Genomic DNA, 72,089 nt, shown 5'->3' with positions numbered 1-72,089 from the left:
TAACACACATTTACCACTCTAGTCTCCTTTAAGTAAAGAATATAGGATTCATTCTGTGTTTCATGTGAATTTAACTGGAATTACGGATTTCCCTTATCTTAGCTACCTTTTCTACACTAAGAACTGACTTGGAGAATCTCTTTCAGCTGTTCTCAACAAGTTCTCATCTGTTTACAGTCATTTTCACTGAATTATTCATGTTTTCATGTAGTTTCCTATATTCTTCCTTGTGGTCCAAGAATAAGCTTTGCCCACTTTATCAAACAACTTCCTCCACACTGTTATGAACTGAGGCAGCTAGGGAACATTGTCTCTCAACTGTGTTATAGAGTGTAGTACTACATTTCAGTGAAGTGTAAGGCTTTCCAAAGCTGCCGAACGTGTTTCTTTCTCTATTTCAATGGTATTCTGCCTTATATAACACACATTTACCACTCTAATCTCCTTTAAGTAAACAATATAGGATTCATACAGTGTTTGATGTTATCTTAACTCGAATTAAGGATTTCCCTTATCTTAGCTACCTTTTCTACACTAAGAACTGACTTGGAGATTCTCTTTCAGCTGTTCCAAACAAGTTCTCATCTGTTTACAGTCATTTTCACTGAATTATTCATGTTTTCATGTAGTTTCCTATATTCTGCCTTCTGGTCCAAGTATAAGCTTTGCCCACTTTATCAAACAACTTCCTACACACTGTTATGAACTGAGGCAGCTCTGGAACATTGTCTCTCAACTGTGTTATAGAGTGTAGTACTACATTTCAGTGAAGTGTAAGGCTTTCCAAAGCTGCCGAACGTGTTTCTTTCTCTATTTCAAGAGTATTCTGCCTTGTATAAAACACATTTACGACTCTAGTCTCCTTTTAAGTAATGAATATAGCATTCATACAGTGTTTGATGTTATCTAAACTCGAATTACGGATTTCCCTTATCTTAGCTACTTTTTTCTACACTAAGAACTGACTTGGGGATTCTCTTTCAGCTGTTCTAAACCAGTTCTCATCTGTTTACAGTCATTTTCAATGAATTATTCATGTTTTCATGTAGTTTCCTATATTCTGCCTTCTGGCCCAAGTATAAGCTTTGCCCACTTTATCAAACAACTTCCTACACACTGTTATGAACTGAGGCAGCTCGGGAACATTGTCTCTCAACTGTGTGATAGAGTGTAGTACTACATTTCAGTGAAGTGTAAGGCTTTCCAAAGCTGCCGAACGTGTTTCTTTCTCTATTTCAATGGTATTCTGCCTTGTATAACACACATTTACCACTCTAGTCTCCTTTAAGTAAAGAATATAGGATTCATACAGTGTTTCATGTGAATTTAACTGGAATTACAGATTTCCCTTAGCTACCTTTTCTACACTAAGAACTGACTTGGAGAATCTCTTTCAGCTGTTCTCAACAAGTTCTCATCTGTTTACAGTCATTTTCACTGAATTATTCATGTTTTCATGTAGTTTCCTATATTCTTCCTTCTGGTCCAAGAATAAGCTTTGCCCACTTTATCAAACAACTTCCTCCACACTGTTATGAACTGTGGCAGCTAGGGAACATTGTCTCTCAACTGTGTTATAGAGTGTAGTACTACATTTCAGTGAAGTGTAAGGCTTTCCAAAGCTGCCGAACGTGTTTCTTTCTCTATTTCAATGGTATTCTGCCTTGTTTAACACACATTTACCACTCTAGTCTCCTTTAAGTAATGAATATAGGATTCATACAGTGTTTGATGTTATCTTAACTCGAATTAAGGATTTCCCTTATCTTAGCTACCTTTTCTACACTAAGAACTGACTTGGAGATTCTCTTTCAGCTGCTCTAAACAAGTTCTCATCCGTTTACAGTCATTTTCAATGAATTATTCATGTTTTCATGTAGTTTCCAATATTCTGCCTTCTGGTCCAAGTATAAGCTTTCCCCACTTTATCAAACAACTTCCTACACACTGTTATGAACTGAGGCAGCTAGGGAACATTGTCTCTCAACTGTGTTATAGAGTGTAGTACTACATTTCAGTGAAGTGTAAAGCTTTCCAAAGCTGCCGAACGTGTTTCTTTCTCTATTTCAATGGCATTCTGCCTTGTATAACACACATTTACCACTCTAGTCTCCTTTAAGTAATGAATATAGGATTCATACAGTGTTTGATGTTATCTTAACTGGAATTAAGGATTCCCCTTATCTTAGCTACCTTTTCTACACTAAGAACTGACTTGGAGAATCTCTTTCAGCTGTTCTAAACAAGGTCTCATCTGTTTACAGTCATTTTCACTGAATTATTCATGTTTTCATGTAGTTTCCTATATTCTGCCTTCTGGTCCAAGTATAAGCTTTGGCCACTTTACCAAACAACTTCCTACACATTGTTATGAACTAAGGCAGCTAGGGAACATTGTCTCTCAACAGTGTTATAGAGTGTAGTACTACATTTCAGTGAAGTGTAAGGCTTTCCAAAGCTGCCAAACGTGTTTCTTTCTCTATTTCAATGGTATTCTGCCTTGTATAACACACATTTACCACTCTAGTCTCCTTTAAGTAATGAATATAGGATTCATACAGTGTTTGATGTTATCTTAACTCGAATTAAGGATTTCCCTTATCTTAGCTACCTTTTCTACACTAAGAACTGACTTGGAGAATCTCTTTCAGCTGTTCTAAACAAGGTCTCATCTGTTTACAGTCATTTTCACTGAATTATTCATGTTTTCATGTAGTTTCCTATATTCTGCCTTCTGGTCCAAGTATAAGCTTTGGCCACTTTATCAAACAACTTCCTACACATTGTTATGAACTAAGGCAGCTAGGGAACATTGTCTCTCAACTGTGTTATAGAGTGTAGTACTACATTTCAGTGAAGTGTAAGGCTTTCCAAAGCTGCCAAACGTGTTTCTTTCTCTATTTCAATGGTATTCTGCCTTGTATAACACACATTTACCACTCTAGTCTCCTTTAAGTAAAGAATATAGGATTCATACAGTGTTTCATGTGATCTTAACTCGAATTAAGGATTTCCCGGATCTTAGCTATCTTTTCTACATTAAGAACAGACTTGGAGAATGTCTTTCAGCTGTTCTAAACAAGTTCTCATCTGTTTACAGTCATTTTCACTGAATTATTCATGTTTTCATGTAGTTTCCTATATTCTGCCTTCTGGTCCAAGTATAAGCTTTGCCCACTTTATCAAACAACTTCCTACACACTGTTATGAACTGAGGCAGCTCTGGAACATTGTCTCTCAACTGTGTTATAGAGTGTAGTACTACATTTCAGTGAAGTGTAAGGCTTTCCAAAGCTGCCGAACGTGTTTCTTTCTCTATTTCAAGAGTATTCTGCCTTGTATAAAACACATTTACGACTCTAGTCTCCTTTTAAGTAATGAATATAGCATTCATACAGTGTTTGATGTTATCTAAACTCGAATTACGGATTTCCCTTATCTTAGCTACTTTTTTCTACACTAAGAACTGACTTGGGGATTCTCTTTCAGCTGTTCTAAACCAGTTCTCATCTGTTTACAGTCATTTTCAATGAATTATTCATGTTTTCATGTAGTTTCCTATATTCTGCCTTCTGGCCCAAGTATAAGCTTTGCCCACTTTATCAAACAACTTCCTACACACTGTTATGAACTGAGGCAGCTCGGGAACATTGTCTCTCAACTGTGTGATAGAGTGTAGTACTACATTTCAGTGAAGTGTAAGGCTTTCCAAAGCTGCCGAACGTGTTTCTTTCTCTATTTCAATGGTATTCTGCCTTGTATAACACACATTTACCACTCTAGTCTCCTTTAAGTAAAGAATATAGGATTCATACAGTGTTTCATGTGAATTTAACTGGAATTACAGATTTCCCTTAGCTACCTTTTCTACACTAAGAACTGACTTGGAGAATCTCTTTCAGCTGTTCTCAACAAGTTCTCATCTGTTTACAGTCATTTTCACTGAATTATTCATGTTTTCATGTAGTTTCCTATATTCTTCCTTCTGGTCCAAGAATAAGCTTTGCCCACTTTATCAAACAACTTCCTCCACACTGTTATGAACTGTGGCAGCTAGGGAACATTGTCTCTCAACTGTGTTATAGAGTGTAGTACTACATTTCAGTGAAGTGTAAGGCTTTCCAAAGCTGCCGAACGTGTTTCTTTCTCTATTTCAATGGTATTCTGCCTTGTTTAACACACATTTACCACTCTAGTCTCCTTTAAGTAATGAATATAGGATTCATACAGTGTTTGATGTTATCTTAACTCGAATTAAGGATTTCCCTTATCTTAGCTACCTTTTCTACACTAAGAACTGACTTGGAGATTCTCTTTCAGCTGCTCTAAACAAGTTCTCATCCGTTTACAGTCATTTTCAATGAATTATTCATGTTTTCATGTAGTTTCCAATATTCTGCCTTCTGGTCCAAGTATAAGCTTTCCCCACTTTATCAAACAACTTCCTACACACTGTTATGAACTGAGGCAGCTAGGGAACATTGTCTCTCAACTGTGTTATAGAGTGTAGTACTACATTTCAGTGAAGTGTAAAGCTTTCCAAAGCTGCCGAACGTGTTTCTTTCTCTATTTCAATGGCATTCTGCCTTGTATAACACACATTTACCACTCTAGTCTCCTTTAAGTAATGAATATAGGATTCATACAGTGTTTGATGTTATCTTAACTGGAATTAAGGATTCCCCTTATCTTAGCTACCTTTTCTACACTAAGAACTGACTTGGAGAATCTCTTTCAGCTGTTCTAAACAAGGTCTCATCTGTTTACAGTCATTTTCACTGAATTATTCATGTTTTCATGTAGTTTCCTATATTCTGCCTTCTGGTCCAAGTATAAGCTTTGGCCACTTTACCAAACAACTTCCTACACATTGTTATGAACTAAGGCAGCTAGGGAACATTGTCTCTCAACAGTGTTATAGAGTGTAGTACTACATTTCAGTGAAGTGTAAGGCTTTCCAAAGCTGCCAAACGTGTTTCTTTCTCTATTTCAATGGTATTCTGCCTTGTATAACACACATTTACCACTCTAGTCTCCTTTAAGTAATGAATATAGGATTCATACAGTGTTTGATGTTATCTTAACTCGAATTAAGGATTTCCCTTATCTTAGCTACCTTTTCTACACTAAGAACTGACTTGGAGAATCTCTTTCAGCTGTTCTAAACAAGGTCTCATCTGTTTACAGTCATTTTCACTGAATTATTCATGTTTTCATGTAGTTTCCTATATTCTTCCTTCTGGTCCAAGTATAAGCTTTGTCCACTTTATCAAACAACTTCCTTCACACTGTTATGAACTGAGGCAGCGCGGGAACATTGTCTCTCAACTGTGTTATAGAGTGTAGTACTACATTTCAGTGAAGTGTAAGGCTTTCCAAAGCTGCCGAACGTGTTTCTTTCTCTATTTCAATAGTATTCTGCCTTGTATAAAACACATTTACGACTCTAGTCTCCTTTTAAGTAATGAATATAGCATTCATACAGTGTTTGATGTTATCTAAACTCGAATTAAGGATTTCCCTTATCTTAGCTACTTTTTCTACACTAAGAACTGACTTGGGGATTCTCTTTCAGCTGTTCTAAACCAGTTCTCATCTGTTTACAGTCATTTTCAATGAATTATTCATGTTTTCATGTAGTTTCCTATATTCTGCCTTCTGGCCCAAGTATAAGCTTTGCCCACTTTATCAAACAACTTCCTACACACTGTTATGAACTGAGGCAGCTCGGGAACATTGTCTCTCAACTGTGTGATAGAGTGTAGTACTACATTTCAGTGAAGTGTAAGGCTTTCCAAAGCTGCCGAACGTGTTTCTTTCTCTATTTCAATGGTATTCTGCCTTGTATAACACACATTTACCACTCTAGTCTCCTTTAAGTAAAGAATATAGGATTCATTCTGTGTTTCATGTGAATTTAACTGGAATTACGGATTTCCCTTATCTTAGCTACCTTTTCTACACTAAGAACTGACTTGGAGAATCTCTTTCAGCTGTTCTCAACAAGTTCTCATCTGTTTACAGTCATTTTCACTGAATTATTCATGTTTTCATGTAGTTTCCTATATTCTTCCTTGTGGTCCAAGAATAAGCTTTGCCCACTTTATCAAACAACTTCCTCCACACTGTTATGAACTGAGGCAGCTAGGGAACATTGTCTCTCAACTGTGTTATAGAGTGTAGTACTACATTTCAGTGAAGTGTAAGGCTTTCCAAAGCTGCCGAACGTGTTTCTTTCTCTATTTCAATGGTATTCTGCCTTATATAACACACATTTACCACTCTAATCTCCTTTAAGTAAACAATATAGGATTCATACAGTGTTTGATGTTATCTTAACTCGAATTAAGGATTTCCCTTATCTTAGCTACCTTTTCTACACTAAGAACTGACTTGGAGATTCTCTTTCAGCTGTTCCAAACAAGTTCTCATCTGTTTACAGTCATTTTCACTGAATTATTCATGTTTTCATGTAGTTTCCTATATTCTGCCTTCTGGTCCAAGTATAAGCTTTGCCCACTTTATCAAACAACTTCCTACACACTGTTATGAACTGAGGCAGCTCTGGAACATTGTCTCTCAACTGTGTTATAGAGTGTAGTACTACATTTCAGTGAAGTGTAAGGCTTTCCAAAGCTGCCGAACGTGTTTCTTTCTCTATTTCAAGAGTATTCTGCCTTGTATAAAACACATTTACGACTCTAGTCTCCTTTTAAGTAATGAATATAGCATTCATACAGTGTTTGATGTTATCTAAACTCGAATTACGGATTTCCCTTATCTTAGCTACTTTTTTCTACACTAAGAACTGACTTGGGGATTCTCTTTCAGCTGTTCTAAACCAGTTCTCATCTGTTTACAGTCATTTTCAATGAATTATTCATGTTTTCATGTAGTTTCCTATATTCTGCCTTCTGGCCCAAGTATAAGCTTTGCCCACTTTATCAAACAACTTCCTACACACTGTTATGAACTGAGGCAGCTCGGGAACATTGTCTCTCAACTGTGTGATAGAGTGTAGTACTACATTTCAGTGAAGTGTAAGGCTTTCCAAAGCTGCCGAACGTGTTTCTTTCTCTATTTCAATGGTATTCTGCCTTGTATAACACACATTTACCACTCTAGTCTCCTTTAAGTAAAGAATATAGGATTCATACAGTGTTTCATGTGAATTTAACTGGAATTACAGATTTCCCTTAGCTACCTTTTCTACACTAAGAACTGACTTGGAGAATCTCTTTCAGCTGTTCTCAACAAGTTCTCATCTGTTTACAGTCATTTTCACTGAATTATTCATGTTTTCATGTAGTTTCCTATATTCTTCCTTCTGGTCCAAGAATAAGCTTTGCCCACTTTATCAAACAACTTCCTCCACACTGTTATGAACTGTGGCAGCTAGGGAACATTGTCTCTCAACTGTGTTATAGAGTGTAGTACTACATTTCAGTGAAGTGTAAGGCTTTCCAAAGCTGCCGAACGTGTTTCTTTCTCTATTTCAATGGTATTCTGCCTTGTTTAACACACATTTACCACTCTAGTCTCCTTTAAGTAATGAATATAGGATTCATACAGTGTTTGATGTTATCTTAACTCGAATTAAGGATTTCCCTTATCTTAGCTACCTTTTCTACACTAAGAACTGACTTGGAGATTCTCTTTCAGCTGCTCTAAACAAGTTCTCATCCGTTTACAGTCATTTTCAATGAATTATTCATGTTTTCATGTAGTTTCCAATATTCTGCCTTCTGGTCCAAGTATAAGCTTTCCCCACTTTATCAAACAACTTCCTACACACTGTTATGAACTGAGGCAGCTAGGGAACATTGTCTCTCAACTGTGTTATAGAGTGTAGTACTACATTTCAGTGAAGTGTAAAGCTTTCCAAAGCTGCCGAACGTGTTTCTTTCTCTATTTCAATGGCATTCTGCCTTGTATAACACACATTTACCACTCTAGTCTCCTTTAAGTAATGAATATAGGATTCATACAGTGTTTGATGTTATCTTAACTCGAATTAAGGATTCCCCTTATCTTAGCTACCTTTTCTACACTAAGAACTGACTTGGAGAATCTCTTTCAGCTGTTCTAAACAAGGTCTCATCTGTTTACAGTCATTTTCACTGAATTATTCATGTTTTCATGTAGTTTCCTATATTCTGCCTTCTGGTCCAAGTATAAGCTTTGGCCACTTTACCAAACAACTTCCTACACATTGTTATGAACTAAGGCAGCTAGGGAACATTGTCTCTCAACAGTGTTATAGAGTGTAGTACTACATTTCAGTGAAGTGTAAGGCTTTCCAAAGCTGCCAAACGTGTTTCTTTCTCTATTTCAATGGTATTCTGCCTTGTATAACACACATTTACCACTCTAGTCTCCTTTAAGTAATGAATATAGGATTCATACAGTGTTTGATGTTATCTTAACTCGAATTAAGGATTTCCCTTATCTTAGCTACCTTTTCTACACTAAGAACTGACTTGGAGAATCTCTTTCAGCTGTTCTAAACAAGGTCTCATCTGTTTACAGTCATTTTCACTGAATTATTCATGTTTTCATGTAGTTTCCTATATTCTGCCTTCTGGTCCAAGTATAAGCTTTGGCCACTTTATCAAACAACTTCCTACACATTGTTATGAACTAAGGCAGCTAGGGAACATTGTCTCTCAACTGTGTTATAGAGTGTAGTACTACATTTCAGTGAAGTGTAAGGCTTTCCAAAGCTGCCAAACGTGTTTCTTTCTCTATTTCAATGGTATTCTGCCTTGTATAACACACATTTACCACTCTAGTCTCCTTTAAGTAAAGAATATAGGATTCATACAGTGTTTCATGTGATCTTAACTCGAATTAAGGATTTCCCGGATCTTAGCTATCTTTTCTACATTAAGAACAGACTTGGAGAATGTCTTTCAGCTGTTCTAAACAAGTTCTCATCTGTTTACAGTCATTTTCACTGAATTATTCATGTTTTCATGTAGTTTCCTATATTCTGCCTTCTGGTCCAAGTATAAGCTTTGCCCACTTTATCAAACAACTTCCTACACACTGTTATGAACTGAGGCAGCTCTGGAACATTGTCTCTCAACTGTGTTATAGAGTGTAGTACTACATTTCAGTGAAGTGTAAGGCTTTCCAAAGCTGCCGAACGTGTTTCTTTCTCTATTTCAAGAGTATTCTGCCTTGTATAAAACACATTTACGACTCTAGTCTCCTTTTAAGTAATGAATATAGCATTCATACAGTGTTTGATGTTATCTAAACTCGAATTACGGATTTCCCTTATCTTAGCTACTTTTTTCTACACTAAGAACTGACTTGGGGATTCTCTTTCAGCTGTTCTAAACCAGTTCTCATCTGTTTACAGTCATTTTCAATGAATTATTCATGTTTTCATGTAGTTTCCTATATTCTGCCTTCTGGCCCAAGTATAAGCTTTGCCCACTTTATCAAACAACTTCCTACACACTGTTATGAACTGAGGCAGCTCGGGAACATTGTCTCTCAACTGTGTGATAGAGTGTAGTACTACATTTCAGTGAAGTGTAAGGCTTTCCAAAGCTGCCGAACGTGTTTCTTTCTCTATTTCAATGGTATTCTGCCTTGTATAACACACATTTACCACTCTAGTCTCCTTTAAGTAAAGAATATAGGATTCATACAGTGTTTCATGTGAATTTAACTGGAATTACAGATTTCCCTTAGCTACCTTTTCTACACTAAGAACTGACTTGGAGAATCTCTTTCAGCTGTTCTCAACAAGTTCTCATCTGTTTACAGTCATTTTCACTGAATTATTCATGTTTTCATGTAGTTTCCTATATTCTTCCTTCTGGTCCAAGAATAAGCTTTGCCCACTTTATCAAACAACTTCCTCCACACTGTTATGAACTGTGGCAGCTAGGGAACATTGTCTCTCAACTGTGTTATAGAGTGTAGTACTACATTTCAGTGAAGTGTAAGGCTTTCCAAAGCTGCCGAACGTGTTTCTTTCTCTATTTCAATGGTATTCTGCCTTGTTTAACACACATTTACCACTCTAGTCTCCTTTAAGTAATGAATATAGGATTCATACAGTGTTTGATGTTATCTTAACTCGAATTAAGGATTTCCCTTATCTTAGCTACCTTTTCTACACTAAGAACTGACTTGGAGATTCTCTTTCAGCTGCTCTAAACAAGTTCTCATCCGTTTACAGTCATTTTCAATGAATTATTCATGTTTTCATGTAGTTTCCAATATTCTGCCTTCTGGTCCAAGTATAAGCTTTCCCCACTTTATCAAACAACTTCCTACACACTGTTATGAACTGAGGCAGCTAGGGAACATTGTCTCTCAACTGTGTTATAGAGTGTAGTACTACATTTCAGTGAAGTGTAAAGCTTTCCAAAGCTGCCGAACGTGTTTCTTTCTCTATTTCAATGGCATTCTGCCTTGTATAACACACATTTACCACTCTAGTCTCCTTTAAGTAATGAATATAGGATTCATACAGTGTTTGATGTTATCTTAACTGGAATTAAGGATTCCCCTTATCTTAGCTACCTTTTCTACACTAAGAACTGACTTGGAGAATCTCTTTCAGCTGTTCTAAACAAGGTCTCATCTGTTTACAGTCATTTTCACTGAATTATTCATGTTTTCATGTAGTTTCCTATATTCTGCCTTCTGGTCCAAGTATAAGCTTTGGCCACTTTACCAAACAACTTCCTACACATTGTTATGAACTAAGGCAGCTAGGGAACATTGTCTCTCAACAGTGTTATAGAGTGTAGTACTACATTTCAGTGAAGTGTAAGGCTTTCCAAAGCTGCCAAACGTGTTTCTTTCTCTATTTCAATGGTATTCTGCCTTGTATAACACACATTTACCACTCTAGTCTCCTTTAAGTAATGAATATAGGATTCATACAGTGTTTGATGTTATCTTAACTCGAATTAAGGATTTCCCTTATCTTAGCTACCTTTTCTACACTAAGAACTGACTTGGAGAATCTCTTTCAGCTGTTCTAAACAAGGTCTCATCTGTTTACAGTCATTTTCACTGAATTATTCATGTTTTCATGTAGTTTCCTATATTCTTCCTTCTGGTCCAAGTATAAGCTTTGTCCACTTTATCAAACAACTTCCTTCACACTGTTATGAACTGAGGCAGCGCGGGAACATTGTCTCTCAACTGTGTTATAGAGTGTAGTACTACATTTCAGTGAAGTGTAAGGCTTTCCAAAGCTGCCGAACGTGTTTCTTTCTCTATTTCAATAGTATTCTGCCTTGTATAAAACACATTTACGACTCTAGTCTCCTTTTAAGTAATGAATATAGCATTCATACAGTGTTTGATGTTATCTAAACTCGAATTAAGGATTTCCCTTATCTTAGCTACTTTTTCTACACTAAGAACTGACTTGGGGATTCTCTTTCAGCTGTTCTAAACCAGTTCTCATCTGTTTACAGTCATTTTCAATGAATTATTCATGTTTTCATGTAGTTTCCTATATTCTGCCTTCTGGCCCAAGTATAAGCTTTGCCCACTTTATCAAACAACTTCCTACACACTGTTATGAACTGAGGCAGCTCGGGAACATTGTCTCTCAACTGTGTGATAGAGTGTAGTACTACATTTCAGTGAAGTGTAAGGCTTTCCAAAGCTGCCGAACGTGTTTCTTTCTCTATTTCAATGGTATTCTGCCTTGTATAACACACATTTACCACTCTAGTCTCCTTTAAGTAAAGAATATAGGATTCATTCTGTGTTTCATGTGAATTTAACTGGAATTACGGATTTCCCTTATCTTAGCTACCTTTTCTACACTAAGAACTGACTTGGAGAATCTCTTTCAGCTGTTCTCAACAAGTTCTCATCTGTTTACAGTCATTTTCACTGAATTATTCATGTTTTCATGTAGTTTCCTATATTCTTCCTTGTGGTCCAAGAATAAGCTTTGCCCACTTTATCAAACAACTTCCTCCACACTGTTATGAACTGAGGCAGCTAGGGAACATTGTCTCTCAACTGTGTTATAGAGTGTAGTACTACATTTCAGTGAAGTGTAAGGCTTTCCAAAGCTGCCGAACGTGTTTCTTTCTCTATTTCAATGGTATTCTGCCTTATATAACACACATTTACCACTCTAATCTCCTTTAAGTAAACAATATAGGATTCATACAGTGTTTGATGTTATCTTAACTCGAATTAAGGATTTCCCTTATCTTAGCTACCTTTTCTACACTAAGAACTGACTTGGAGATTCTCTTTCAGCTGTTCCAAACAAGTTCTCATCTGTTTACAGTCATTTTCACTGAATTATTCATGTTTTCATGTAGTTTCCTATATTCTGCCTTCTGGTCCAAGTATAAGCTTTGCCCACTTTATCAAACAACTTCCTACACACTGTTATGAACTGAGGCAGCTCTGGAACATTGTCTCTCAACTGTGTTATAGAGTGTAGTACTACATTTCAGTGAAGTGTAAGGCTTTCCAAAGCTGCCGAACGTGTTTCTTTCTCTATTTCAAGAGTATTCTGCCTTGTATAAAACACATTTACGACTCTAGTCTCCTTTTAAGTAATGAATATAGCATTCATACAGTGTTTGATGTTATCTAAACTCGAATTACGGATTTCCCTTATCTTAGCTACTTTTTTCTACACTAAGAACTGACTTGGGGATTCTCTTTCAGCTGTTCTAAACCAGTTCTCATCTGTTTACAGTCATTTTCAATGAATTATTCATGTTTTCATGTAGTTTCCTATATTCTGCCTTCTGGCCCAAGTATAAGCTTTGCCCACTTTATCAAACAACTTCCTACACACTGTTATGAACTGAGGCAGCTCGGGAACATTGTCTCTCAACTGTGTGATAGAGTGTAGTACTACATTTCAGTGAAGTGTAAGGCTTTCCAAAGCTGCCGAACGTGTTTCTTTCTCTATTTCAATGGTATTCTGCCTTGTATAACACACATTTACCACTCTAGTCTCCTTTAAGTAAAGAATATAGGATTCATACAGTGTTTCATGTGAATTTAACTGGAATTACAGATTTCCCTTAGCTACCTTTTCTACACTAAGAACTGACTTGGAGAATCTCTTTCAGCTGTTCTCAACAAGTTCTCATCTGTTTACAGTCATTTTCACTGAATTATTCATGTTTTCATGTAGTTTCCTATATTCTTCCTTCTGGTCCAAGAATAAGCTTTGCCCACTTTATCAAACAACTTCCTCCACACTGTTATGAACTGTGGCAGCTAGGGAACATTGTCTCTCAACTGTGTTATAGAGTGTAGTACTACATTTCAGTGAAGTGTAAGGCTTTCCAAAGCTGCCGAACGTGTTTCTTTCTCTATTTCAATGGTATTCTGCCTTGTTTAACACACATTTACCACTCTAGTCTCCTTTAAGTAATGAATATAGGATTCATACAGTGTTTGATGTTATCTTAACTCGAATTAAGGATTTCCCTTATCTTAGCTACCTTTTCTACACTAAGAACTGACTTGGAGATTCTCTTTCAGCTGCTCTAAACAAGTTCTCATCCGTTTACAGTCATTTTCAATGAATTATTCATGTTTTCATGTAGTTTCCAATATTCTGCCTTCTGGTCCAAGTATAAGCTTTCCCCACTTTATCAAACAACTTCCTACACACTGTTATGAACTGAGGCAGCTAGGGAACATTGTCTCTCAACTGTGTTATAGAGTGTAGTACTACATTTCAGTGAAGTGTAAAGCTTTCCAAAGCTGCCGAACGTGTTTCTTTCTCTATTTCAATGGCATTCTGCCTTGTATAACACACATTTACCACTCTAGTCTCCTTTAAGTAATGAATATAGGATTCATACAGTGTTTGATGTTATCTTAACTCGAATTAAGGATTCCCCTTATCTTAGCTACCTTTTCTACACTAAGAACTGACTTGGAGAATCTCTTTCAGCTGTTCTAAACAAGGTCTCATCTGTTTACAGTCATTTTCACTGAATTATTCATGTTTTCATGTAGTTTCCTATATTCTGCCTTCTGGTCCAAGTATAAGCTTTGGCCACTTTACCAAACAACTTCCTACACATTGTTATGAACTAAGGCAGCTAGGGAACATTGTCTCTCAACAGTGTTATAGAGTGTAGTACTACATTTCAGTGAAGTGTAAGGCTTTCCAAAGCTGCCAAACGTGTTTCTTTCTCTATTTCAATGGTATTCTGCCTTGTATAACACACATTTACCACTCTAGTCTCCTTTAAGTAATGAATATAGGATTCATACAGTGTTTGATGTTATCTTAACTCGAATTAAGGATTTCCCTTATCTTAGCTACCTTTTCTACACTAAGAACTGACTTGGAGAATCTCTTTCAGCTGTTCTAAACAAGGTCTCATCTGTTTACAGTCATTTTCACTGAATTATTCATGTTTTCATGTAGTTTCCTATATTCTGCCTTCTGGTCCAAGTATAAGCTTTGGCCACTTTATCAAACAACTTCCTACACATTGTTATGAACTAAGGCAGCTAGGGAACATTGTCTCTCAACTGTGTTATAGAGTGTAGTACTACATTTCAGTGAAGTGTAAGGCTTTCCAAAGCTGCCAAACGTGTTTCTTTCTCTATTTCAATGGTATTCTGCCTTGTATAACACACATTTACCACTCTAGTCTCCTTTAAGTAAAGAATATAGGATTCATACAGTGTTTCATGTGATCTTAACTCGAATTAAGGATTTCCCGGATCTTAGCTATCTTTTCTACATTAAGAACAGACTTGGAGAATGTCTTTCAGCTGTTCTAAACAAGTTCTCATCTGTTTACAGTCATTTTCACTGAATTATTCATGTTTTCATGTAGTTTCCTATATTCTGCCTTCTGGTCCAAGTATAAGCTTTGCCCACTTTATCAAACAACTTCCTACACACTGTTATGAACTGAGGCAGCTCTGGAACATTGTCTCTCAACTGTGTTATAGAGTGTAGTACTACATTTCAGTGAAGTGTAAGGCTTTCCAAAGCTGCCGAACGTGTTTCTTTCTCTATTTCAAGAGTATTCTGCCTTGTATAAAACACATTTACGACTCTAGTCTCCTTTTAAGTAATGAATATAGCATTCATACAGTGTTTGATGTTATCTAAACTCGAATTACGGATTTCCCTTATCTTAGCTACTTTTTTCTACACTAAGAACTGACTTGGGGATTCTCTTTCAGCTGTTCTAAACCAGTTCTCATCTGTTTACAGTCATTTTCAATGAATTATTCATGTTTTCATGTAGTTTCCTATATTCTGCCTTCTGGCCCAAGTATAAGCTTTGCCCACTTTATCAAACAACTTCCTACACACTGTTATGAACTGAGGCAGCTCGGGAACATTGTCTCTCAACTGTGTGATAGAGTGTAGTACTACATTTCAGTGAAGTGTAAGGCTTTCCAAAGCTGCCGAACGTGTTTCTTTCTCTATTTCAATGGTATTCTGCCTTGTATAACACACATTTACCACTCTAGTCTCCTTTAAGTAAAGAATATAGGATTCATACAGTGTTTCATGTGAATTTAACTGGAATTACAGATTTCCCTTAGCTACCTTTTCTACACTAAGAACTGACTTGGAGAATCTCTTTCAGCTGTTCTCAACAAGTTCTCATCTGTTTACAGTCATTTTCACTGAATTATTCATGTTTTCATGTAGTTTCCTATATTCTTTCTTCTGGTCCAAGAATAAGCTTTGCCCACTTTATCAAACAACTTCCTCCACACTGTTATGAACTGTGGCAGCTAGGGAACATTGTCTCTCAACTGTGTTATAGAGTGTAGTACTACATTTCAGTGAAGTGTAAGGCTTTCCAAAGCTGCCGAACGTGTTTCTTTCTCTATTTCAATGGTATTCTGCCTTGTTTAACACACATTTACCACTCTAGTCTCCTTTAAGTAATGAATATAGGATTCATACAGTGTTTGATGTTATCTTAACTCGAATTAAGGATTTCCCTTATCTTAGCTACCTTTTCTACACTAAGAACTGACTTGGAGATTCTCTTTCAGCTGCTCTAAACAAGTTCTCATCCGTTTACAGTCATTTTCAATGAATTATTCATGTTTTCATGTAGTTTCCAATATTCTGCCTTCTGGTCCAAGTATAAGCTTTCCCCACTTTATCAAACAACTTCCTACACACTGTTATGAACTGAGGCAGCTAGGGAACATTGTCTCTCAACTGTGTTATAGAGTGTAGTACTACATTTCAGTGAAGTGTAAAGCTTTCCAAAGCTGCCGAACGTGTTTCTTTCTCTATTTCAATGGCATTCTGCCTTGTATAACACACATTTACCACTCTAGTCTCCTTTAAGTAATGAATATAGGATTCATACAGTGTTTGATGTTATCTTAACTGGAATTAAGGATTCCCCTTATCTTAGCTACCTTTTCTACACTAAGAACTGACTTGGAGAATCTCTTTCAGCTGTTCTAAACAAGGTCTCATCTGTTTACAGTCATTTTCACTGAATTATTCATGTTTTCATGTAGTTTCCTATATTCTGCCTTCTGGTCCAAGTATAAGCTTTGGCCACTTTACCAAACAACTTCCTACACATTGTTATGAACTAAGGCAGCTAGGGAACATTGTCTCTCAACAGTGTTATAGAGTGTAGTACTACATTTCAGTGAAGTGTAAGGCTTTCCAAAGCTGCCAAACGTGTTTCTTTCTCTATTTCAATGGTATTCTGCCTTGTATAACACACATTTACCACTCTAGTCTCCTTTAAGTAATGAATATAGGATTCATACAGTGTTTGATGTTATCTTAACTCGAATTAAGGATTTCCCTTATCTTAGCTACCTTTTCTACACTAAGAACTGACTTGGAGAATCTCTTTCAGCTGTTCTAAACAAGGTCTCATCTGTTTACAGTCATTTTCACTGAATTATTCATGTTTTCATGTAGTTTCCTATATTCTGCCTTCTGGTCCAAGTATAAGCTTTGGCCACTTTATCAAACAACTTCCTACACATTGTTATGAACTAAGGCAGCTAGGGAACATTGTCTCTCAACTGTGTTATAGAGTGTAGTACTACATTTCAGTGAAGTGTAAGGCTTTCCAAAGCTGCCAAACGTGTTTCTTTCTCTATTTCAATGGTATTCTGCCTTGTATAACACACATTTACCACTCTAGTCTCCTTTAAGTAAAGAATATAGGATTCATACAGTGTTTCATGTGATCTTAACTCGAATTAAGGATTTCCCGGATCTTAGCTATCTTTTCTACATTAAGAACAGACTTGGAGAATGTCTTTCAGCTGTTCTAAACAAGTTCTCATCTGTTTACAGTCATTTTCATTGAATTATTCATGTTTTCATGTAGTTTCCTATATTCTTCCTTCTGGTCCAAGTATAAGCTTTGTCCACTTTATCAAACAACTTCCTTCACACTGTTATGAACTGAGGCAGCGCGGGAACATTGTCTCTCAACTGTGTTATAGAGTGTAGTACTACATTTCAGTGAAGTGTAAGGCTTTCCAAAGCTGCCGAACGTGTTTCTTTCTCTATTTCAATAGTATTCTGCCTTGTATAAAACACATTTACGACTCTAGTCTCCTTTTAAGTAATGAATATAGCATTCATACAGTGTTTGATGTTATCTAAACTCGAATTAAGGATTTCCCTTATCTTAGCTACTTTTTTCTACACTAAGAACTGACTTGGGGATTCTCTTTCAGCTGTTCTAAACCAGTTCTCATCTGTTTACAGTCATTTTCAATGAATTATTCATGTTTTCATGTAGTTTCCTATATTCTGCCTTCTGGCCCAAGTATAAGCTTTGCCCACTTTATCAAACAACTTCCTACACACTGTTATGAACTGAGGCAGCTCGGGAACATTGTCTCTCAACTGTGTGATAGAGTGTAGTACTACATTTCAGTGAAGTGTAAGGCTTTCCAAAGCTGCCGAACGTGTTTCTTTCTCTATTTCAATGGTATTCTGCCTTGTATAACACACATTTACCACTCTAGTCTCCTTTAAGTAAAGAATATAGGATTCATACAGTGTTTCATGTGAATTTAACTGGAATTACAGATTTCCCTTAGCTACCTTTTCTACACTAAGAACTGACTTGGAGAATCTCTTTCAGCTGTTCTCAACAAGTTCTCATCTGTTTACAGTCATTTTCACTGAATTATTCATGTTTTCATGTAGTTTCCTATATTCTTTCTTCTGGTCCAAGAATAAGCTTTGCCCACTTTATCAAACAACTTCCTCCACACTGTTATGAACTGTGGCAGCTAGGGAACATTGTCTCTCAACTGTGTTATAGAGTGTAGTACTACATTTCAGTGAAGTGTAAGGCTTTCCAAAGCTGCCGAACGTGTTTCTTTCTCTATTTCAATGGTATTCTGCCTTGTTTAACACACATTTACCACTCTAGTCTCCTTTAAGTAATGAATATAGGATTCATACAGTGTTTGATGTTATCTTAACTCGAATTAAGGATTTCCCTTATCTTAGCTACCTTTTCTACACTAAGAACTGACTTGGAGATTCTCTTTCAGCTGCTCTAAACAAGTTCTCATCCGTTTACAGTCATTTTCAATGAATTATTCATGTTTTCATGTAGTTTCCAATATTCTGCCTTCTGGTCCAAGTATAAGCTTTCCCCACTTTATCAAACAACTTCCTACACACTGTTATGAACTGAGGCAGCTAGGGAACATTGTCTCTCAACTGTGTTATAGAGTGTAGTACTACATTTCAGTGAAGTGTAAAGCTTTCCAAAGCTGCCGAACGTGTTTCTTTCTCTATTTCAATGGCATTCTGCCTTGTATAACACACATTTACCACTCTAGTCTCCTTTAAGTAATGAATATAGGATTCATACAGTGTTTGATGTTATCTTAACTGGAATTAAGGATTCCCCTTATCTTAGCTACCTTTTCTACACTAAGAACTGACTTGGAGAATCTCTTTCAGCTGTTCTAAACAAGGTCTCATCTGTTTACAGTCATTTTCACTGAATTATTCATGTTTTCATGTAGTTTCCTATATTCTGCCTTCTGGTCCAAGTATAAGCTTTGGCCACTTTACCAAACAACTTCCTACACATTGTTATGAACTAAGGCAGCTAGGGAACATTGTCTCTCAACAGTGTTATAGAGTGTAGTACTACATTTCAGTGAAGTGTAAGGCTTTCCAAAGCTGCCAAACGTGTTTCTTTCTCTATTTCAATGGTATTCTGCCTTGTATAACACACATTTACCACTCTAGTCTCCTTTAAGTAATGAATATAGGATTCATACAGTGTTTGATGTTATCTTAACTCGAATTAAGGATTTCCCTTATCTTAGCTACCTTTTCTACACTAAGAACTGACTTGGAGAATCTCTTTCAGCTGTTCTAAACAAGGTCTCATCTGTTTACAGTCATTTTCACTGAATTATTCATGTTTTCATGTAGTTTCCTATATTCTGCCTTCTGGTCCAAGTATAAGCTTTGGCCACTTTATCAAACAACTTCCTACACATTGTTATGAACTAAGGCAGCTAGGGAACATTGTCTCTCAACTGTGTTATAGAGTGTAGTACTACATTTCAGTGAAGTGTAAGGCTTTCCAAAGCTGCCAAACGTGTTTCTTTCTCTATTTCAATGGTATTCTGCCTTGTATAACACACATTTACCACTCTAGTCTCCTTTAAGTAAAGAATATAGGATTCATACAGTGTTTCATGTGATCTTAACTCGAATTAAGGATTTCCCGGATCTTAGCTATCTTTTCTACATTAAGAACAGACTTGGAGAATGTCTTTCAGCTGTTCTAAACAAGTTCTCATCTGTTTACAGTCATTTTCATTGAATTATTCATGTTTTCATGTAGTTTCCTATATTCTTCCTTCTGGTCCAAGTATAAGCTTTGTCCACTTTATCAAACAACTTCCTTCACACTGTTATGAACTGAGGCAGCGCGGGAACATTGTCTCTCAACTGTGTTATAGAGTGTAGTACTACATTTCAGTGAAGTGTAAGGCTTTCCAAAGCTGCCGAACGTGTTTCTTTCTCTATTTCAATAGTATTCTGCCTTGTATAAAACACATTTACGACTCTAGTCTCCTTTTAAGTAATGAATATAGCATTCATACAGTGTTTGATGTTATCTAAACTCGAATTAAGGATTTCCCTTATCTTAGCTACTTTTTCTACACTAAGAACTGACTTGGGGATTCTCTTTCAGCTGTTCTAAACCAGTTCTCATCTGTTTACAGTCATTTTCAATGAATTATTCATGTTTTCATGTAGTTTCCTATATTCTGCCTTCTGGCCCAAGTATAAGCTTTGCCCACTTTATCAAACAACTTCCTACACACTGTTATGAACTGAGGCAGCTCGGGAACATTGTCTCTCAACTGTGTGATAGAGTGTAGTACTACATTTCAGTGAAGTGTAAGGCTTTCCAAAGCTGCCGAACGTGTTTCTTTCTCTATTTCAATGGTATTCTGCCTTGTATAACACACATTTACCACTCTAGTCTCCTTTAAGTAAAGAATATAGGATTCATTCTGTGTTTCATGTGAATTTAACTGGAATTACGGATTTCCCTTATCTTAGCTACCTTTTCTACACTAAGAACTGACTTGGAGAATCTCTTTCAGGTGTTCTCAAGAAGTTCTCATCTGTTTACAGTCATTTTCACTGAATTATTCATGTTTTCATGTAGTTTCCTATATTCTTCCTTCTGGTCCAAGAATAAGCTTTGCCCACTTTATCAAACAACTTCCTCCACACTGTTATGAACTGAGGCAGCTAGGGAACATTGTCTCTCAACTGTGTTATAGAGTGTAGTACTACATTTCAGTGAAGTGTAAGGCTTTCCAAAGCTGCCGAACGTGTTTCTTTCTCTATTTCAATGGTATTCTGCCTTGTTTAACACACATTTACCACTCTAGTCTCCTTTAAGTAATGAATATAGGATTCATACAGTGTTTGATGTTATCTTAACTCGAATTAAGGATTTCCCTTATCTTAGCTACCTTTTCTACACTAAGAACTGACTTGGAGATTCTCTTTCAGCTGCTCTAAACAAGTTCTCATCCGTTTACAGTCATTTTCAATGAATTATTCATGTTTTCATGTAGTTTCCAATATTCTGCCTTCTGGTCCAAGTATAAGCTTTCCCCACTTTATCAAACAACTTCCTACACACTGTTATGAACTGAGGCAGCTAGGGAACATTGTCTCTCAACTGTGTTATAGAGTGTAGTACTACATTTCAGTGAAGTGTAAAGCTTTCCAAAGCTGCCGAACGTGTTTCTTTCTCTATTTCAATGGCATTCTGCCTTGTATAACACACATTTACCACTCTAGTCTCCTTTAAGTAATGAATATAGGATTCATACAGTGTTTGATGTTATCTTAACTCGAATTAAGGATTCCCCTTATCTTAGCTACCTTTTCTACACTAAGAACTGACTTGGAGAATCTCTTTCAGCTGTTCTAAACAAGGTCTCATCTGTTTACAGTCATTTTCACTGAATTATTCATGTTTTCATGTAGTTTCCTATATTCTGCCTTCTGGTCCAAGTATAAGCTTTGGCCACTTTACCAAACAACTTCCTACACATTGTTATGAACTAAGGCAGCTAGGGAACATTGTCTCTCAACAGTGTTATAGAGTGTAGTACTACATTTCAGTGAAGTGTAAGGCTTTCCAAAGCTGCCAAACGTGTTTCTTTCTCTATTTCAATGGTATTCTGCCTTGTATAACACACATTTACCACTCTAGTCTCCTTTAAGTAATGAATATAGGATTCATACAGTGTTTGATGTTATCTTAACTCGAATTAAGGATTTCCCTTATCTTAGCTACCTTTTCTACACTAAGAACTGACTTGGAGAATCTCTTTCAGCTGTTCTAAACAAGGTCTCATCTGTTTACAGTCATTTTCACTGAATTATTCATGTTTTCATGTAGTTTCCTATATTCTGCCTTCTGGTCCAAGTATAAGCTTTGGCCACTTTATCAAACAACTTCCTACACATTGTTATGAACTAAGGCAGCTAGGGAACATTGTCTCTCAACTGTGTTATAGAGTGTAGTACTACATTTCAGTGAAGTGTAAGGCTTTCCAAAGCTGCCAAACGTGTTTCTTTCTCTATTTCAATGGTATTCTGCCTTGTATAACACACATTTACCACTCTAGTCTCCTTTAAGTAAAGAATATAGGATTCATACAGTGTTTCATGTGATCTTAACTCGAATTAAGGATTTCCCGGATCTTAGCTATCTTTTCTACATTAAGAACAGACTTGGAGAATGTCTTTCAGCTGTTCTAAACAAGTTCTCATCTGTTTACAGTCATTTTCATTGAATTATTCATGTTTTCATGTAGTTTCCTATATTCTTCCTTCTGGTCCAAGTATAAGCTTTGTCCACTTTATCAAACAACTTCCTTCACACTGTTATGAACTGAGGCAGCGCGGGAACATTGTCTCTCAACTGTGTTATAGAGTGTAGTACTACATTTCAGTGAAGTGTAAGGCTTTCCAAAGCTGCCGAACGTGTTTCTTTCTCTATTTCAATAGTATTCTGCCTTGTATAAAACACATTTACGACTCTAGTCTCCTTTTAAGTAATGAATATAGCATTCATACAGTGTTTGATGTTATCTAAACTCGAATTAAGGATTTCCCTTATCTTAGCTACTTTTTCTACACTAAGAACTGACTTGGGGATTCTCTTTCAGCTGTTCTAAACCAGTTCTCATCTGTTTACAGTCATTTTCAATGAATTATTCATGTTTTCATGTAGTTTCCTATATTCTGCCTTCTGGCCCAAGTATAAGCTTTGCCCACTTTATCAAACAACTTCCTACACACTGTTATGAACTGAGGCAGCTCGGGAACATTGTCTCTCAACTGTGTGATAGAGTGTAGTACTACATTTCAGTGAAGTGTAAGGCTTTCCAAAGCTGCCGAACGTGTTTCTTTCTCTATTTCAATGGTATTCTGCCTTGTATAACACACATTTACCACTCTAGTCTCCTTTAAGTAAAGAATATAGGATTCATTCTGTGTTTCATGTGAATTTAACTGGAATTACGGATTTCCCTTATCTTAGCTACCTTTTCTACACTAAGAACTGACTTGGAGAATCTCTTTCAGGTGTTCTCAAGAAGTTCTCATCTGTTTACAGTCATTTTCACTGAATTATTCATGTTTTCATGTAGTTTCCTATATTCTTCCTTCTGGTCCAAGAATAAGCTTTGCCCACTTTATCAAACAACTTCCTCCACACTGTTATGAACTGAGGCAGCTAGGGAACATTGTCTCTCAACTGTGTTATAGAGTGTAGTACTACATTTCAGTGAAGTGTAAGGCTTTCCAAAGCTGCCGAACGTGTTTCTTTCTCTATTTCAATGGTATTCTGCCTTATATAACACACATTTACCACTCTAATCTCCTTTAAGTAAACAATATAGGATTCATACCGTGTTTGATGTTATCTTAACTCGAATTAAGGATTTCCCTTATCTTAGCTACCTTTTCTACACTAAGAACTGACTTGGAGATTCTCTTTCAGCTGTTCCAAACAAGTTCTCATCTGTTTACAGTCATTTTCACTGAATTATTCATGTTTTCATGTAGTTTCCTATATTCTGCCTTCTGGTCCAAGTATAAGCTTTGCCCACTTTATCAAACAACTTCCTACACACTGTTATGAACTGAGGCAGCTCGGGAACATTGTCTCTCAACTGTGTGATAGAGTGAAGTACTACATTTCAGTGAAGTGTAAGGCTTTCCAAAGCTGCCGAACGTGTTTCTTTCTCTATTTCAATGGTATTCTGCCTTGTATAACACACATTTACCACTCTAGTCTCCTTTAAGTAAAGAATATAGGATTCATACAGTGTTTCATGGGATCTTAACTCGAATTAAGGATTTCCCTTATCTTAGCTACCTTTTCTACATTAAGAACAGACTTGGAGAATCTCTTTCAGCTGTTCTAAACAAGTTCTCATCTGTTTACAGTCATTTTCACTGAATTATTCATGTTTTCATGTAGTTTCCTATATTCTTCCTTCTGTTCCAAGTATAAGCTTTGTCCACTTTATCAAACAACTTCCTTCACACTGTTATGAACTGAGGCAGCTCTGGAACATTGTCTCTCAACTGTGTTATAGAGTGTAGTACTACATTTCAGTGAAGTGTAAGGCTTTCCAAAGCTGCCGAACGTGTTTCTTTCTCTATTTCAATAGTATTCTGCCTTGTATAAAACACATTTACGACTCTAGTCTCCTTTTAAGTAATGAATATAGCATTCATACAGTGTTTGATGTTATCTAAACTCGAATTACGGATTTCCCTTATCTTAGCTACTTTTTTCTACACTAAGAACTGACTTGGGGATTCTCTTTCAGCTGTTCTAAACCAGTTCTCATCTGTTTACAGTCATTTTCAATGAATTATTCATGTTTTCATGTAGTTTCCTATATTCTGCCTTCTGGCCCAAGTATAAGCTTTGCCCACTTTATCAAACAACTTCCTACACACTGTTATGAACTGAGGCAGCTCGGGAACATTGTCTCTCAACTGTGTGATAGAGTGTAGTACTACATTTCAGTGAAGTGTAAGGCTTTCCAAAGCTGCCGAACGTGTTTCTTTCTCTATTTCAATGGTATTCTGCCTTGTTTAACACACATTTACCACTCTAGTCTCTTTTAAGCAAAGAATATAGGATTCATACAGTGTTTCATGTGATCTTAACTGGAATTACGGATTTCCCTTTTCTTAGCTACCTTTTCTACACTAAGAACTGACTTGGAGATTCTTTTTCATCTGTTCTAAACAAGTTCTCATCTGTTTGCAGTCATTTTCTCTGAATTATTCATGTTTTCATGTAGTTTCCTATATTCTGCCTTCTGGCCCAAGTATAAGCTTTGCCCACTTTATCAAACAACTTCCTAAACACTGTTATGAACTGAGGCAGCTCGGGAACATTGTCTCTCAACTGTGTTATAGAGTGTAGTACTACATTTCAGTGAAGTGTAAGGCTTTCCAAAGCTGCCGAACGTGTTTCTTTCTCTATTTCAATGGTATTTTGCCTTGTATAACACACATTTACCACTCTAGTCTCCTTTAAGTAATGAATATAGGATTCATACAGTGTTTGATGTTATCTTAACTCGAATTAAGGATTTCCCTTATCTTAGCTACCTTTTCTACACTAAGAACTGACTTGGAGATTCTCTTTCAGTTGTTCTAAACAAGTTCTCATCTGTTTACAGTCATTTTCACTGAATTATTCATGTTTTCATGTAGTTTCCTATATTCTGCCTTCTGGTCCAAGTATAAGCTTTGCCCACTTTATCAAACAACTTCCTACACACTGTTATGAACTGAGGCAGCTCAGGAACATTGTCTCTCAACTGTGTGATAGAGTGTAGTACTACATTTCAGTGAAGTGTAAGGCTTTCCAAAGCTGCCGAACGTGTTTCTTTCTCTATTTCAATGGTATTCTGCCTTGTATAACACACATTTACCACTCTAGTCTCCTTTAAGTAAAGAATATAAGATTCATACAGTGTTTCATGTGAATTTAACTGGAATTACGGATTTCCCTTATCTTAGCTACCTTTTCTACACTAAGAACTGACTTGGAGAATCTCTTTCAGCTGTTCTAAACAAGTTCTCATCTGTTTACAGTCATTTTCACTGAATTATTCATGTTTTCATGTAGTTTCCTATATTCTTCCTTCAGGTCCAAGAATAAGGTTTGCCCACTTTATCAAACAACTTCCTACACACTGTTATGAACTGAGGGAGCTGGGGAACATTGTCTCTCAACTGTGTTATAGAGTGTAGTACTACATTTTAGTGAAGTGTAAGGCTTTCCAAAGCTTCCGAACGTGTTTCTTTCTCTATTTCAATGGTATTCTGCCTTGTTTAACACACATTTACCACTCTAGTCTCCTTTAAGTAATGAATATAGGATTCATACAGTGTTTGATGTTATCTTAACTCGAATTAAGGATTTCCCTTATCTTAGCTACCTTTTCTACACTAAGAACTGACTTGGAGATTCTCTTTCAGCTGCTCTAAACAAGTTCTCATCCGTTTACAGTCATTTTCAATGAATTATTCATGTTTTCATGTAGTTTCCAATATTCTGCCTTCTGGTCCAAGTATAAGCTTTCCCCACTTTATCAAACAACTTCCTACACACTGTTATGAACTGAGGCAGCTAGGGAACATTGTCTCTCAACTGTGTTATAGAGTGTAGTACTACATTTCAGTGAAGTGTAAAGCTTTCCAAAGCTGCCGAACGTGTTTCTTTCTCTATTTCAATGGCATTCTGCCTTGTATAACACACATTTACCACTCTAGTCTCCTTTAAGTAATGAATATAGGATTCATACAGTGTTTGATGTTATCTTAACTCGAATTAAGGATTCCCCTTATCTTAGCTACCTTTTCTACACTAAGAACTGACTTGGAGAATCTCTTTCAGCTGTTCTAAACAAGGTCTCATCTGTTTACAGTCATTTTCACTGAATTATTCATGTTTTCATGTAGTTTCCTATATTCTGCCTTCTGGTCCAAGTATAAGCTTTGGCCACTTTACCAAACAACTTCCTACACATTGTTATGAACTAAGGCAGCTAGGGAACATTGTCTCTCAACAGTGTTATAGAGTGTAGTACTACATTTCAGTGAAGTGTAAGGCTTTCCAAAGCTGCCAAACGTGTTTCTTTCTCTATTTCAATGGTATTCTGCCTTGTATAACACACATTTACCACTCTAGTCTCCTTTAAGTAATGAATATAGGATTCATACAGTGTTTGATGTTATCTTAACTCGAATTAAGGATTTCCCTTATCTTAGCTACCTTTTCTACACTAAGAACTGACTTGGAGAATCTCTTTCAGCTGTTCTAAACAAGGTCTCATCTGTTTACAGTCATTTTCACTGAATTATTCATGTTTTCATGTAGTTTCCTATATTCTGCCTTCTGGTCCAAGTATAAGCTTTGGCCACTTTATCAAACAACTTCCTACACATTGTTATGAACTAAGGCAGCTAGGGAACATTGTCTCTCAACTGTGTTATAGAGTGTAGTACTACATTTCAGTGAAGTGTAAGGCTTTCCAAAGCTGCCAAACGTGTTTCTTTCTCTATTTCAATGGTATTCTGCCTTGTATAACACACATTTACCACTCTAGTCTCCTTTAAGTAAAGAATATAGGATTCATACAGTGTTTCATGTGATCTTAACTCGAATTAAGGATTTCCCGGATCTTAGCTATCTTTTCTACATTAAGAACAGACTTGGAGAATGTCTTTCAGCTGTTCTAAACAAGTTCTCATCTGTTTACAGTCATTTTCATTGAATTATTCATGTTTTCATGTAGTTTCCTATATTCTTCCTTCTGGTCCAAGTATAAGCTTTGTCCACTTTATCAAACAACTTCCTTCACACTGTTATGAACTGAGGCAGCGCGGGAACATTGTCTCTCAACTGTGTTATAGAGTGTAGTACTACATTTCAGTGAAGTGTAAGGCTTTCCAAAGCTGCCGAACGTGTTTCTTTCTCTATTTCAATAGTATTCTGCCTTGTATAAAACACATTTACGACTCTAGTCTCCTTTTAAGTAATGAATATAGCATTCATACAGTGTTTGATGTTATCTAAACTCGAATTAAGGAGTTCCCTTATCTTAGCTACTTTTTCTACACTAAGAACTGACTTGGGGATTCTCTTTCAGCTGTTCTAAACCAGTTCTCATCTGTTTACAGTCATTTTCAATGAATTATTCATGTTTTCATGTAGTTTCCTATATTCTGCCTTCTGGCCCAAGTATAAGCTTTGCCCACTTTATCAAACAACTTCCTACACACTGTTATGAACTGAGGCAGCTCGGGAACATTGTCTCTCAACTGTGTGATAGAGTGTAGTACTACATTTCAGTGAAGTGTAAGGCTTTCCAAAGCTGCCGAACGTGTTTCTTTCTCTATTTCAATGGTATTCTGCCTTGTATAACACACATTTACCACTCTAGTCTCCTTTAAGTAAAGAATATAGGATTCATTCTGTGTTTCATGTGAATTTAACTGGAATTACGGATTTCCCTTATCTTAGCTACCTTTTCTACACTAAGAACTGACTTGGAGAATCTCTTTCAGGTGTTCTCAAGAAGTTCTCATCTGTTTACAGTCATTTTCACTGAATTATTCATGTTTTCATGTAGTTTCCTATATTCTTCCTTCTGGTCCAAGAATAAGCTTTGCCCACTTTATCAAACAACTTCCTCCACACTGTTATGAACTGAGGCAGCTAGGGAACATTGTCTCTCAACTGTGTTATAGAGTGTAGTACTACATTTCAGTGAAGTGTAAGGCTTTCCAAAGCTGCCGAACGTGTTTCTTTCTCTATTTCAATGGTATTCTGCCTTATATAACACACATTTACCACTCTAATCTCCTTTAAGTAAACAATATAGGATTCATACCGTGTTTGATGTTATCTTAACTCGAATTAAGGATTTCCCTTATCTTAGCTACCTTTTCTACACTAAGAACTGACTTGGAGATTCTCTTTCAGCTGTTCCAAACAAGTTCTCATCTGTTTACAGTCATTTTCACTGAATTATTCATGTTTTCATGTAGTTTCCTATATTCTGCCTTCTGGTCCAAGTATAAGCTTTGCCCACTTTATCAAACAACTTCCTACACACTGTTATGAACTGAGGCAGCTCGGGAACATTGTCTCTCAACTGTGTGATAGAGTGAAGTACTACATTTCAGTGAAGTGTAAGGCTTTCCAAAGCTGCCGAACGTGTTTCTTTCTCTATTTCAATGGTATTCTGCCTTGTATAACACACATTTACCACTCTAGTCTCCTTTAAGTAAAGAATATAGGATTCATACAATGTTTCATGGGATCTTAACTCGAATTAAGGATTTCCCTTATCTTAGCTACCTTTTCTACATTAAGAACAGACTTGGAGAATCTCTTTCAGCTGTTCTAAACAAGTTCTCATCTGTTTACAGTCATTTTCACTGAATTATTCATGTTTTCATGTAGTTTCCTATATTCTTCCTTCTGTTCCAAGTATAAGCTTTGTCCACTTTATCAAACAACTTCCTTCACACTGTTATGAACTGAGGCAGCTCTGGAACATTGTCTCTCAACTGTGTTATAGAGTGTAGTACTACATTTCAGTGAAGTGTAAGGCTTTCCAAAGCTGCCGAACGTGTTTCTTTCTCTATTTCAATAGTATTCTGCCTTGTATAAAACACATTTACGACTCTAGTCTCCTTTTAAGTAATGAATATAGCATTCATACAGTGTTTGATGTTATCTAAACTCGAATTACGGATTTCCCTTATCTTAGCTACTTTTTTCTACACTAAGAACTGACTTGGGGATTCTCTTTCAGCTGTTCTAAACCAGTTCTCATCTGTTTACAGTCATTTTCAATGAATTATTCATGTTTTCATGTAGTTTCCTATATTCTGCCTTCTGGCCCAAGTATAAGCTTTGCCCACTTTATCAAACAACTTCCTACACACTGTTATGAACTGAGGCAGCTCGGGAACATTGTCTCTCAACTGTGTGATAGAGTGTAGTACTACATTTCAGTGAAGTGTAAGGCTTTCCAAAGCTGCCGAACGTGTTTCTTTCTCTATTTCAATGGTATTCTGCCTTGTTTAACACACATTTACCACTCTAGTCTCTTTTAAGCAAAGAATATAGGATTCATACAGTGTTTCATGTGATCTTAACTGGAATTACGGATTTCCCTTTTCTTAGCTACCTTTTCTACACTAAGAACTGACTTGGAGATTCTTTTTCATCTGTTCTAAACAAGTTCTCATCTGTTTGCAGTCATTTTCTCTGAATTATTCATGTTTTCATGTAGTTTCCTATATTCTGCCTTCTGGCCCAAGTATAAGCTTTGCCCACTTTATCAAACAACTTCCTAAACACTGTTATGAACTGAGGCAGCTCGGGAACATTGTCTCTCAACTGTGTTATAGAGTGTAGTACTACATTTCAGTGAAGTGTAAGGCTTTCCAAAGCTGCCGAACGTGTTTCTTTCTCTATTTCAATGGTATTTTGCCTTGTATAACACACATTTACCACTCTAGTCTCCTTTAAGTAATGAATATAGGATTCATACAGTGTTTGATGTTATCTTAACTCGAATTAAGGATTTCCCTTATCTTAGCTACCTTTTCTACACTAAGAACTGACTTGGAGATTCTCTTTCAGTTGTTCTAAACAAGTTCTCATCTGTTTACAGTCATTTTCACTGAATTATTCATGTTTTCATGTAGTTTCCTATATTCTGCCTTCTGGTCCAAGTATAAGCTTTGCCCACTTTATCAAACAACTTCCTACACACTGTTATGAACTGAGGCAGCTCAGGAACATTGTCTCTCAACTGTGTGATAGAGTGTAGTACTACATTTCAGTGAAGTGTAAGGCTTTCCAAAGCTGCCGAACGTGTTTCTTTCTCTATTTCAATGGTATTCTGCCTTGTATAACACACATTTACCACTCTAGTCTCCTTTAAGTAAAGAATATAAGATTCATACAGTGTTTCATGTGAATTTAACTGGAATTACGGATTTCCCTTATCTTAGCTACCTTTTCTACACTAAGAACTGACTTGGAGAATCTCTTTCAGCTGTTCTAAACAAGTTCTCATCTGTTTACAGTCATTTTCACTGAATTATTCATGTTTTCATGTAGTTTCCTATATTCTTCCTTCAGGTCCAAGAATAAGGTTTGCCCACTTTATCAAACAACTTCCTACACACTGTTATGAACTGAGGGAGCTGGGGAACATTGTCTCTCAACTGTGTTATAGAGTGTAGTACTACATTTTAGTGAAGTGTAAGGCTTTCCAAAGCTTCCGAACGTGTTTCTTTCTCTATTTCAATGGTATTCTGCCTTGTATAACACACATTTACCACTCTAGTCTCCTTTAAGTAATGAATATAGGATTCATACAGTGTTTGATGTAATCTTAACTCGAATTAAAGATTTCCCTTATCTTAGCTACCTTTTCTACACTAAGAACTGACTTGGAGAATCTCTTTCAGCTGTTCTAAAACAAGTTCTCATCTGTTTACAGTCATTTTCACTGAATTATTCATGTTTTCATGTAGTTTCCTATATTCTGCCTTCTGGCCCAAGTATGAGCTTTGCCCACTTTATCAAACAACTTCCTACACACTGTTATGAACTGAGGCAGCTAGGGAACATTGTCTCTCAACTGTGTGATAGAGTGTAGTACTACATTTCAGTGAAGTGTAAGGCTTTCCAAAGCTGCCGAACGTGTTTCTTTCTCTATTTCAATGGTATTCTGCCTTGTTTAACACACATTTACCACTCTAGTCTCTTTTAAGCAAAGAATATAGGATTCATACAGTGTTTCATGTGATCTTAACTGGAATTACGGATTTCCCTTTTCTTAGCTACCTTTTCTACACTAAGAACTGACTTGGAGATTCTTTTTCATCTGTTCTAAACAAGTTCTCATCTGTTTGCAGTCATTTTCTCTGAATTATTCATGTTTTCATGTAGTTTCCTATATTCTGCCTTCTGGCCCAAGTATAAGCTTTGCCCACTTTATCAAACAACTTCCTAAACACTGTTATGAACTGAGGCAGCTCGGGAACATTGTCTCTCAACTGTGTTATAGAGTGTAGTACTACATTTCAGTGAAGTGTAAGGCTTTCCAAAGCTGCCGAACGTGTTTCTTTCTCTATTTCAATGGTATTTTGCCTTGTATAACACACATTTACCACTCTAGTCTCCTTTAAGTAATGAATATAGGATTCATACAGTGTTTGATGTTATCTTAACTCGAATTAAGGATTTCCCTTATCTTAGCTACCTTTTCTACACTAAGAACTGACTTGGAGATTCTCTTTCAGTTGTTCTAAACAAGTTCTCATCTGTTTACAGTCATTTTCACTGAATTATTCATGTTTTCATGTAGTTTCCTATATTCTGCCTTCTGGTCCAAGTATAAGCTTTGCCCACTTTATCAAACAACTTCCTACACACTGTTATGAACTGAGGCAGCTCAGGAACATTGTCTCTCAACTGTGTGATAGAGTGTAGTACTACATTTCAGTGAAGTGTAAGGCTTTCCAAAGCTGCCGAACGTGTTTCTTTCTCTATTTCAATGGTATTCTGCCTTGTATAACACACATTTACCACTCTAGTCTCCTTTAAGTAAAGAATATAAGATTCATACAGTGTTTCATGTGAATTTAACTGGAATTACGGATTTCCCTTATCTTAGCTACCTTTTCTACACTAAGAACTGACTTGGAGAATCTCTTTCAGCTGTTCTAAACAAGTTCTCATCTGTTTACAGTCATTTTCACTGAATTATTCATGTTTTCATGTAGTTTCCTATATTCTTCCTTCAGGTCCAAGAATAAGGTTTGCCCACTTTATCAAACAACTTCCTACACACTGTTATGAACTGAGGGAGCTGGGGAACATTGTCTCTCAACTGTGTTATAGAGTGTAGTACTACATTTTAGTGAAGTGTAAGGCTTTCCAAAGCTTCCGAACGTGTTTCTTTCTCTATTTCAATGGTATTCTGCCTTGTTTAACACACATTTACCACTCTAGTCTCCTTTAAGTAATGAATATAGGATTCATACAGTGTTTGATGTTATCTTAACTCGAATTAAGGATTTCCCTTATCTTAGCTACCTTTTCTACACTAAGAACTGACTTGGAGATTCTCTTTCAGCTGCTCTAAACAAGTTCTCATCCGTTTACAGTCATTTTCAATGAATTATTCATGTTTTCATGTAGTTTCCAATATTCTGCCTTCTGGTCCAAGTATAAGCTTTCCCCACTTTATCAAACAACTTCCTACACACTGTTATGAACTGAGGCAGCTAGGGAACATTGTCTCTCAACTGTGTTATAGAGTGTAGTACTACATTTCAGTGAAGTGTAAAGCTTTCCAAAGCTGCCGAACGTGTTTCTTTCTCTATTTCAATGGCATTCTGCCTTGTATAACACACATTTACCTCTCTAGTCTCCTTTAAGTAATGAATATAGGATTCATACAGTGTTTGATGTTATCTTAACTCGAATTAAGGATTCCCCTTATCTTAGCTACCTTTTCTACACTAAGAACTGACTTGGAGAATCTCTTTCAGCTGTTCTAAACAAGGTCTCATCTGTTTACAGTCATTTTCACTGAATTATTCATGTTTTCATGTAGTTTCCTATATTCTGCCTTCTGGTCCAAGTATAAGCTTTGGCCACTTTACCAAACAACTTCCTACACATTGTTATGAACTAAGGCAGCTAGGGAACATTGTCTCTCAACAGTGTTATAGAGTGTAGTACTACATTTCAGTGAAGTGTAAGGCTTTCCAAAGCTGCCAAACGTGTTTCTTTCTCTATTTCAATGGTATTCTGCCTTGTATAACACACATTTACCACTCTAGTCTCCTTTAAGTAATGAATATAGGATTCATACAGTGTTTGATGTTATCTTAACTCGAATTAAGGATTTCCCTTATCTTAGCTACCTTTTCTACACTAAGAACTGACTTGGAGAATCTCTTTCAGCTGTTCTAAACAAGGTCTCATCTGTTTACAGTCATTTTCACTGAATTATTCATGTTTTCATGTAGTTTCCTATATTCTGCCTTCTGGTCCAAGTATAAGCTTTGGCCACTTTATCAAACAACTTCCTACACATTGTTATGAACTAAGGCAGCTAGGGAACATTGTCTCTCAACTGTGTTATAGAGTGTAGTACTACATTTCAGTGAAGTGTAAGGCTTTCCAAAGCTGCCAAACGTGTTTCTTTCTCTATTTCAATGGTATTCTGCCTTGTATAACACACATTTACCACTCTAGTCTCCTTTAAGTAAAGAATATAGGATTCATACAGTGTTTCATGTGATCTTAACTCGAATTAAGGATTTCCCGGATCTTAGCTATCTTTTCTACATTAAGAACAGACTTGGAGAATGTCTTTCAGCTGTTCTAAACAAGTTCTCATCTGTTTACAGTCATTTTCATTGAATTATTCATGTTTTCATGTAGTTTCCTATATTCTTCCTTCTGGTCCAAGTATAAGCTTTGTCCACTTTATCAAACAACTTCCTTCACACTGTTATGAACTGAGGCAGCGCGGGAACATTGTCTCTCAACTGTGTTATAGAGTGTAGTACTACATTTCAGTGAAGTGTAAGGCTTTCCAAAGCTGCCGAACGTGTTTCTTTCTCTATTTCAATAGTATTCTGCCTTGTATAAAACACATTTACGACTCTAGTCTCCTTTTAAGTAATGAATATAGCATTCATACAGTGTTTGATGTTATCTAAACTCGAATTAAGGATTTCCCTTATCTTAGCTACTTTTTCTACACTAAGAACTGACTTGGGGATTCTCTTTCAGCTGTTCTAAACCAGTTCTCATCTGTTTACAGTCATTTTCAATGAATTATTCATGTTTTCATGTAGTTTCCTATATTCTGCCTTCTGGCCCAAGTATAAGCTTTGCCCACTTTATCAAACAACTTCCTACACACTGTTATGAACTGAGGCAGCTCGGGAACATTGTCTCTCAACTGTGTGATAGAGTGTAGTACTACATTTCAGTGAAGTGTAAGGCTTTCCAAAGCTGCCGAACGTGTTTCTTTCTCTATTTCAATGGTATTCTGCCTTGTATAACACACATTTACCACTCTAGTCTCCTTTAAGTAAAGAATATAGGATTCATTCTGTGTTTCATGTGAATTTAACTGGAATTACGGATTTCCCTTATCTTAGCTACCTTTTCTACACTAAGAACTGACTTGGAGAATCTCTTTCAGGTGTTCTCAAGAAGTTCTCATCTGTTTACAGTCATTTTCACTGAATTATTCATGTTTTCATGTAGTTTCCTATATTCTTCCTTCTGGTCCAAGAATAAGCTTTGCCCACTTTATCAAACAACTTCCTCCACACTGTTATGAACTGAGGCAGCTAGGGAACATTGTCTCTCAACTGTGTTATAGAGTGTAGTACTACATTTCAGTGAAGTGTAAGGCTTTCCAAAGCTGCCGAACGTGTTTCTTTCTCTATTTCAATGGTATTCTGCCTTATATAACACACATTTACCACTCTAATCTCCTTTAAGTAAACAATATAGGATTCATACCGTGTTTGATGTTATCTTAACTCGAATTAAGGATTTCCCTTATCTTAGCTACCTTTTCTACACTAAGAACTGACTTGGAGATTCTCTTTCAGCTGTTCCAAACAAGTTCTCATCTGTTTACAGTCATTTTCACTGAATTATTCATGTTTTCATGTAGTTTCCTATATTCTGCCTTCTGGTCCAAGTATAAGCTTTGCCCACTTTATCAAACAACTTCCTACACACTGTTATGAACTGAGGCAGCTCGGGAACATTGTCTCTCAACTGTGTGATAGAGTGAAGTACTACATTTCAGTGAAGTGTAAGGCTTTCCAAAGCTGCCGAACGTGTTTCTTTCTCTATTTCAATGGTATTCTGCCTTGTATAACACACATTTACCACTCTAGTCTCCTTTAAGTAAAGAATATAGGATTCATACAGTGTTTCATGGGATCTTAACTCGAATTAAGGATTTCCCTTATCTTAGCTACCTTTTCTACATTAAGAACAGACTTGGAGAATCTCTTTCAGCTGTTCTAAACAAGTTCTCATCTGTTTACAGTCATTTTCACTGAATTATTCATGTTTTCATGTAGTTTCCTATATTCTTCCTTCTGTTCCAAGTATAAGCTTTGTCCACTTTATCAAACAACTTCCTTCACACTGTTATGAACTGAGGCAGCTCTGGAACATTGTCTCTCAACTGTGTTATAGAGTGTAGTACTACATTTCAGTGAAGTGTAAGGCTTTCCAAAGCTGCCGAACGTGTTTCTTTCTCTATTTCAATAGTATTCTGCCTTGTATAAAACACATTTACGACTCTAGTCTCCTTTTAAGTAATGAATATAGCATTCATACAGTGTTTGATGTTATCTAAACTCGAATTACGGATTTCCCTTATCTTAGCTACTTTTTTCTACACTAAGAACTGACTTGGGGATTCTCTTTCAGCTGTTCTAAACCAGTTCTCATCTGTTTACAGTCATTTTCAATGAATTATTCATGTTTTCATGTAGTTTCCTATATTCTGCCTTCTGGCCCAAGTATAAGCTTTGCCCACTTTATCAAACAACTTCCTACACACTGTTATGAACTGAGGCAGCTCGGGAACATTGTCTCTCAACTGTGTGATAGAGTGTAGTACTACATTTCAGTGAAGTGTAAGGCTTTCCAAAGCTGCCGAACGTGTTTCTTTCTCTATTTCAATGGTATTCTGCCTTGTTTAACACACATTTACCACTCTAGTCTCTTTTAAGCAAAGAATATAGGATTCATACAGTGTTTCATGTGATCTTAACTGGAATTACGGATTTCCCTTTTCTTAGCTACCTTTTCTACACTAAGAACTGACTTGGAGATTCTTTTTCATCTGTTCTAAACAAGTTCTCATCTGTTTGCAGTCATTTTCTCTGAATTATTCATGTTTTCATGTAGTTTCCTATATTCTGCCTTCTGGCCCAAGTATAAGCTTTGCCCACTTTATCAAACAACTTCCTAAACACTGTTATGAACTGAGGCAGCTCGGGAACATTGTCTCTCAACTGTGTTATAGAGTGTAGTACTACATTTCAGTGAAGTGTAAGGCTTTCCAAAGCTGCCGAACGTGTTTCTTTCTCTATTTCAATGGTATTTTGCCTTGTATAACACACATTTACCACTCTAGTCTCCTTTAAGTAATGAATATAGGATTCATACAGTGTTTGATGTTATCTTAACTCGAATTAAGGATTTCCCTTATCTTAGCTACCTTTTCTACACTAAGAACTGACTTGGAGATTCTCTTTCAGTTGTTCTAAACAAGTTCTCATCTGTTTACAGTCATTTTCACTGAATTATTCATGTTTTCATGTAGTTTCCTATATTCTGCCTTCTGGTCCAAGTATAAGCTTTGCCCACTTTATCAAACAACTTCCTACACACTGTTATGAACTGAGGCAGCTCAGGAACATTGTCTCTCAACTGTGTGATAGAGTGTAGTACTACATTTCAGTGAAGTGTAAGGCTTTCCAAAGCTGCCGAACGTGTTTCTTTCTCTATTTCAATGGTATTCTGCCTTGTATAACACACATTTACCACTCTAGTCTCCTTTAAGTAAAGAATATAAGATTCATACAGTGTTTCATGTGAATTTAACTGGAATTACGGATTTCCCTTATCTTAGCTACCTTTTCTACACTAAGAACTGACTTGGAGAATCTCTTTCAGCTGTTCTAAACAAGTTCTCATCTGTTTACAGTCATTTTCACTGAATTATTCATGTTTTCATGTAGTTTCCTATATTCTTCCTTCAGGTCCAAGAATAAGGTTTGCCCACTTTATCAAACAACTTCCTACACACTGTTATGAACTGAGGGAGCTGGGGAACATTGTCTCTCAACTGTGTTATAGAGTGTAGTACTACATTTTAGTGAAGTGTAAGGCTTTCCAAAGCTTCCGAACGTGTTTCTTTCTCTATTTCAATGGTATTCTGCCTTGTATAACACACATTTACCACTCTAGTCTCCTTTAAGTAATGAATATAGGATTCATACAGTGTTTGATGTAATCTTAACTCGAATTAAAGATTTCCCTTATCTTAGCTACCTTTTCTACACTAAGAACTGACTTGGAGAATCTCTTTCAGCTGTTCTAAAACAAGTTCTCATCTGTTTACAGTCATTTTCACTGAATTATTCATGTTTTCATGTAGTTTCCTATATTCTGCCTTCTGGCCCAAGTATGAGCTTTGCCCACTTTATCAAACAACTTCCTACACACTGTTATGAACTGAGGCAGCTAGGGAACATTGTCTCTCAACTGTGTTATAGAGTGTAGTACTACATTTCAGTGAAGTGTAAGGCTTTCCAAAGCTGCCGAACGTGTTTCTTTCTCTTTTTCAATGGTATTCTGCCTTGTATAACACACATTTACCACTCTAGTCTCTTTTAAGTAAAGAATATAGGATTCATACAGTGTTTCATGTGATCTTAACTGGAATTACGGATTTCCCTTATCTTAGCTACCTTTTCTACACTAAGAACTGACTTGGAGATTCTTTTTCATCTGTTCTAAACAAGTTCTCATCTGTTTGCAGTCATTTTCTCTGAATTATTCATGTTTTCATGTAGTTTCCTATATTCTGCCTTCTGGCCCAAGTATAAGCTTTGCCCACTTTATCTAACAACTTCCTACACACTGTTATGAACTGAGGCAGCTCGGGAACATTGTCTCTCAACTGTGTTAAAGAGTGTAGTACTACATTTCAGTGAAGTGTAAGGCTTTCCAAAGCTGCCAAACGTGTTTCTTTCTCTATTTCAATGGTAATCTGCCTTATATAACACACATTTACCACTCTAGTCTCCTTTAAGTAAACAATATAGGATTCATACAGTGTTTGATGTTATCTTAACTCGAATTAAGGATTTCCCTTATCTTAGCTACCTTTTCTACACTAAGAACTGACTTGGAGATTCTCTTTCAGCTGTTCTAAACAAGTTCTCATCGGTTTACAGTCATTTTCACTGAATTACTCATGTTTTCATGTAGTTTCCTATATTCTGCCTTCTGGTCCAAGTATAAGCTTTGCCCACTTTATCTAACAACTTCCTACACACTGTTATGAACTGAGGCAGCTCGGGAACATTGTCTCTCAACTGTGTTAAAGAGTGTAGTACTACATTTCAGTGAAGTGTAAGGCTTTCCAAAGCTGCCAAACGTGTTTCTTTCTCTATTTCAATGGTAATCTGCCTTATATAACACACATTTACCACTCTAGTCTCCTTTAAGTAAACAATATAGGATTCATACAGTGTTTGATGTTATCTTAACTCGAATTAAGGATTTCCCTTATCTTAGCTACCTTTTCTACACTAAGAACTGACTTGGAGATTCTCTTTCAGCTGTTCTAAACAAGTTCTCATCGGTTTACAGTCATTTTCACTGAATTACTCATGTTTTCATGTAGTTTCCTATATTCTGCCTTCTGGTCCAAGTATAAGCTTTGCCCACTTTATCAAACAACTTCCTACACACTGTTATGAACTGAGGCAGCTCGGGAACCTTGTCTCTCAACTGTGTGATAGAGTGTAGTACTACATTTCAGTGAAGTGTAAGGCTTTCCAAAGCTGCCGAACGTGTTTCTTTCTCTATTTCAATGGTATTCTGCCTTGTATAACACACATTTACCACTCTAGTCTCCTTTAAGTAATGAATATAGGATTCATACAGTGTTTGATGTAATCTTAACTCGAATTAAGGATTTCCCTTATCTTAGCTACCTTTTTTACACTAAGAACTGACTTGGAGAATCTCTTTCAGCTGTTCTAAAACAAGTTCTCTTCTGTTTACAGTCATTTTCACTGAATTATTCATGTTTTCATGTAGTTTCCTATATTCTGCCTTCTGGTCCAAGTATAAGCTTTGCCCACTTTATCAAACAACTTCCTACACACTGTTATGAACTGAGGCAGCTAGGGAACATTGTCTCTCAACTGTGTTATAGAGTGTAGTACTACATTTCAGTGAAGTGTAAGGCTTTCCAAAGCTGCCGAACGTGTTTCTTTCTCTATTTCAATGGTATTCTGCCTTGTTTAACACACATTTACCACTCCAGTCTCTTTTAAGCAAAGAATATAGGATTCATACAGTGTTTCATGTGATCTTAACTGGAATTATTGATTTCCCCTATCTTAGCTACCTTTCCTACACTAAGAACTGACTTGGAGATTCTTTTTCATCTGTTCTAAACAACTTCTCATCTGTTTGCAGTCATTTTCTCTGAATTATTCATGTTTTCATGTAGTTTCCTATATTCTGCCTTCTGGCCCAAGTATAAGCTTTGCCCACTTTATCAAACAACTTCCTAAACACTGTTATGAACTGAGGCAGCTCGGGAACATTGTCTCTCAACTGTGTTATAGAGTGTAGTACTACATTTCAGTGAAGTGTAAGGCTTTCCAAAGCTGCCGAACGTGTTTCTTTCTCTATTTCAATGGTATTTTGCCTTATATAACAAACATTTACCACTCTATTCTCCTTTAAGTAAACAATATAGTATTCATACAGTGTTTGATGTTATCTTTACTCGAATTAAGGATTTCCCTTATCTTAGCTACCTTTTCTACACTAAGAACTGACTTGGAGATTCTCTTTCAGCTGTTCTAAACAGGTTCTCATCTGTTTACAGTCATTTTCACTGAATTATTCATGTTTTCATGTAGTTTCCTATATTCTGCCTTCTGGTCCAAGTATAAGCTTTGCCCACTTTATCAAACAACTTCCTACACACTGTTATGAACTGAGGCAGCTCGGGAACATTGTCTCTCAACTGTGTTATAGAGTGTAGTACTACATTTCAGTGAAGTGTAAAGCTTTCCAAAGCTGCCGAACGTGTTTCTTTCTCTATTTCAATGGTATTCTGTCTTGTTTAACACACATTTACCACTCTAGTCTCTTTTAAGCAAAGAATATAGGATTCATACAGTGTTTCATGTGATCTTAACTGGAATTACGGATTTCCCTTTTCTTAGCTACCTTTTCTACACTAAGAACTGACTTGGAGATTCTTTTTCATCTGTTCTAAACAAGTTCTCATCTGTTTGCAGTCATTTTCTCTGAATTATTCATGTTTTCATGTAGTTTCCTATATTCTGCCTTCTGGCCCAAGTATAAGCTTTGCCCACTTTATCAAACAACTTCCTAAACACTGTTATGAACTGAGGCAGCTCGGGAACATTGTCTCTCAACTGTGTTATAGAGTGTAGTACTACATTTCAGTGAAGTGTAAGGCTTTCCAAAGCTGCCGAACGTGTTTCTTTCTCTATTTCAATGGTATTTTGCCTTGTATAACACACATTTACCACTCTAGTCTCCTTTAAGTAATGAATATAGGATTCATACAGTGTTTGATGTTATCTTAACTCGATTTAAGGATTTCCCTTATCTTAGCTACCTTTTCTACACTAAGAACTGACTTGGAGATTCTCTTTCAGTTGTTCTAAACAAGTTCTCATCTGTTTACAGTCATTTTCACTGAATTATTCATGTTTTCATGTAGTTTCCTATATTCTGCCTTCTGGTCCAAGTATAAGCTTTGCCCACTTTATCAAACAACTTCCTACACACTGTTATGAACTGAGGCAGCTCAGGAACATTGTCTCTCAACTGTGTGATAGAGTGTAGTACTACATTTCAGTGAAGTGTAAGGCTTTCCAAAGCTGCCGAACGTGTTTCTTTCTCTATTTCAATGGTATTCTGCCTTGTATAACACACATTTACCACTCTAGTCTCCTTTAAGTAAAGAATATAAGATTCATACAGTGTTTCATGTGAATTTAACTGGAATTACGGATTTCCCTTATCTTAGCTACCTTTTCTACACTAAGAACTGACTTGGAGAATCTCTTTCAGCTGTTCTAAACAAGTTCTCATCTGTTTACAGTCATTTTCACTGAATTATTCATGTTTTCATGTAGTTTCCTATATTCTTCCTTCAGGTCCAAGAATAAGGTTTGCCCACTTTATCAAACAACTTCCTACACACTGTTATGAACTGAGGGAGCTGGGGAACATTGTCTCTCAACTGTGTTATAGAGTGTAGTACTACATTTTAGTGAAGTGTAAGGCTTTCCAAAGCTTCCGAACGTGTTTCTTTCTCTATTTCAATGGTATTCTGCCTTGTATAACACACATTTACCACTCTAGTCTCCTTTAAGTAATGAATATAGGATTCATACAGTGTTTGATGTAATCTTAACTCGAATTAAAGATTTCCCTTATCTTAGCTACCTTTTCTACACTAAGAACTGACTTGGAGAATCTCTTTCAGCTGTTCTAAAAGAAGTTCTCATCTGTTCACAGTCATTTTCACTGAATTATTCATGTTTTCATGTAGTTTCCTATATTCTGCCTTCTGGCCCAAGTATGAGCTTTGCCCACTTTATCAAACAACTTCCTACACACTGTTATGAACTGAGGCAGCTAGGGAACATTGTCTCTCAACTGTGTTATAGAGTGTAGTACTACATTTCAGTGAAGTGTAAGGCTTTCCAAAGCTGCCGAACGTGTTTCTTTCTCTTTTTCAATGGTATTCTGCCTTGTATAACACACATTTACCACTCTAGTCTCTTTTAAGTAAAGAATATAGGATTCATACAGTGTTTCATGTGATCTTAACTGGAATTACGGATTTCCCTTATCTTAGCTACCTTTTCTACACTAAGAACTGACTTGGAGATTCTTTTTCATCTGTTCTAAACAAGTTCTCATCTGTTTGCAGTCATTTTCTCTGAATTATTCATGTTTTCATGTAGTTTCCTATATTCTGCCTTCTGGCCCAAGTATAAGCTTTGCCCACTTTATCTAACAACTTCCTACACACTGTTATGAACTGAGGCAGCTCGGGAACATTGTCTCTCAACTGTGTTAAAGAGTGTAGTACTACATTTCAGTGAAGTGTAAGGCTTTCCAAAGCTGCCAAACGTGTTTCTTTCTCTATTTCAATGGTAATCTGCCTTATATAACACACATTTACCACTCTAGTCTCCTTTAAGTAAACAATATAGGATTCATACAGTGTTTGATGTTATCTTAACTCGAATTAAGGATTTCCCTTATCTTAGCTACCTTTTCTACACTAAGAACTGACTTGGAGATTCTCTTTCAGCTGTTCTAAACAAGTTCTCATCGGTTTACAGTCATTTTCACTGAATTACTCATGTTTTCATGTAGTTTCCTATATTCTGCCTTCTGGTCCAAGTATAAGCTTTGCCCACTTTATCAAACCACTTCCTACACACTGTTATGAACTGAGGCAGCTCGGGAACCTTGTCTCTCAACTGTGTGATAGAGTGTAGTAGTACATTTCAGTGAAGTGTAAGGCTTTCCAAAGCTGCCGAACGTGTTTCTTTCTCTATTTCAATGGTATTCTGCCTTGTATAACACACATTTACCACTCTAGTCTCCTTTAAGTAATGAATATAGGATTCATACAGTGTTTGATGTAATCTTAACTCGAATTAAGGATTTCCCTTATCTTAGCTACCTTTTTTACACTAAGAACTGACTTGGAGAATCTCTTTCAGCTGTTCTAAAACAAGTTCTCTTCTGTTTACAGTCATTTTCACTGAATTATTCATGTTTTCATGTAGTTTCCTATATTCTGCCTTCTGGTCCAAGTATAAGCTTTGCCCACTTTATCAAACAACTTCCTACACACTGTTATGAACTGAGGCAGCTAGGGAACATTGTCTCTCAACTGTGTTATAGAGTGTAGTACTACATTTCAGTGAAGTGTAAGGCTTTCCAAAGCTGCCGAACGTGTTTCTTTCTCTATTTCAATGGTATTCTGCCTTGTTTAACACACATTTACCACTCCAGTCTCTTTTAAGCAAAGAATATAGGATTCATACAGTGTTTCATGTGATCTTAACTGGAATTATTGATTTCCCTTATCTTAGCTACCTTTTCTACACTAAGAACTGACTTGGAGATTCTTTTTCATCTGTTCTAAACAACTTCTCATCTGTTTGCAGTCATTTTCTCTGAATTATTCATGTTTTCATGTAGTTTCCTATATTCTGCCTTCTGGCCCAAGTATAAGCTTTGCCCACTTTATCAAACAACTTCCTAAACACTGTTATGAACTGAGGCAGCTCGGGAACATTGTCTCTCAACTGTGTTATAGAGTGTAGTACTACATTTCAGTGAAGTGTAAGGCTTTCCAAAGCTGCCGAACGTGTTTCTTTCTCTATTTCAATGGTATTTTGCCTTATATAACAAACATTTACCACTCTATTCTCCTTTAAGTAAACAATATAGTATTCATACAGTGTTTGATGTTATCTTTACTCGAATTAAGGATTTCCCTTATCTTAGCTACCTTTTCTACACTAAGAACTGACTTGGAGATTCTCTTTCAGCTGTTCTAAACAGGTTCTCATCTGTTTACAGTCATTTTCACTGAATTATTCATGTTTTCATGTAGTTTCCTATATTCTGCCTTCTGGTCCAAGTATAAGCTTTGCCCACTTTATCAAACAACTTCCTACACACTGTTATGAACTGAGGCAGCTCGGGAACATTGTCTCTCAACTGTGTTATAGAGTGTAGTACTACATTTCAGTGAAGTGTAAGGCTTTCCAAAGCTGCCGAACGTGTTTCTTTCTCTATTTCAATGGTATTCTGCCTTGTATAACACACATTTACCACTCTAGTCTCCTTTAAGTAATGAATATAGGATTCATACAGTGTTTGATGTTATCTTAACTCGAATTAAGGATTTCCCTTATCTTAGCTACCTTTTCTACACTAAGAACTGACTTGGAGATTCTCTTTCAGCTGTTCTAAACAAGTTCTCATCTGTTTACAGTCATTTTCACTGAATTATTCATGTTTTCATGTAGTTTCCTATATTCTGCCTTCTGGTCCAAGTATAAGCTTTGCCCACTTTATCAAACAACTTCCTACACACTGTTATGAACTGAGGCAGCTCGGGAACCTTGTCTCTCAACTGTGTGATAGAGTGTAGTACTACATTTCAGTGAAGTGTAAGGCTTTCCAAAGCTGCCGAACGTGTTTCTTTCTCTATTTCAATGGTATTCTGCCTTGTATAACACACATTTACCACTCTAGTCTCCTTTAAGTAAAGAATATAAGATTCATACAGTGTTTCATGTGAATTTAACTGGAATTACGGATTTCCCTTATCTTAGCTACCTTTTCTACACTAAGAACTGACCTGGAGAATCTCTTTCAGCTGTTCTAAACAAGTTCTCATCTGTTTACAGTCATTTTCACTGAATTATTCATGTTTTCATTTAGTTTCCTATATTCTTCCTTCAGGTCCAAGAATAAGCTTTGCACACTTTATCAAACAACTTCCTACACACTGTTATGAACTGAGGGAGCTGGGGAACATTGTCTCTCAACTGTGTTATAGAGTGTAGTACTACATTTCAGTGAAGTGTAAGGCTTTCCAAAGCTGCCGAACGTGTTTCTTTCTCTATTTCAATGGTATTCTGCCTTGTATAACACACATTTACCACTCTAGTCTCCTTTAAGTAATGAATATAGGATTCATACAGTGTTTGATGTAATCTTAACTCGAATTAAAGATTTCCCTTATCTTAGCTACCTTTTCTACACTAAGAACTGACTTGGAGAATCTCTTTCAGCTGTTCTAAAAGAAGTTCTCATCTGTTTACATTCATTTTCACTGAATTATTCATGTTTTCATGTAGTTTCCTATATTCTGCCTTCTGGCCCAAGTATAAGCTTTGCCCACTTTATCAAACAACTTCCTACACACTGTTATGAACTGAGGCAGCTCGGGAACATTGTCTCTCAACTGTGTTATAGAGTGTAGTACTACATTTCAGTGAAGTGTAAGGCTTTCCAAAGCTGCCGAACGTGTTTCTTTCTCTATTTCAATGGTATTCTGCCTTGTTTAACACACATTTACCACTCTAGTCTCCTTTAAGTAAAGAATATAGGATTCATACAGTGTTTCATGTGATCTTAACTGGAATTACGGATTTCCCTTATCTTAGCTACCTTTTCTACACTAAGAACTGACTTGGAGATTCTCTTTCAGCTGTTCTAAACAAGTTCTCATCTGTTTACAGTCATTTTCACTGAATTATTCATGTTTTCATGTAGTTTCCTATATTCTTCCTTCTGGTCCAAGAATAAGCTTTGCCCACTTTATCAAACAACTTCCTACACACTGTTATGAACTGAGGCAGCTCGGGAACCTTGTCTCTCAACTGTGTTATAGAGTGTAGTACTATATTTCAGTGAAGTGTAAGGCTTTCCAAAGCTGCCGAACGTGTTTCTTTCTCTATTTCAATGGTATTCTGCCTTGTATAACACACATTTACCACTCTAGTCTCCTTTAAGTAATGAATATAGGATTCATACAGTGTTTGATGTAATCTTAACTCGAATTAAAGATTTCCCTTATCTTAGCTACCTTTTCTACACTAAGAACTGACTTGGAGAATCTCTTTCAGCTGTTCTAAAAGAAGTTCTCATCTGTTTACAGTCATTTTCACTGAATTATTCATGTTTTCATGTAGTTTCCTATATTCTGCCTTCTGGCCCAAGTATAAGCTTTGCCCACTTTATCAAACAACTTCCTACACACTGTTATGAACTGAGGCAGCTCGGGAACATTGTCTCTCAACTGTGTTATAGAGTGTAGTACTACATTTCAGTGAAGTGTAAAGCTTTCCAAAGCTGCCGAACGTGTTTCTTTCTCTATTTCAATGGTATTCTGTCTTGTTTAACACACATTTACCACTCTAGTCTCTTTTAAGTAAAGAATATAGGATTCATACAGTGTTTCATGTGATCTTAACTGGAATTACGGATTTCCCTTATCTTAGCTACCTTTTCTACACTAAGAACTGACTTGGAGATTCTTTTTCATCTGTTCTAAACAAGTTCTCATCTGTTTGCAGTCATTTTCTCTGAATTATTCATGTTTTCATGTAGTTTCCTATATTCTGCCTTCTGGCCCAAGTATAAGCTTTGCCCACTTTATCAAACAACTTCCTACACACTGTTATGAACTGAGGCAGCTCAGGAACATTGTCTCTCAACTGTGTTAAAGAGTGTAGTACTACATTTCAGTGAAGTGTAAGGCTTTCCAAAGCTGCCAAACGTGTTTCTTTCTCTATTTCAATGGTAATCTGCCTTATATAACACACATTTACCACTCTAGTCTCCTTTAAGTAAACAATATAGGATTCATACAGTGTTTGATGTTATCTTAACTCGAATTAAGGATTTCCCTTATCTTAGCTACCTTTTCTACACTAAGAACTGACTTGGAGATTCTCTTTCAGCTGTTCTAAACAAGTTCTCATCGGTTTACAGTCATTTTCACTGAATTACTCATGTTTTCATGTAGTTTCCTATATTCTGCCTTCTGGTCCAAGTATAAGCTTTGCCCACTTTATCAAACAACTTCCTACACACTGTTATGAACTGAGGCAGCTCGGGAACATTGTCTCTCAACTGTGTGATAGAGTGTAGTACTACATTTCAGTGAAGTGTAAGGCTTTCCAAAGCTGCCGAACGTGTTTCTTTCTCTATTTCAATGGTATTCTGCCTTGTATAACACACATTTACCACTCTAGTCTCCTTTAAGTAATGAATATAGGATTCATACAGTGTTTGATGTAATCTTAACTCGAATTAAGGATTTCCCTTATCTTAGCTACCTTTTCTACACTAAGAACTGACTTGGAGAATCTCTTTCAGCTGTTCTAAAACAAGTTCTCTTCTGTTTACAGTCATTTTCACTGAATTATTCATGTTTTCATGTAGTTTCCTATATTCTGCCTTCTGGTCCAAGTATAAGCTTTGCCCACTTTATCAAACAACTTCCTACACACTGTTATGAACTGAGGCAGCTAGGGAACATTGTCTCTCAACTGTGTTATAGAGTGTAGTACTACATTTCAGTGAAGTGTAAGGCTTTCCAAAGCTGCCGAACGTGTTTCTTTCTCTATTTCAATGGTATTCTGCCTTGTTTAACACACATTTACCACTCCAGTCTCTTTTAAGCAAAGAATATAGGATTCATACAGTGTTTCATGTGATCTTAACTGGAATTACGGATTTCCCTTATCTTAGCTACCTTTTCTACACTAAGAACTGACTTGGAGATTCTTTTTCATCTGTTCTAAACAAGTTCTCATCTGTTTGCAGTCATTTTCTCTGAATTATTCATGTTTTCATGTAGTTTCCTATATTCTGCCTTCTGGCCCAAGTATAAGCTTTGCCCACTTTATCAAACAACTTCCTAAACACTGTTATGAACTGAGGCAGCTCGGGAACATTGTCTCTCAACTGTGTTATAGAGTGTAGTACTACATTTCAGTGAAGTGTAAGGCTTTCCAAAGCTGCCGAACGTGTTTCTTTCTCTATTTCAATGGTATTTTGCCTTATATAACAAACATTTACCACTCTATTCTCCTTTAAGTAAACAATATAGTATTCATACAGTGTTTGATGTTATCTTTACTCGAATTAAGGATTTCCCTTATCTTAGCTACCTTTTCTACACTAAGAACTGACTTGGAGATTCTCTTTCAGCTGTTCTAAACAGGTTCTCATCTGTTTACAGTCATTTTCACTGAATTATTCATGTTTTCATGTAGTTTCCTATATTCTGCCTTCTGGTCCAAGTATAAGCTTTGCCCACTTTATCAAACAACTTCCTACACACTGTTATGAACTGAGGCAGCTCGGGAACATTGTCTCTCAACTGTGTTATAGAGTGTAGTACTACATTTCAGTGAAGTGTAAGGCTTTCCAAAGCTGCCGAACGTGTTTCTTTCTCTATTTCAATGGTATTCTGCCTTGTTTAACACACATTTACCACTCTAGTCTCCTTTAAGTAAAGAATATAGGATTCATACAGTGTTTCATGTGATCTTAACTGGAATTACGGATTTCCCTTATCTTAGCTACCTTTTCTACACTAAGAACTGACTTGGAGATTCTCTTTCAGCTGTTCTAAACAAGTTCTCATCTGTTTACAGTCATTTTCACTGAATTATTCATGTTTTCATGTAGTTTCCTATATTCTTCCTTCTGGTCCAAGAATTAGCTTTGCCCACTTTATCAAACAACTTCCTACACACTGTTATGAACTGAGGCAGCTAGGGAACATTGTCTCTCAACTGTGTGATAGAGTGTAGTACTACATTTCAGTGAAGTGTAAGGCTTTCCAAAGCTGCCGAACGTGTTTCTTTCTCTATTTCAATGGTATTTTGCCTTGTATAACACACATTTACCACTCTAGTCTCCTTTAAGTAATGAATATAGGATTCATACAGTGTTTGATGTTATCTTAACTCGAATTAAGGATTTCCCTTATCTTAGCTACCTTTTCTACACTAAGAACTGACTTGGAGATTCTCTTTCAGTTGTTCTAAACAAGTTCTCATCTGTTTACAGTCATTTTCACTGAATTATTCATGTTTTCATGTAGTTTCCTATATTCTGCCTTCTGGTCCAAGTATAAGCTTTGCCCACTTTATCAAACAACTTCCTACACACTGTTATGAACTGAGGCAGCTCAGGAACATTGTCTCTCAACTGTGTGATAGAGTGTAGTACTACATTTCAGTGAAGTGTAAGGCTTTCCAAAGCTGCCGAACGTGTTTCTTTCTCTATTTCAATGGTATTCTGCCTTGTATAACACACATTTACCACTCTAGTCTCCTTTAAGTAAAGAATATAAGATTCATACAGTGTTTCATGTGAATTTAACTGGAATTACGGATTTCCCTTATCTTAGCTACCTTTTCTACACTAAGAACTGACTTGGAGAATCTCTTTCAGCTGTTCTAAACAAGTTCTCATCTGTTTACAGTCATTTTCACTGAATTATTCATGTTTTCATGTAGTTTCCTATATTCTTCCTTCAGGTCCAAGAATAAGGTTTGCCCACTTTATCAAACAACTTCCTACACACTGTTATGAACTGAGGGAGCTGGGGAACATTGTCTCTCAACTGTGTTATAGAGTGTAGTACTACATTTTAGTGAAGTGTAAGGCTTTCCAAAGCTTCCGAACGTGTTTCTTTCTCTATTTCAATGGTATTCTGCCTTGTATAACACACATTTACCACTCTAGTCTCCTTTAAGTAATGAATATAGGATTCATACAGTGTTTGATGTAATCTTAACTCGAATTAAAGATTTCCCTTATCTTAGCTACCTTTTCTACACTAAGAACTGACTTGGAGAATCTCTTTCAGCTGTTCTAAACAAGGTCTCATCTGTTTACAGTCATTTTCAGTGAATTATTCATGTTTTCATGTAGTTTCCTATATTCTGCCTTCTGGTCCAAGTATAAGCTTTGGCCACTTTACCAAACAACTTCCTACACATTGTTATGAACTAAGGCAGCTAGGGAACATTGTCTCTCAACTGTGTTATAGAGTGTAGTACTACATTTCAGTGAAGTGTAAGGCTTTCCAAAGCTGCCAAACGTGTTTCTTTCTCTATTTCAATGGTATTCTGCCTTGTATAACACACATTTACCACTCTAGTCTCCTTTAAGTAAAGAATATAGGATTCATACAGTGTTTCATGTGATCTTAACTCGAATTAAGGATTTCCCGGATCTTAGCTATCTTTTCTACATTAAGAACAGACTTGGAGAATGTCTTTCAGCTGTTCTAAACAAGTTCTCATCTGTTTACAGTCATTTTCATTGAATTATTCATGTTTTCATGTAGTTTCCTATATTCTTCCTTCTGGTCCAAGTATAAGCTTTGTCCACTTTATCAAACAACTTCCTTCACACTGTTATGAACTGAGGCAGCGCGGGAACATTGTCTCTCAACTGTGTTATAGAGTGTAGTACTACATTTCATTGAAGTGTATAACACTTCATTTGGTATAACACACATTTACTACTCTAGTCTCCTTTAAGTAAAGAATATAGGATTCATACAGTGTTTCATGTGAATTTAACTGGAATTACAGATTTCCCTTAGCTACCTTTTCTACACTAAGAACTGACTTGGAGAATCTCTTTCAGCTGTTCTCAACAAGTTCTCATCTGTTTACAGTCATTTTCACTGAATTATTCATGTTTTCATGTAGTTTCCTATATTCTTCCTTCTGGTCCAAGAATAAGCTTTGCCCACTTTATCAAACAACTTCCTCCACACTGTTATGAACTGTGGCAGCTAGGGAACATTGTCTCTCAACTGTGTTATAGAGTGTAGTACTACATTTCAGTGAAGTGTAAGGCTTTCCAAAGCTGCCGAACGTGTTTCTTTCTCTATTTCAATGGTATTCTGCCTTGTATAACACACATTTACCACTCTAGTCTCCTTTAAGTAATGAATATAGGATTCATACAGTGTTTGATGTTATCTTAACTCGAATTAAGGATTTCCCTTATCTTAGCTACCTTTTCTACACTAAGAACTGACTTGGAGATTCTCTTTCAGCTGCTCTAAACAAGTTCTCATCCGTTTACAGTCATTTTCACTGAATTATTCATGTTTTCATGTAGTTTACAATATTCTGCCTTCTGGTCCAAGTATAAGCTTTCCCCACTTTATCAAACAACTTCCTACACACTGTTATGAACTGAGGCAGCTAGGGAACATTGTCTCTCAACTGTGTTATAGAGTGTAGTACTACATTTCAGTGAAGTGTAAAGCTTTGCAAAGCTGCCGAACGTGTTTCTTTCTCTATTTCAATGGCATTCTGCCTTGTAAAACACACATTTACCACTCTAGTCTCCTTTAAGTAATGAATATAGGATTCATACAGTGTTTGATGTTCTCTTAACTCGAATTAAGGATTCCCCTTATCTTAGCTACCTTTTCTACACTAAGAACTGACTTGGAGAATCTCTTTCAGCTGTTCTAAACAAGGTCTCATCTGTTTACAGTCATTTTCACTGAATTATTCATGTTTTCATGTAGTTTCCTATATTCTGCCTTCTGGTCCAAGTATAAGCTTTGGCCACTTTACCAAACAACTTCCTACACATTGTTATGAACTAAGGCAGCTAGGGAACATTGTCTCTCAACTGTGTTATAGAGTGTAGTACTACATTTCAGTGAAGTGTAAGGCTTTCCAAAGCTGCCAAACGTGTTTCTTTCTCTATTTCAATGGTATTCTGCCTTGTATAACACACATTTACCACTCTAGACTCCTTTAAGTTAAGAATATAGGATTCATACAGTGTTTCATGTGAATTTAACTGGAATTACAGATTTCCCTTAGCTACCTTTTCTACACTAAGAACTGACTTGGAGAATCTCTTTCAGCTGTTCTCAACAAGTTCTCATCTGTTTACAGTCATTTTCACTGAATTATTCATGTTTTCATGTAGTTTCCTATATTCTTCCTTCTGGTCCAAGAATAAGCTTTGCCCACTTTATCAAACAACTTCCTCCACACTGTTATGAACTGTGGCAGCTAGGGAACATTGTCTCTCAACTGTGTTATAGAGTGTAGTACTACATTTCAGTGAAGTGTAAGGCTTTCCAAAGCTGCCGAACGTGTTTCTTTCTCTATTTCAATGGTATTCTGCCTTGTTTAACACACATTTACCACTCTAGTCTCCTTTAAGTAATGAATATAGGATTCATACAGTGTTTGATGTTATCTTAACTCGAATTAAGGATTTCCCTTATCTTAGCTACCTTTTCTACACTAAGAACTGACTTGGAGATTCTCTTTCAGCTGCTCTAAACAAGTTCTCATCCGTTTACAGTCATTTTCACTGAATTATTCATGTTTTCATGTAGTTTCCAATATTCTGCCTTCTGGTCCAAGTATAAGCTTTCCCCACTTTATCAAACAACTTCCTACACACTGTTATGAACTGAGGCAGCTAGGGAACATTGTCTCTCAACTGTGTTATAGAGTGTAGTACTACATTTCAGTGAAGTGTAAAGCTTTCCAAAGCTGCCGAACGTGTTTCTTTCTCTATTTCAATGGCATTCTGCCTTGTATAACACACATTTACCACTCTAGTCTCCTTTAAGTAATGAATATAGGATTCATACAGTGTTTGATGTTATCTTAACTCGAATTAAGGATTCCCCTTATCTTAGCTACCTTTTCTACACTAAGAACTGACTTGGAGAATCTCTTTCAGCTGTTCTAAACAAGGTCTCATCTGTTTACAGTCATTTTCACTGAATTATTCATGTTTTCATGTAGTTTCCTATATTCTGCCTTCTGGTCCAAGTATAAGCTTTGGCCACTTTACCAAACAACTTCCTACACATTGTTATGAACTAAGGCAGCTAGGGAACATTGTCTCTCAACTGTGTTATAGAGTGTAGTACTACATTTCAGTGAAGTGTAAGGCTTTCCAAAGCTGCCGAACGTGTTTCTTTCTCTATTTCAATAGTATTCTGCCTTGTATAAAACACATTTTCGACTCTAGTCTCCTTTTAAGTAATGAATATAGCATTCATACAGTGTTTGATGTTATCTAAACTCGAATTAAGGATTTCCCTTATCTTAGCTACTTTTTTCTACACTAAGAACTGACTTGGGGATTCTCTTTCAGCTGTTCTAAACAAGGTCTCATCTGTTTACAGTCATTTTCACTGAATTATTCATGTTTTCATGTAGTTTCCTATATTCTGCCTTCTGGTCCAAGTATAAGCTTTGGCCACTTTATCAAACAACTTCCTACACATTGTTATGAACTAAGGCAGCTAGGGAACATTGTCTCTCAACTGTGTTATAGAGTGTAGTACTACATTTCAGTGAAGTGTAAGGCTTTCCAAAGCTGCCAAACGTGTTTCTTTCTCTATTTCAATGGTATTCTGCCTTGTATAACACACATTTACCACTCTAGTCTCCTTTAAGTAAAGAATATAGGATTCATACAGTGTTTCATGTGATCTTAACTCGAATTAAGGATTTCCCGGATCTTAGCTATCTTTTCTACATTAAGAACAGACTTGGAGAATCTCTTTCAGCTGTTCTAAACAAGTTATCATCTGTTTACAGTCATTTTCACTGAATTATTCATGTTTTCATGTAGTTTCCTATATTCTTCCTTCTGGTCCAAGTATAAGCTTTGTCCACTTTATCAAACAACTTCCTTCACACTGTTATGAACTGAGGCAGCTCGGGAACATTGTCTCTCAACTGTGTTATAGAGTGTAGTACTACATTTCAGTGAAGTGTAAGGCTTTCCAAAGCTGCCGAACGTGTTTCTTTCTCTATTTCAATGGTATTCTGCCTTGTATAACACACATTTACCACTCTAGTCTCCTTTAAGTAATGAATATAGGATTCATACAGTGTTTGATGTAATCTTAACTCGAATTAAGGATTTCCCTTATCTTAGCTACCTTTTCTACACTAAGAACTGACTTGGAGAATCTCTTTCAGCTGTTCTAAAACAAGTTCTCTTCTGTTTACAGTCATTTTCACTGAATTATTCATGTTTTCATGTAGTTTCCTATATTCTGCCTTCTGGTCCAAGTGTAAGCTTTGCCCACTTTATCAAACAACTTCCTACACACTGTTATGAACTGAGGCAGCTAGGGAACATTGTCTCTCAACTGTGTTATAGAGTGTAGTACTACATTTCAGTGAAGTGTAAGGCTTTCCAAAGCTGCCGAACGTGTTTCTTTCTCTATTTCAATGGTATTCTGCCTTGTTTAACACACATTTACCACTCTAGTCTCTTTTAAGTAAAGAATATAGGATTCATACAGTGTTTCATGTGATCTTAACTGGAATTACGGATTTCCCTTATCTTAGCTACCTTTTCTACACTAAGAACTGACTTGGAGATTCTTTTTCATCTGTTCTAAACAAGTTCTCATCTGTTTGCAGTCATTTTCTCTGAATTATTCATGTTTTCATGTAGTTTCCTATATTCTGCCTTCTGGCCCAAGTATAAGCTTTGCCCACTTTATCAAACAACTTCCTAAACACTGTTATGAACTGAGGCATCTCGGGAACATTGTCTCTCAACTGTGTTATAGAGTGTAGTACTACATTTCAGTGAAGTGTAAGGCTTTCCAAAGCTGCCGAACGTGTTTCTTTCTCTATTTCAATGGTATTTTGCCTTATATAACAAACATTTACCACTCTATTCTCCTTTAAGTAAACAATATAGTATTCATACAGTGTTTGATGTTATCTTTACTCGAATTAAGGATTTCCCTTATCTTAGCTACCTTTTCTACACTAAGAACTGACTTGGAGATTCTCTTTCAGCTGTTCTAAACAGGTTCTCATCTGTTTACAGTCATTTTCACTGAATTATTCATGTTTTCATGTAGTTTCCTATATTCTGCCTTCTGGTCCAAGTATAAGCTTTGCCCACTTTATCAAACAACTTCCTACACACTGTTATGAACTGAGGCAGCTCGGGAACATTGTCTCTCAACTGTGTTATAGAGTGTAGTACTACATTTCAGTGAAGTGTAAGGCTTTCCAAAGCTGCCGAACGTGTTTCTTTCTCTATTTCAATGGTATTCTGCCTTGTATAACACACATTTACCACTCTAGTCTCCTTTAAGTAATGAATATAGGATTCATACAGTGTTTGATGTTATCTTAACTCGAATTAAGGATTTCCCTTATCTTAGCTACCTTTTCTACACTAAGAACTGACTTGGAGATTCTCTTTCAGCTGTTCTAAACAAGTTCTCATCTGTTTACAGTCATTTTCACTGAATTATTCATGTTTTCATGTAGTTTCCTATGTTCTGCCTTCTGGTCCAAGTATAAGCTTTGCCCACTTTATCAAACAACTTCCTACACACTGTTATGAACTGAGGCAGCTCGGGAACCTTGTCTCTCAACTGTGTGATAGAGTGTAGTACTACATTTCAGTGAAGTGTAAGGCTTTCCAAAGCTGCCGAACGTGTTTCTTTCTCTATTTCAATGGTATTCTGCCTTGTATAACACACATTTACCACTCTAGTCTCCTTTAAGTAAAGAATATAAGATTCATACAGTGTTTCATGTGAATTTAACTGGAATTACGGATTTCCCTTATCTTAGCTACCTTTTCTACACTAAGAACTGACTTGGAGAATCTCTTTCAGCTGTTCTAAACAAGTTCTCATCTGTTTACAGTCATTTTCACTGAATTATTCATGTTTTCATGTAGTTTCCTATATTCTTCCTTCAGGTCCAAGAATAAGCTTTGCCCACTTTATCAAACAACTTCCTACACACTGTTATGAACTGAGGCAGCTCGGGAACATTGTCTCTCAACTGTGTTATAGAGTGTAGTACTACATTTCAGTGAAGTGTAAGGCTTTCCAAAGCTGCCGAACGTGTTTCTTTCTCTATTTCAATGGTATTCTGCCTTGTTTAACACACATTTACCACTCTAGTCTCTTTTAAGTAAAGAATATAGGATTCCTACAGTGTTTCATGTGATCTTAACTGGAATTACGGATTTCCCTTATCTTAGCTACCTTTTCTACACTAAGAACTGACTTGGAGATTCTTTTTCATCTGTTCTAAACAAGTTCTCATCTGTTTGCAGTCATTTTCTCTGAATTATTCATGTTTTCATGTAGTTTCCTATATTCTGCCTTCTGGCCCAAGTATAAGCTTTGCCCACTTTATCAAACAACTTCCTACACACTGTTATGAACTGAGGAAGCTCGGGAACATTGTCTCTCAACTGTGTTATAGAGTGTAGTACTACATTTCAGTGAAGTGTAAGGCTTTCCAAAGCTGCCGAACGTGTTTCTTTCTCTATTTCAATGGTTTTTTGCCTTATATAACAAACATTTACCACTCGATTCTCCTTTAAGTAAACAATATAGTATTCATACAGTGTTTGATGTTATCTTTACTCGAATTAAGGATTTCCCTTATCTTAGCTACCTTTTCTACACTAAGAACTGACTTGGAGATTCTCTTTCAGCTGTTCTAAACAGGTTCTCATCTGTTTACAGTCATTTTCACTGAATTATTCATGTTTTCATGTAGTTTCCTATATTCTGCCTTCTGGTCCAAGTATAAGCTTTGCCCACTTTATCAAACAACTTCCTACACACTGTTATGAACTGAGGCAGCTCGGGAACATTGTCTCTCAACTGTGTTATAGAGTGTAGTACTACATTTCAGTGAAGTGTAAGGCTTTCCAAAGCTGCCGAACGTGTTTCTTTCTCTATTTCAATGGTATTCTGCCTTGTATAACACACATTTACCACTCTAGTCTCCTTTAAGTAATGAATATAGGATTCATACAGTGTTTGATGTTATCTTAACTCGAATTAAGGATTTCCCTTATCTTAGCTACCTTTTCTACACTAAGAACTGACTTGGAGATTCTCTTTCAGCTGTTCTAAACAAGTTCTCATCTGTTTACAGTCATTTTCACTGAATTATTCATGTTTTCATGTAGTTTCCTATGTTCTGCCTTCTGGTCCAAGTATAAGCTTTGCCCACTTTATCAAACAACTTCCTACACACTGTTATGAACTGAGGCAGCTCGGGAACCTTGTCTCTCAACTGTGTGATAGAGTGTAGTACTACATTTCAGTGAAGTGTAAGGCTTTCCAAAGCTGCCGAACGTGTTTCTTTCTCTATTTCAATGGTATTCTGCCTTGTATAACACACATTTACCACTCTAGTCTCCTTTAAGTAAAGAATATAAGATTCATACAGTGTTTCATGTGAATTTAACTGGAATTACGGATTTCCCTTATCTTAGCTACCTTTTCTACACTAAGAACTGACTTGGAGAATCTCTTTCAGCTGTTCTAAACAAGTTCTCATCTGTTTACAGTCATTTTCACTGAATTATTCATGTTTTCATGTAGTTTCCTATATTCTTCCTTCAGGTCCAAGAATAAGCTTTGCCCACTTTATCAAACAACTTCCTACACACTGTTATGAACTGAGGCAGCTCGGGAACATTGTCTCTCAACTGTGTTATAGAGTGTAGTACTACATTTCAGTGAAGTGTAAGGCTTTCCAAAGCTGCCGAACGTGTTTCTTTCTCTATTTCAATGGTATTCTGCCTTGTTTAACACACATTTACCACTCTAGTCTCTTTTAAGTAAAGAATATAGGATTCCTACAGTGTTTCATGTGATCTTAACTGGAATTACGGATTTCCCTTATCTTAGCTACCTTTTCTACACTAAGAACTGACTTGGAGATTCTTTTTCATCTGTTCTAAACAAGTTCTCATCTGTTTGCAGTCATTTTCTCTGAATTATTCATGTTTTCATGTAGTTTCCTATATTCTGCCTTCTGGCCCAAGTATAAGCTTTGCCCACTTTATCAAACAACTTCCTACACACTGTTATGAACTGAGGAAGCTCGGGAACATTGTCTCTCAACTGTGTTATAGAGTGTAGTACTACATTTCAGTGAAGTGTAAGGCTTTCCAAAGCTGCCGAACGTGTTTCTTTCTCTATTTCAATGGTTTTTTGCCTTATATAACAAACATTTACCACTCGATTCTCCTTTAAGTAAACAATATAGTATTCATACAGTGTTTGATGTTATCTTTACTCGAATTAAGGATTTCCCTTATCTTAGCTACCTTTTCTACACTAAGAACTGACTTGGAGATTCTCTTTCAGCTGTTCTAAACAGGTTCTCATCTGTTTACAGTCATTTTCACTGAATTATTCATGTTTTCATGTAGTTTCCTATATTCTGCCTTCTGGTCCAAGTATAAGCTTTGCCCACTTTATCAAACAACTTCCTACACACTGTTATGAACTGAGGCAGCTCGGGAACATTGTCTCTCAACTGTGTTATAGAGTGTAGTACTACATTTCAGTGAAGTGTAAGGCTTTCCAAAGCTGCCGAACGTGTTTCTTTCTCTATTTCAATGGTATTCTGCCTTGTATAACACACATTTACCACTCTAGTCTCCTTTAAGTAATGAATATAGGATTCATACAGTGTTTGATGTTATCTTAACTCGAATTAAGGATTTCCCTTATCTTAGCTACCTTTTCTACACTAAGAACTGACTTGGAGATTCTCTTTCAGCTGTTCTAAACAAGTTCTCATCTGTTTACAGTCATTTTCACTGAATTATTCATGTTTTCATGTAGTTTCCTATGTTCTGCCTTCTGGTCCAAGTATAAGCTTTGCCCACTTTATCAAACAACTTCCTACACACTGTTATGAACTGAGGCAGCTCGGGAACCTTGTCTCTCAACTGTGTGATAGAGTGTAGTACTACATTTCAGTGAAGTGTAAGGCTTTCCAAAGCTGCCGAACGTGTTTCTTTCTCTATTTCAATGGTATTCTGCCTTGTATAACACACATTTACCACTCTAGTCTCCTTTAAGTAAAGAATATAAGATTCATACAGTGTTTCATGTGAATTTAACTGGAATTACGGATTTCCCTTATCTTAGCTACCTTTTCTACACTAAGAACTGACTTGGAGAATCTCTTTCAGCTGTTCTAAACAAGTTCTCATCTGTTTACAGTCATTTTCACTGAATTATTCATGTTTTCATGTAGTTTCCTATATTCTTCCTTCAGGTCCAAGAATAAGCTTTGCCCACTTTATCAAACAACTTCCTACACACTGTTATGAACTGAGGCAGCTCGGGAACATTGTCTCTCAACTGTGTTATAGAGTGTAGTACTACATTTCAGTGAAGTGTAAGGCTTTCCAAAGCTGCCGAACGTGTTTCTTTCTCTATTTCAATGGTATTCTGCCTTGTTTAACACACATTTACCACTCTAGTCTCTTTTAAGTAAAGAATATAGGATTCATACAGTGTTTCATGTGATCTTAACTGGAATTACGGATTTCCCTTATCTTAGCTACCTTTTCTACACTAAGAACTGACTTGGAGATTCTCTTTCAGCTGTTCTAAACAGGTTCTCATCTGTTTACAGTCATTTTCACTGAATTATTCATGTTTTCATGTAGTTTCCTATATTCTGCCTTCTGGTCCAAGTATAAGCTTTGCCCACTTTATCAAACAACTTCCTACACACTGTTATGAACTGAGGAAGCTCGGGAACATTGTCTCTCAACTGTGTTATAGAGTGTAGTACTACATTTCAGTGAAGTGTAAGGCTTTCCAAAGCTGCCGAACGTGTTTCTTTCTCTATTTCAATGGTTTTTTGCCTTATATAACAAACATTTACCACTCGATTCTCCTTTAAGTAAACAATATAGTATTCATACAGTGTTTGATGTTATCTTTACTCGAATTAAGGATTTCCTTTATCTTAGCTACCTTTTCTACACTAAGAACTGACTTGGAGATTCTCTTTCAGCTGTTCTAAACAGGTTCTCATCTGTTTACAGTCATTTTCACTGAATTATTCATGTTTTCATGTAGTTTCCTATATTCTGCCTTCTGGTCCAAGTATAAGTTTGCCCACTTTATCAAACAACTTCCTACACACTGTTATGAACTGAGGCAGCTAGGGAACATTGTCTCTCAACTGTGTTATAGAGTGTAGTACTACATTTCAGTGAAGTGTAAGGCTTTCCAAAGCTGCCGAACGTGTTTCTTTCTCTATTTCAATGGTATTCTGCCTTGTATAACACACATTTACCACTCTAGTCTCCTTTAAGTAATGAATATAGGATTCATACAGTGTTTGATGTTATCTTAACTCGAATTAATGATTTCCCTTATCTTAGCTACCTTTTCTACACTAAGAACTGACTTGGAGATTCTCTTTCAGCTGTTCTAAACAAGTTCTCATCTGTTTACAGTCATTTTCACTGAATTATTCATGTTTTCATGTAGTTTCCTATGTTCTGCCTTCTGGTCCAAGTATAAGCTTTGCCCACTTTATCAAACAACTTCCTACACACTGTTATGAACTGAGGCAGCTCGGGAACCTTGTCTCTCAACTGTGTGATAGAGTGTAGTACTACATTTCAGTGAAGTGTAAGGCTTTCCAAAGCTGCCGAACGTGTTTCTTTCTCTATTTCAATGGTATTCTGCCTTGTATAACACACATTTACCACTCTAGTCTCCTTTAAGTAAAGAATATAAGATTCATACAGTGTTTCATGTGAATTTAACTGGAATTACGGATTTCCCTTATCTTAGCTACCTTTTCTACACTAAGAACTGACTTGGAGAATCTCTTTCAGCTGTTCTAAACAAGTTCTCATCTGTTTACAGTCATTTTCACTGAATTATTCATGTTTTCATGTAGTTTCCTATATTCTTCCTTCAGGTCCAAGAATAAGCTTTGCCCACTTTATCAAACAACTTCCTACACACTGTTATGAACTGAGGCAGCTCGGGAACATTGTCTCTCAACTGTGTTATAGAGTGTAGTACTACATTTCAGTGAAGTGTAAGGCTTTCCAAAGCTGCCGAACGTGTTTCTTTCTCTATTTCAATGGTATTCTGCCTTGTTTAACACACATTTACCACTCTAGTCTCTTTTAAGTAAAGAATATAGGATTCATACAGTGTTTCATGTGATCTTAACTGGAATTACGGATTTCCCTTATCTTAGCTACCTTTTCTACACTAAGAACTGACTTGGAGATTCTTTTTCATCTGTTCTAAACAAGTTCTCATCTGTTTGCAGTCATTTTCTCTGAATTATTCATGTTTTCATGTAGTTTCCTATATTCTGCCTTCTGGCCCAAGTATAAGCTTTGCCCACTTTATCAAACAACTTCCTACACACTGTTATGAACTGAGGAAGCTCGGGAACATTGTCTCTCAACTGTGTTATAGAGTGTAGTACTACATTTCAGTGAAGTGTAAGGCTTTCCAAAGCTGCTGAACGTGTTTCTTTCTCTATTTCAATGGTTTTTTGCCTTATATAACAAACATTTACCACTCTATTCTCCTTTAAGTAAACAATATAGTATTCATACAGTGTTTGATGTTATCTTTACTCGAATTAAGGATTTCCCTTATCTTAGCTACCTTTTCTACACTAAGAACTGACTTGGAGATTCTCTTTCAGCTGTTCTAAACAGGTTCTCATCTGTTTACAGTCATTTTCACTGAATTATTCATGTTTTCATGTAGTTTCCTATATTCTGCCTTCTGGTCCAAGTATAAGTTTGCCCACTTTATCAAACAACTTCCTACACACTGTTATGAACTGAGGCAGCTAGGGAACATTGTCTCTCAACTGTGTTATAGAGTGTAGTACTACATTTCAGTGAAGTGTAAGGCTTTCCAAAGCTGCCGAACGTGTTTCTTTCTCTATTTCAATGGTATTCTGCCTTGTATAACACACATTTACCACTCTAGTCTCCTTTAAGTAATGAATATAGGATTCATACAGTGTTTGATGTTATCTTAACTCGAATTAATGATTTCCCTTATCTTAGCTACCTTTTCTACACTAAGAACTGACTTGGAGATTCTCTTTCAGCTGTTCTAAACAAGTTCTCATCTGTTTACAGTCATTTTCACTGAATTATTCATGTTTTCATGTAGTTTCCTATGTTCTGCCTTCTGGTCCAAGTATAAGCTTTGCCCACTTTATCAAACAACTTCCTACACACTGTTATGAACTGAGGCAGCTCGGGAACCTTGTCTCTCAACTGTGTGATAGAGTGTAGTACTACATTTCAGTGAAGTGTAAGGCTTTCCAAAGCTGCCGAACGTGTTTCTTTCTCTATTTCAATGGTATTCTGCCTTGTATAACACACATTTACCACTCTAGTCTCCTTTAAGTAAAGAATATAAGATTCATACAGTGTTTCATGTGAATTTAACTGGAATTACGGATTTCCCTTATCTTAGCTACCTTTTCTACACTAAGAACTGACTTGGAGAATCTCTTTCAGCTGTTCTAAACAAGTTCTCATCTGTTTACAGTCATTTTCACTGAATTATTCATGTTTTCATGTAGTTTCCTATATTCTTCCTTCAGGTCCAAGAATAAGCTTTGCCCACTTTATCAAACAACTTCCTACACACTGTTATGAACTGAGGCAGCTCGGGAACATTGTCTCTCAACTGTGTTATAGAGTGTAGTACTACATTTCAGTGAAGTGTAAGGCTTTCCAAAGCTGCCGAACGTGTTTCTTTCTCTATTTCAATGGTATTCTGCCTTGTTTAACACACATTTACCACTCTAGTCTCTTTTAAGTAAAGAATATAGGATTCATACAGTGTTTCATGTGATCTTAACTGGAATTACGGATTTCCCTTATCTTAGCTACCTTTTCTACACTAAGAACTGACTTGGAGATTCTTTTTCATCTGTTCTAAACAAGTTCTCATCTGTTTGCAGTCATTTTCTCTGAATTATTCATGTTTTCATGTAGTTTCCTATATTCTGCCTTCTGGCCCAAGTATAAGCTTTGCCCACTTTATCAAACAACTTCCTACACACTGTTATGAACTGAGGAAGCTCGGGAACATTGTCTCTCAACTGTGTTATAGAGTGTAGTACTACATTTCAGTGAAGTGTAAGGCTTTCCAAAGCTGCTGAACGTGTTTCTTTCTCAATTTCAATGGTTTTTTGCCTTATATAACAAACATTTACCACTCTATTCTCCTTTAAGTAAACAATATAGTATTCATACAGTGTTTGATGTTATCTTTACTCGAATTAAGGATTTCCCTTATCTTAGCTACCTTTTCTACACTAAGAACTGACTTGGAGATTCTCTTTCAGCTGTTCTAAACAGGTTCTCATCTGTTTACAGTCATTTTCACTGAATTATTCATGTTTTCATGTAGTTTCCTATATTCTGCCTTCTGGTCCAAGTATAAGCTTTGCCCACTTTATCAAACAACTTCCTACACACTGTTATGAACTGAGGCAGCTAGGGAACATTGTCTCTCAACTGTGTTATAGAGTGTAGTACTACATTTCAGTGAAGTGTAAGGCTTTCCAAAGCTGCCGAACGTGTTTCTTTCTCTATTTCAATGGTATTCTGCCTTGTATAACACACATTTACCACTCTAGTCTCCTTTAAGTAATGAATATAGGATTCATACAGTGTTTGATGTTATCTTAACTCGAATTAAGGATTTCCCTTATCTTAGCTACCTTTTCTACACTAAGAACTGACTTGGAGATTCTCTTTCTGCTGTTCTAAACAAGTTCTCATCTGTTTACAGTCATTTTCACTGAATTATTCATGTTTTCATGTAGTTTCCTATGTTCTGCCTTCTGGTCCAAGTATAAGCTTTGCCCACTTTATCAAACAACTTCCTACACACTGTTATGAACTGAGGCAGCTCGGGAACCTTGTCTCTCAACTGTGTGATAGAGTGTAGTACTACATTTCAGTGAAGTGTAAGGCTTTCCAAAGCTGCCGAACGTGTTTCTTTCTCTATTTCAATGGTATTCTGCCTTGTATAACACACATTTACCACTCTAGTCTCCTTTAAGTAAAGAATATAAGATTCATACAGTGTTTCATGTGAATTTAACTGGAATTACGGATTTCCCTTATCTTAGCTACCTTTTCTACACTAAGAACTGACTTGGAGAATCTCTTTCAGCTGTTCTAAACAAGTTCTCATCTGTTTACAGTCATTTTCACTGAATTATTCATGTTTTCATGTAGTTTCCTATATTCTTCCTTCAGGTCCAAGAATAAGCTTTGCCCACTTTATCAAACAACTTCCTACACACTGTTATGAACTGAGGCAGCTCGGGAACATTGTCTCTCAACTGTGTTATAGAGTGTAGTACAACATTTCAGTGAAGTGTAAGGCTTTCCAAAGCTGCCGAACGTGTTTCTTTCTCTATTTCAATGGTATTCTGCCTTGTATAACACACATTTACCACTCTAGTCTCCTTTAAGTAATGAATATAGGATTCATACAGTGTTTGATGTTATCTTAACTCGAATTAAGGATTTCCCTTATCTTAGCTACCTTTTCTACACTAAGAACTGACTTGGAGATTCTCTTTCAGTTGTTCTAAACAAGTTCTCATCTGTTTACAGTCATTTTCACTGAATTATTCATGTTTTCATGTAGTTTCCTATATTCTGCCTTCTGGTCCAAGTATAAGCTTTGCCCACTTTATCAAACAACTTCCTACACACTGTTATGAACTGAGGCAGCTCGGGAACATTGTCTCTCAACTGTGTGATAGAGTGTAGTACTACATTTCAGTGAAGTGTAAGGCTTTCCAAAGCTGCCGAACGTGTTTCTTTCTCTATTTCAATGGTATTCTGCCTTGTATAACACACATTTACCACTCTAGTCTCTTTTAAGTAAAGAATATAGGATTCATACAGTGTTTCATGTGATCTTAACTGGAATTACGGATTTCCCTTATCTTAGCAACCTTTTCTACACTAAGAACTGACTTGGAGATTCTTTTTCATCTGTTCTAAACAAGTTCTCATCTGTTTGCAGTCATTTTCTCTGAATTATTCATGTTTTCATGTAGTTTCCTATATTCTGCCTTCTGGCCCAAGTATAAGCTTTGCCCACTTTATCAAACAACTTCCTACACACTGTTATGAACTGAGGAAGCTCGGGAACATTGTCTCTCAACTGTGTTATAGAGTGTAGTACTACATTTCAGTGAAGTGTAAGGCTTTCCAAAGCTGCCGAACGTGTTTCTTTCTCTATTTCAATGGTTTTTTGCCTTATATAACAAACATTTACCACTCGATTCTCCTTTAAGTAAACAATATAGTATTCATACAGTGTTTGATGTTATCTTTACTCGAATTAAGGATTTCCCTTATCTTAGCTACCTTTTCTACACTAAGAACTGACTTGGAGATTCTCTTTCAGCTGTTCTAAACAGGTTCTCATCTGTTTACAGTCATTTTCACTGAATTATTCATGTTTTCATGTAGTTTCCTATATTCTGCCTTCTGGTCCATGTATAAGCTTTGCCCACTTTATCAAACAACTTCCTACACACTGTTATGAACTGAGGCAGCTAGGGAACATTGTCTCTCAACTGTGTTATAGAGTGTAGTACTACATTTCAGTGAAGTGTAAGGCTTTCCAAAGCTGCCGAACGTGTTTCTTTCTCTATTTCAATGGTATTCTGCCTTGTATAACACACATTTACCACTCTAGTCTCCTTTAAGTAATGAATATAGGATTCATACAGTGTTTGATGTTATCTTAACTCGAATTAAGGATTTCCCTTATCTTAGCTACCTTTTCTACACTAAGAACTGACTTGGAGATTCTCTTTCAGCTGTTCTAAACAAGTTCTCATCTGTTTACAGTCATTTTCACTGAATTATTCATGTTTTCATGTAGTTTCCTATGTTCTGCCTTCTGGTCCAAGTATAAGCTTTGCCCACTTTATCAAACAACTTCCTACACACTGTTATGAACTGAGGCAGCTCGGGAACCTTGTCTCTCAACTGTGTGATAGAGTGTAGTACTACATTTCAGTGAAGTGTAAGGCTTTCCAAAGCTGCCGAACGTGTTTCTTTCTCTATTTCAATGGTATTCTGCCTTGTATAACACACATTTACCACTCTAGTCTCCTTTAAGTAAAGAATATAAGATTCATACAGTGTTTCATGTGAATTTAACTGGAATTACGGATTTCCCTTATCTTAGCTACCTTTTCTACACTAAGAACTGACTTGGAGAATCTCTTTCAGCTGTTCTAAACAAGTTCTCATCTGTTTACAGTCATTTTCACTGAATTATTCATGTTTTCATGTAGTTTCCTATATTCTTCCTTCAGGTCCAAGAATAAGCTTTGCCCACTTTATCAAACAACTTCCTACACACTGTTATGAACTGAGGCAGCTCGGGAACATTGTCTCTCAACTGTGTTATAGAGTGTAGTACTACATTTCAGTGAAGTGTAAGGCTTTCCAAAGCTGCCGAACGTGTTTCTTTCTCTATTTCAATGGTATTCTGCCTTGTTTAACACACATTTACCACTCTAGTCTCTTTTAAGTAAAGAATATAGGATTCATACAGTGTTTCATGTGATCTTAACTGGAATTACGGATTTCCCTTATCTTAGCTACCTTTTCTACACTAAGAACTGACTTGGAGATTCTTTTTCATCTGTTCTAAACAAGTTCTCATCTGTTTGCAGTCATTTTCTCTGAATTATTCATGTTTTCATGTAGTTTCCTATATTCTGCCTTCTGGCCCAAGTATAAGCTTTGCCCACTTTATCAAACAACTTCCTACACACTGTTATGAACTGAGGAAGCTCGGGAACATTGTCTCTCAACTGTGTTATAGAGTGTAGTACTACATTTCAGTGAAGTGTAAGGCTTTCCAAAGCTGCCGAACGTGTTTCTTTCTCTATTTCAATGGTTTTTTGCCTTATATAACAAACATTTACCACTCTATTCTCCTTTAAGTAAACAATATAGTATTCATACAGTGTTTGATGTTATCTTTACTCGAATTAAGGATTTCCCTTATCTTAGCTACCTTTTCTACACTAAGAACTGACTTGGAGATTCTCTTTCAGCTGTTCTAAACAGGTTCTCATCTGTTTACAGTCATTTTCACTGAATTATTCATGTTTTCATGTAGTTTCCTATATTCTGCCTTCTGGTCCAAGTATAAGCTTTGCCCACTTTATCAAACAACTTCCTACACACTGTTATGAACTGAGGCAGCTAGGGAACATTGTCTCTCAACTGTGTTATAGAGTGTAGTACTACATTTCAGTGAAGTGTAAGGCTTTCCAAAGCTGCCGAACGTGTTTCTTTCTCTATTTCAATGGTATTCTGCCTTGTATAACACACATTTACCACTCTAGTCTCCTTTAAGTAATGAATATAGGATTCATACAGTGTTTGATGTTATCTTAACTCGAATTAAGGATTTCCCTTATCTTAGCTACCTTTTCTACACTAAGAACTGACTTGGAGATTCTCTTTCAGCTGTTCTAAACAAGTTCTCATCTGTTTACAGTCATTTTCACTGAATTATTCATGTTTTCATGTAGTTTCCTATGTTCTGCCTTCTGGTCCAAGTATAAGCTTTGCCCACTTTATCAAACAACTTCCTACACACTGTTATGAACTGAGGCAGCTCGGGAACCTTGTCCCTCAACTGTGTGATAGAGTGTAGTACTACATTTCAGTGAAGTGTAAGGCTTTCCAAAGCTGCCGAACGTGTTTCTTTCTCTATTTCAATGGTATTCTGCCTTGTATAACACACATTTACCACTCTAGTCTCCTTTAAGTAAAGAATATAAGATTCATACAGTGTTTCATGTGAATTTAACTGGAATTACGGATTTCCCTTATCTTAGCTACCTTTTCTACACTAAGAACTGACTTGGAGAATCTCTTTCAGCTGTTCTAAACAAGTTCTCATCTGTTTACAGTCATTTTCACTGAATTATTCATGTTTTCATGTAGTTTCCTATATTCTTCCTTCAGGTCCAAGAATAAGCTTTGCCCACTTTATCAAACAACTTCCTACACACTGTTATGAACTGAGGCAGCTCGGGAACATTGTCTCTCAACTGTGTTATAGAGTGTAGTACAACATTTCAGTGAAGTGTAAGGCTTTCCAAAGCTGCCGAACGTGTTTCTTTCTCTATTTCAATGGTATTCTGCCTTGTTTAACACACATTTACCACTCTAGTCTCTTTTAAGTAAAGAATATAGGATTCATACAGTGTTTCATGTGATCTTAACTGGAATTACGGATTTCCCTTATCTTAGCTACCTTTTCTACACTAAGAACTGACTTGGAGATTCTCTTTCAGCTGTTCTAAACAGGTTCTCATCTGTTTACAGTCATTTTCACTGAATTATTCATGTTTTCATGTAGTTTCCTATATTCTGCCTTCTGGTCCAAGTATAAGCTTTGCCCACTTTATCAAACAACTTCCTACACACTGTTATGAACTGAGGCAGCTAGGGAACATTGTCTCTCAACTGTGTTATAGAGTGTAGTACTACATTTCAGTGAAGTGTAAGGCTTTCCAAAGCTGCGGAACGTGTTTCTTTCTCTATTTCAATGGTATTCTGCCTTGTATAACACACATTTACCACTCTAGTCTCCTTTAAGTAATGAATATAGGATTCATACAGTGTTTGATGTTATCTTAACTCGAATTAAGGATTTCCCTTATCTTAGCTACCTTTTCTACACTAAGAACTGACTTGGAGATTCTCTTTCAGTTGTTCTAAACAAGTTCTCATCTGTTTACAGTCATTTTCACTGAATTATTCATGTTTTCATGTAGTTTCCTATATTCTGCCTTCTGGTCCAAGTATAAGCTTTGCCCACTTTATCAAACAACTTCCTACACACTGTTATGAACTGAGGCAGCTCGGGAACATTGTCTCTCAACTGTGTGATAGAGTGTAGTACTACATTTCAGTGAAGTGTAAGGCTTTCCAAAGCTGCCGAACGTGTTTCTTTCTCTATTTCAATGGTATTCTGCCTTGTATAACACACATTTACCACTCTAGTCTCTTTTAAGTAAAGAATATAGGATTCATACAGTGTTTCATGTGATCTTAACTGGAATTACGGATTTCCCTTATCTTAGCAACCTTTTCTACACTAAGAACTGACTTGGAGATTCTTTTTCATCTGTTCTAAACAAGTTCTCATCTGTTTGCAGTCATTTTCTCTGAATTATTCATGTTTTCATGTAGTTTCCTATATTCTGCCTTCTGGCCCAAGTATAAGCTTTGCCCACTTTATCAAACAACTTCCTACACACTGTTATGAACTGAGGCAGCTCGGGAACATTGTCTCTCAACTGTGTGATAGAGTGTAGTACTACATTTCAGTGAAGTGTAAGGCTTTCCAAAGCTGCCGAACGTGTTTCTTTCTCTATTTCAATGGTTTTTTGCCTTATATAACAAACATTTACCACTCGATTCTCCTTTAAGTAAACAATATAGTATTCATACAGTGTTTGATGTTATCTTTACTCGAATTAAGGATTTCCCTTATCTTAGCTACCTTTTCTACACTAAGAACTGACTTGGAGATTCTCTTTCAGCTGTTCTAAACAGGTTCTCATCTGTTTACAGTCATTTTCACTGAATTATTCATGTTTTCATGTAGTTTCCTATATTCTGCCTTCTGGTCCAAGTATAAGCTTTGCCCACTTTATCAAACAACTTCCTACACACTGTTATGAACTGAGGCAGCTAGGGAACATTGTCTCTCAACTGTGTTATAGAGTGTAGTACTACATTTCAGTGAAGTGTAAGGCTTTCCAAAGCTGCCGAACGTGTTTCTTTCTCTATTTCAATGGTATTCTGCCTTGTATAACACACATTTACCACTCTAGTCTCCTTTAAGTAATGAATATAGGATTCATACAGTGTTTGATGTTATCTTAACTCGAATTAAGGATTTCCCTTATCTTAGCTACCTTTTCTACACTAAGAACTGACTTGGAGATTCTCTTTCAGTTGTTCTAAACAAGTTCTCATCTGTTTACAGTCATTTTCACTGAATTATTCATGTTTTCATGTAGTTTCCTATATTCTGCCTTCTGGTCCAAGTATAAGCTTTGCCCACTTTATCAAACAACTTCCTACACACTGTTATGAACTGAGGCAGCTCGGGAACATTGTCTCTCAACTGTGTGATAGAGTGTAGTACTACATTTCAGTGAAGTGTAAGGCTTTCCAAAGCTGCCGAACGTGTTTCTTTCTCTATTTCAATGGTATTCTGCCTTGTATAACACACATTTACCACTATAGTCTCCTTTAAGTAAAGAATATAAGATTCATACAGTGTTTCATGTGAATTTAACTGGAATTACGGATTTCCCTTATCTTAGCTACCTTTTCTACACTAAGAACTGACTTGGAGAATCTCTTTCAGCTGTTCTAAACAAGTTCTCATCTGTTTACAGTCATTTTCACTGAATTATTCATGTTTTCATGTAGTTTCCTATATGCTTCCTTCAGGGCCAAGAATAAGGTTTGCCCACTTTATCAAACAACTTCCTACACACTGTTATGAACTGAGGGAGCTTGGGAACATTGTCTCTCAACTGTGTTATAGAGTGTAGTACTACATTTCAGTGAAGTGTAAGGCTTTCCAAAGCTGCCGAACGTGTTTCTTTCTCTATTTCAATGGTATTCTGCCTTGTATAACACACATTTACCACTCTAGTCTCCTTTAAGTAATGAATATAGGATTCATACAGTGTTTGATGTAATCTTAACTCGAATTAAAGATTTCCCTTATCTTAGCTACCTTTTCTACACTAAGAACTGACTTGGAGAATCTCTTTCAGCTGTTCTAAAACAAGTTCTCATCTGTTTACAGTCATTTTCACTGAATTATTCATGTTTTCATGTAGTTTCCTATATTCTGCCTTCTGGCCCAAGTATAAGCTTTGCCCACTTTATCAAACAACTTCCTACACACTGTTATGAACTGAGGCAGCTAGGGAACATTGTCTCTCAACTGTGTTATAGAGTGTAGTACTACATTTCAGTGAAGTGTAAGGCTTTCCAAAGCTGCCGAACGTGTTTCTTTCTCTATTTCAATGGTATTCTGCCTTGTATAACACACATTTACCACTCTAGTCTCTTTTAAGTAAAGAATATAGGATTCATACAGTGTTTCATGTGATCTTAACTGGAATTACGGATTTCCCTTATCTTAGCAACCTTTTCTACACTAAGAACTGACTTGGAGATTCTTTTTCATCTGTTCTAAACAAGTTCTCATCTGTTTGCAGTCATTTTCTCTGAATTATTCATGTTTTCATGTAGTTTCCTATATTCTGCCTTCTGGCCCAAGTATAAGCTTTGCCCACTTTATCAAACAACTTCCTACACACTGTTATGAACTGAGGCAGCTCGGGAACATTGTCTCTCAACTGTGTTAAAGAGTGTAGTACTACATTTCAGTGAAGTGTAAGGCTTTCCAAAGCTGCCAAACGTGTTTCTTTCTCTATTTCAATGGTAATCTGCCTTATATAACACACATTTACCACTCTAGTCTCCTTTAAGTAAACAATATAGGATTCATACAGTGTTTGATGTTATCTTAACTCGAATTAAGGATTTCCCTTATCTTAGCTACCTTTTCTACACTAAGAACTGACTTGGAGATTCTCTTTCAGCTGTTCTAAACAAGTTCTCATCGGTTTACAGTCATTTTCACTGAATTATTCATGTTTTCATGTAGTTTCCTATATTCTGCCTTCTGGTCCAAGTATAAGCTTTGCCCACTTTATCAAACAACTTCCTACACACTGTTATGAACTGAGGCAGCTCGGGAACCTTGTCTCTCAACTGTGTGATAGAGTGTAGTACTACATTTCAGTGAAGTGTAAGGCTTTCCAAAGCTGCCGAACGTGTTTCTTTCTCTATTTCAATGGTATTCTGCCTTGTATAACACACATTTACCACTCTAGTCTCCTTTAAGTAAAGAATATAAGATTCATACAGTGTTTCATGTGAATTTAACTGGAATTACGGATTTCCCTTATCTTAGCTACCTTTTCTACACTAAGAACTGACTTGGAGAATCTCTTTCAGCTGTTCTAAACAAGTTCTCATCTGTTTACAGTCATTTTCACTGAATTATTCATGTTTTCATGTAGTTTCCTATATTCTTCCTTCAGGTCCAAGAATAAG

Source organism: Pipistrellus hanaki (genome assembly GCF_964339955.1).
Source record: "Pipistrellus hanaki genome assembly, chromosome: 5".
NCBI lineage: Eukaryota > Metazoa > Chordata > Mammalia > Chiroptera > Vespertilionidae > Pipistrellus > Pipistrellus hanaki.
This window is presented reverse-complemented; position numbering follows the sequence as displayed.